Here is a 72,089-nt window from a genome sequence, read left to right on the forward strand (position 1 = left end):
AAATTGGACTGGACTGTTGGAGGGCTCTCTGTGTGTCAGGTCAGGACAGCTGCACCTGTGGTCTGTTAGCTTTCATGTTTTTATCTGTGCTGTGTTTTGTTTTTATTTATTTGTCTTGTAATTATTTGTTTTGCTTTTGTCATTTATGTATACTACAGTATGTTCCCTGTGAAGTCCCATGCTTTCATTTTATTCAAATTATTTTAACTACTTTAACCCTTAAAGGAGTACCGTCACACCGGTGTGACGGGAATGTTGGGAAATGAACGTTCTAAAGAATATCTGGGTTTATTGAATTCAACATAGAATTTTAGAACCTTCAATTGTTGCGGAATGGAATCTTATGTTAGAATTTTCAAAAAACTACACCTTTATCGATTTACATGACATTTTAAAGCTGCGATTTGTAGGATTGTTAACGAACGTTCTGTAGGCCAAAATCAAAACACTGGTGAACGTTCTCAAGACTACCAGACGCGAGCCTCTTCTGGGTTGCCAGATGTAATGAAGACTTAGCTAACGTTAGTTGACCTGCAGCTGCTTTAACGTTTCTCCAACCATGACCCAGCTATACATTACGGAAACAGTGAAAACAAAAAATACCTCTCTAACCAACGTAACATATTTAGCTGAAGTTAGCGATGCAGATGAAGTTTAGCATAGGCTAATGCTACCTGTTGTGGAGAAATATGGCCAGCTCTGCGTCAGACTTGATATTCTTAGTTTGACGAAGACGTCACCATCTCAGGAAGCTCCTCCGATGTCCACTTAATTTGTTTCTTGTTTTAATTTTGGAAATTTGCCTGCCTCTTGTAGGCGTTCATATTTTATTTAATATGTGATTGTTATGACTATGTGAAGCACATTGGGCTACTGTTCTGTGTATGAAATGGGCTATATCAATAAAACCTGACTTGACTTGACAGTATTTGCCACGTTTGGTGCTGGAGAAAGAAGACTCCAATGCAGATTTAACAGAACTGAGCTGTTCATGACATACACCAATACATCTCCATTTTTCTTAAATTATAGTATGACTATGCACAGAGACAGGAGTAGGGATGCTACAAGTTGCAGCAGGTCACAGGGTCAAAGTCGCATGAGGTCATTCATGACATTGCTCAAACACACTGCTTGTGGAACTACACATGCTCAGGGGCTTTCACGCATTTTGACATAATATGTTCATCTAGCCTGACGAACCAGACCCACAATAAAACGTAGGGTCTGGGGACTCACCATTCGCAGTGCTCAGTCCTAGGGGCGGGATAATCGGTTGTCTTTCAAATTCCCTAGGATAGCGCAACAACTCATGAGTCCCATGTGTTTTCCCACCAGCGGAGCTAGTTGGCTAGTTCAAACTTTTGCCAACTTAAAAAAAGCTTAACTTGTGTCACGCTGTTCGCCAACAGCAACATCCATCTTCTTTGTTTTCAAGTAGCAGGGAATTCACGCTGAACCGCTGCAACTCTGCCATCAATCATTATGTTAAGTCCGCCTAACGACTCTATACACAATGTGATTGGCCCTATCTAAGTTTCATTTTTCCAGCTCGCAAGCCAACGGAGAGTTGCTAGACCAGCCCTGGCAGCAAATTACATTTGTTACCGCCAGGGTGCGTCTAGATTACTAGGCAAATGTTCATCATCAACAAGATGATTAGGTGCTCTGCTGATGAGGTTAAAGGTCAAGTTCAAATTTGATCCAGGGCATACAAAGTCGAGTTTCATTGCAAGCAGGCACATATTAAGTCATTGTCATGCTTTTTAGTGCACAAACATCTAATTTGATGTTTCATGTAGCTTGATGAAGGGTCTCTAATTCTAAGAATTTGCATAATGAACTGCAATAGAAGGAGGTGTATGGGGCCTCTTACCCTCATATGCCTGCTGTATCTTAAACTGTGAGGGTGTTGCTGTTGGTCTTCATGACCGTGCAATTGGGGCTACTAGTCATTTTCTGTCTGACTCATCTGGAAGTCCACTGTTTTACCCTGCAGAATGAATCAATCACGCCAGAAAAGGAGATAGCCATGAACGATGAGATTATGGAAGTGAACATATTCACTCACCTCTAAATGCCACAACCACTATAACACACATGCACACACACACACACAGACACACGCATACAACATAGATTGAAACGACTCACATGCATACTAATACACTGAATCTCGTCACTTTCACACATACTTAGCTCTCTCTCTCTCTCTCCCTCACACACACACACATCAAACACACAAGCACACACACCTGCAAATGCCAGTGACAATGATAAACATAGTGGCATAGGCACACATAAACACATCGTACAGTATATCAGTAGGTCCAAGCATGATGTGCAAACATTCACAAGCATAGTAAGACACAGACACTATTACACACAAGTTATACATCTTTTCATCATTCTGAAATAAAAGCACTCTGAGCCAAACCTCTTCCTCACAGACACTTGACCTTTCCCTTGTCCACTGTGGTCTGGCTTCTCTCAGGAGTAAGAGTCACTCATGTGGAGTGGTCAGGACAGCCTATTCACTCTCAGCTGCAGGCCCCAACCTGCCATCTGGACTTTCATCTGTGCGCTTACCATATAAACATGAATATAACTTTGGCTACAGTACAGACACAGGATATGAAACCTTCAGCAGGCCTCAAACTCATCTGGCATAAATAAACACTCTCACACACACACACACACACAAAGGAAGAAGAATGCAGATAGGAAGAAGACAAATCTAAAAATATGTAAATAATTAATTATTATACGGCTCTTCACAATGCTAGTAGAACGCTCCATTGACTTGAATTTCCCAACGTTCTACGGTAAATTATTTTCATATAATTACTACTGCAAACATAACATATAATTACTGCTGTCCATGGCAAGGTTTTGTGCTTCTGATTTAAGTCTTTCTTATTACTTCGCAAGTAGTCCGGTCACTTCTTGCATTGAAACTTCATTCAAAAGTGAAAGCAGACGGTTGATCAGCTGTATTCTATAGAATGTTTGATTCAAGTTCAGCGTGTGTTGAACTATTTGTTTCTCAGCAAAAGCCACGACGAAACGGTAGAACAATGAATGTAAAGAGACATATTGTGGAGTTTATTTTTTCTTTTTGACAAGTAGCCGTATAATAACTGGGATAATGTATAGAACGCCGGTCATTATTGTCTCTGAAGGGATTTATTTTCCAATAATGACCGGCGTTCTATACATTGTAGCCTATACATTATCCCTTACATAATTAAATGTCCATTACCATTACCACTGAATGAGTACTCAGACTCAAGATAAAAAAACAGTTAAGGGAAAAGGATATGAAAGGATATGAAACTAATTTCACATGTATTTATTTTGCATATAGAAAGGTACAACACAGGGTATATTCTTCTGAGACTATCACTAGCAATTTGTTTGATTTGTTTGTTTGATGATGAATCACTGAATCTCACTCCATCTAGTGGTTATTGTATGTATTAGACTTTTGCTTGCCATTATTTATTATAGCTGCGTAATGACATTTTCAAGTAAGCCATTGTGGAGCCCTGTGTGTGTGTATATGTATGTGTGTGTGTGTGTGTGTGTGTGTGTGTGTGTGTTTGAGAGAGAGAGAGACAGTGTGTGTGTGTGTGTGTGTGTGTGTTTGTGTGTGTGATGGTTTCTGTGGTTTCAGTGCAAGAAAAATGTGGAGCATGGATCTGTATCATTTTGTCTCCCAGACAGTGTCGACAGTCTCTCATGTCGACCGATTTCTTGCTTTGCTCTAGAGCCTGGGAAGCCATAATTCACAAACCTGCAGAGACAGAGGGAGACATGTTACATGTGTGTATGTGTGTGTGTGTATGTGAGAGAGAGAGTGTGTGGACATGTGTATGTGAGAGTATGTCTGTGTGTACATCTGTTGATATGTTTGAGGGTTCCATCCTATTTCTACTCACAGCAAAAAATTCAAGTAATACAAAAATACAAAAAAAAAAAATACAAACAGCGAAGACTAAAAGTAAGCAATTTTAATGAATAAGAAAGGTTTACCAAACAAACACCAAGTTTGTGTGTGCGGTTACTCATGTGCACAGTCTGCTTAAAGCTGTGACAGTAAGGGTACGTTCAGACTAAGCATCTTTTTTGCAACTGCCGGCGTCCGTTTTACATAATAATTCTATGGAGTAGACCGTGTTTTCAAAAAAGTCGTCGGCTTCTTTTAAAACGCGAATGCAACCCTCTTTTTCTGCCGCTCAGAAGTTGAGAAATATTCAACTTCTCAGCTCAGAAGTTGAGAAATATTCAACTTCTAGCGGAAAAACGTCATACATCATGCTGTCTTTTTTACAGCTGACCAATCAGAAGCGGATTACCGAGACCTGTGGTTTCCCATGACAACAAGTAAAAAATGGGGAAGGTGACAGAACACCGGTCGAGGGACTCGTTTTAGCGTCTGAGCAAACGGATTGTTTGATATGACTTCACAACATACTATACCATACCAAAAGCAATAGCCAACCCCAATTTTTTCTTCTGCGATTAACGCTTCCGGCTGCTTTTTGGAACAAGAACGCTGGCAGATTTTTTTTCATACTGAAAAAGCGGTCTGCATAACTTCTTTTGGCAGAAAAAGACGCTAAGTCTGAATGCAAGTGTGGTTGAATGCAAAAAAGAGCAAATTCTGATGGTGACAAAAGTGAAAGACAAACCTCTGGGGAAAACAGTCTTTTCAGTCTTCATGGATGAAAGTGGGCAACTCTCTGCATCTCATAACCTACATGTGGACAAGGACAACAAAATGCACCAGCTCATACATACGGACTGGGAGACGGTGGTGCCAGGCCCATGTCGTCCTCTCAGTGTCACCTCACACAGCACATGGCTCTAGCATGGCACAAATTCATTTGTATGCGTCGGACATGACTGATTATGAAGCAGTACAGCTGGCAAATAAATATGAATGCCCTTGACTTCCCCCAACATAAGTACATGTACACACACACACACACACACACACACACACACACACACACACACAAACAGTCACATGTGTACACACACACAAACACACAAACATGGAAGTTACAGTGTGTCAATGAAAGATATGACATGCTGTAAAACTTGTCCAAATTGATTGGTCACACTGTTAAACCTAAAATGTAAGGTTTGTAACCCTTGTGTGTGTGTGTGTGTGTGTGTGTGTGTGTGTGTGTGTGTGTGTGTGTGTGTGTGTGTGTGTGCGCGAGCGCACATGCCTCACTGCTGCAGCAGCTCATGGTCTGTTGTGGTGGTCATCATACAGCTCCAGACTGTGATCCAGGAGGCTCCACTTCAAGGTCAATTCCTCTGATGGGGTTGAAATACCCACACAACCACACAGGCAGTGTACACACACACACACACACACACACACACACATACACACACACATACACACACACACACACACACACACGCACAGTAAATCAAAACTTAAATGAGGGAACTTAAATGACTATTGGTTCTAAAATGACACCAAACCAATTAACCCACACTGAGGGTGTTGATTAGGATACTAGTCTTTGTACACTAGACTGATGACATCAACCCACCAGTGAAAGAGCCTCTGTTTTGATAGTGCACCGCTGACTGCCTGGGCCCCGTAGCAGACGAACATTTGATTACGTTGTAACCATTGTTTTCTAAGTGGAGAGACTATCTCTCCACCTCAATGCCGCTCTGAGACGTGTGTCGATAAATTTGAAGCACTAGTCCTACACCAGCACAGATGCTTTAATGCAGCTCTAATCAAGGGCATGGCCGGTGCAACCATGTCTTACCATGGATGATGCAACTCTAAGCGCTTTCAGATATAACCTCCGGAGTACATGCGGAGGTTTGTCAAACGGAGGTCCTACCCTTCGGATGATTCAGATATGATGCTAACCTGCGGACCTAATACTGACCTTATACGGACGTATGTGTGAACGACATACACGCACATTACAGAATCTCCGTGTGGTTGTCGAGTGAGGGGTGGGGGCTTGTAGAGTTCACAAGATGCGAGATATGACGCAGAATATATGCGGCCGCTGCCTGTCACAGCTGCATTTTGTTTACAACGTGTAGCCTATGCATTATGTAGGCTAAAGAAGACAAATCTATTGTGCGTAGGCTAATACTTGAAGTAAGCTAGTCAAGTAAGCAAACAGTATTTGTATGTGTGCTTCGAATAAACACATTTATCTGTTTTCAACGTTATGTACCAGAATTACTTGGCTATAGAACCCCACATCTGGTTTGCGTTGGAGAGAGCATGCACAAACTTTATGGTAGGCTACCAGCCAATTCAGTAGGCTAACTCAAGACTGCAAGGCCATCATACAACGTTTTTAAGCAATAAACAAAATACTAACATAACAGTGAAGTTGTTCGTTTTTTCATGGTTTATTTTTTCCAAAAGCATCCTCTCCCCATGTGTCTATTGCTTTTACGTAAGGAGCTTGTAACAAAGTTGGCTTTTCTTCGTTTTCATTTTCTCTAGGCATATAGCCTATGCTCAACAAATATCAGCGAGCTCTGCGAGGTATCAATGAACAGAAAACCGTGTTGGCTAACAATTTATTAAATACTCCTGTTATTGTCGTCAACGACGTCGCTGTAGGCTACTGCATTTTCAGCGCCTTCTGCTTGGTGATTCAGTCTTTTGAATTCGTTTGGCCTTGCCATGCAGTTGTAGGCTACAACGTCTCTTGCCGTTCCCTTCATGTGTTCTATCAAAATGTTGTATGCCCTCATGGGCAGTAGCTCCGTGATGTCTGCATCTTTCCAGGTCGGAGATTTTCTGGACAGCATTATGCCACTCCATCATAACATTGGCATTTAAGTCAGATCTAACCACATGGACGCACGAAAGAAACGTCACCAACACGCCCTCTCACTAGGTGTGATCTTAACCGCATGTTCTACGCTTCATTCAGACACAGCACATTTACATAATGTCCGGAGGAAATACTAGGGGGGGAGTAGTATAAACACCGGGTGAATTCGGACTTCCACATGACCGGTTATGTCGTTCAGATATACGGCCCCACCGTTTAACATCGGCAGAACCTCCGGTCTTACACGTATATTTGAAAGCGCTTTCTGTCTTAAAGAGTATCCACTTTACTTGATACAGTGGGTCGATTCCCAGTACATATGGAATATGTAACAGAGTGGAGAGATAGTCTTGATACGCTAGAGATCAGCTGATGAACAGCTGCCCTCCTGTTCAGTCCTGCATGATCATTTGGTGTAGGCACAAAGAGCTCACACCAGGCAGAATCTGTGAAAACAGGCAGAGTTAGCCACCGTGTAAATTGAGGAGTAGAGGAGGAGCATCCCTGCTCAAATAGGTGCTGTAGTAATGTAAGCACTGATTGGCTTTCATACTAGTTTTGAGAGTGGCTGGCCGCACAGCATCAGCCTGAGGTCTGACATCCAGGGCTGGGGCAATCAGGAAAACTGAGTGGCCATCTCTGTCCAGCAGAGCTGGGATGAGCGAGAGTGGGATGAAAAGCATGCAGGAACATTTGTACTCATGCGTGCGCAAACACATCGAGTTTCAGTGGCGAGTTGTCATTGTGAATTGAGAACCACAGCTCATAATGGGCAGTTCCTCTTGATGCAATCAAGTTGTCCTGTTTGCCACAACCTGGGGGTTTAGCCGCCACTCTGGTAACTGGTGTAGGTGGCCCATCCTGGTTTCAGTGGAGCCGGCCTGGGGATGCGGAGTATCACAACACTCCGTGGCGCTCCCAGAGATAACGCCCAGAGGTGTTGTCAGCGCTGATACACTAACACACATGACCAGGGGTTAAAGTGGGCTGGAACGATCTCAGATAAATTAATAAATAAATAGATTCATTCATACCAACGATATAGCATGATGAAAAAGCATAATCTATTGCCATGCTTCCTAGTGACATTAATGCAAGAGGGAAAACAAATCATACTTTCCCAGATGGGTAACTCAGATATAGAATTGCCATTACAATGACCAAGAAAACTAGCTTATCTTAGATTAACTAGCTGAACAACACAGGTGACCACTTCTGCATAGTTTCATGTTGTCCAACCCTCATTTCCCCCCTTGCACCAACACTGGATTTCAGAGTTCCCCCACCTGCCAAATCCCACTTTAACCACATGATACTACCTTGGTGTGCAATTTTTTCTGAAAAAATATGTTTTCCTTAAGAGAGGAGAGGAATATTTATGTAAATTCACCAGGGTGTCGAATCCAATATTTTTGTGTTGAATCCATAGGCTATGGAGGATCTTATCCGATATTATGTATCTATCCAAAGTTTGCTGTAAGGATTTTCCATTCAAGAAATACATGTAGTACCTATGTTACGCTGCCCTACATTCAGCCTATGCAATTTAAATCACTGTAGACAGCAACCACGTGAGAGAGAACAACAACAACAACATGAAGCCACTGGTCCACATACTCTCATGTTAAAATCATTAGTGACTGCTCTGAATGTCACCATCACAGGTTATCTGATCTCGTGGGGTCGTGAGATCTCTGCAACCTGATAATGTCCGAAGTGCAATAATTCTGATCAGAACTACTGTGCGCAAACATCTGCTCACACATATGTTGGTGAGGGGATGTTGAACTCAAAATACGGAAGCATGTCATGCAACAAGTAAGAATTGCGCACCTCCTAAGCTACTCGTTAGGCTATATCAAAAGTGCATGTACAAATTGTTGCAAACATAATGTGCTTTTCTAAATATGTTACACTGACATATAGAGAAAATAAAATAGGCTACGCTGAGAGATGTCCGGTCCACCATTTACCTCATACACCCTTGACAGTCCGCCCGGTGACCTTCCTCCGTCTAGATGTAGTCATTATCGGCGTCGCGGCATATATACCACAGGATCACATAGAGAATGAGGAGAATGGCAAAAAGAAACAGGGCGATGAAGATAGCTTTGGTGAACGGGGACACCATGGCAAGGAAAGACCGCAGCTGAGACCGGGAGCCGCTGCTTGCCTTTTACAAATTCAAGTGGCGTTTCACGAGGCACACACCAAACTACTGGTCAACGACCACGTGTAAGTACAGTGTGCCATATGTGTCTGTTTTTATAAATCACCCAATACCTTTAAATTTCTCTACAAATAAAGCCAAATGTTATTACTTTAATCTAAATATTAGGCTATAACATCGTTTGTCCTTGTATTACTTGCAAGCTACAAATTACAGCTTTGCTGCTTCAGGTTGGATATAAATGCAACAATGACATCAACGATAGCACATAATTAATTTTAAACATAACACTTTATTTATATCAATCACTCTCACTTTCATCATCACAGTCATCATTATCATTTTGATCATCATTGCTGTCACTGGAGCTATTGTAGTCCTGGGGGATGAAAACTCCAGGAATGGTGGTCTTTGATGTTATGACAGCCACACCTATATTCTCATTTTTCATCTGTGTTTCCAGTGGCTGTGTGGGTGTCACTGTTGGGTTTAGGGTGGCTTTGGACGCTGACACACCTGTAGACATTTCACCTGTTGCGCGCGACCCAGTGGGCCGTATGTGATCTGCCAGGATGCCCACCAGCTCCGAAGCATGCCTCTGGTCAGTCCGGATCTTAAGGGAGAACTTTTGCTGCTGCGCCTTCCCAACTGAACCATCCACTACTGGGTAGATCTCAATCTCTGTCAGCCTCCTATTGACACATAACAAACACCAACAGCTGGTCTGAGTCTAGTTTCTTTCTCTCTGTTGGGGTAGCTAGCTTGTATATATGGGGTGAACAGATCTGTATTACACCAAAGATGTGCATCAAATGTGTTCATGAATAACAAAGCTACTGTTTGTCAGTTCACCAATCCCAACTGAAGTACCACTTGAGATTACATGAAGGTTTCCAGTGTATAATCTACAATATAATGCATGTGTAAATCAATATCCAGTGTTAACTCAACAATTAATCTGAAAACGTATACATTCAAGTCAAGTCAAGTCATGTAAATGATATATTATATATTAATTATACATTATATAGTGCATTTTTGTATGCAACCCAAAGCGCTCATTCAGAGAGTATAGGTGTTTTTTTCATACATAAGATAATATAAAATTCGCCAAACTGCAGCAGAATTATAGCCTATTTTTATGACATCAAGTCAAGTCAAGTTATTTTTATTTACAGTATATAGTGCATTTTTGAGTGCAACCCAAAGCGATCTGGTAACAGATCTGGATTCACCCAGGATTTTCCACTAAGGCCTTCCAGAAGCTATAGCAGAAGCAGACATATCCATTTCAAAAGAGCAGAAGTGTGTTTCCCCTTATGATAACCTTTCTGCTTGTCATTAATTAATCTACTCTCCAGGAGATAACACTCCCAATCCAATTAATTTATTCAGCAAGTAAATTAAATGTCAGTTAAACCATACAATTTCCAGTCATACAGTGTTTGTATTTCTGATTGATTATATGTGTTATTTAAGCAACAGACTTTATCTTAATGGGGTTACTCCAACTATTCAACTGGCAACAAAATATCTGCTTGTAACCAGGGTTGCTGACAGGGAATTTAACATGGTTGCTCACAAGGAACATTACAACACTAAAAAAACGTCTGACTACAACAGAATAATAACACCGCAATTCACAGGGAAATGAAGGTGAGAATGTACTGTGAAGTGGACTGTCTGGATCGTCTCTGGCGCCGCCAGACCCAGCAGACTGCCGTCAGAACCAAGCCGAGCAGAACCATAACCACCACGAACACGATAAACACGTCTGACTGAAGCCAATCAGCCAGGGTGCCGTACTGAGGGCTTCCACTGTCCATGCCTGCAAAAGAGAGACTAGTGATATTTAGAAGGTTAATTACTCCCCACCCCAGCCCATGTCTCAGACGGTGTGCCGATGTTGCATTGATACACAGCCTTTTTCAAGGTTTTCTTTTGCTTCTTTTAATAAAGATGTTTTAGGAGGGCGGCAATGGTTTTAAAAAAGTAAAGCATTAACACATAGATAGTCTTTCTTCTCTCATATGAACCACAAGGATACGATAATGTTACAATAGCTACACATGTTAGCTAAACATAAGACATGTAAATATTGATTATTAAACATTTTAATCACAGTGAAAAGTCAGGAAAACACTAATTATGTCTTGTTTTACATTAATGTTTCAACTGTAATATTATTATGACCGCCGCGCAGCGAAGCGGCGGTCATATAGGTTTAGTCAGATTTTTTTTTTTCTTCTTTTTTTCGCATGCCCAAATTTCCGTCAAGGATTCCCGGGACACTGAAAGACCGGGGTACACGAAACTTGGTGGGCATGTAACCCCACATGGATAGCATGGAACCATCGTTTTTCGTTTTGATCTGTAGCTGGACTGGACCCCCCAAAAGGAGGGTAGGGCAGACACAGTTTTCTGTGAATATCTCGAGAACCGTAGGGTTTAGGAGGACCATTTTTTTCCGTATGTTTGCCTCCAGGGGTCATGTTAACCCATTTCATGTGCACACATGTGCACAAACAGATACACACACACACACATACATCCACAGTAATCATACGTATGACACATACTCACACAGTAGACATATGTACGCTTGCATGCACAGGCACATACGCAGGCACACACACAAGCACACACACACACACACACACACATACATAACATAAACATGTACATGCACACATGCACACAATTCAAGAATTTCTCAGAATTATGAACAGGCAAGATGGAGGTGAATTTTACATGTGAAATCTATGAACTAATCATGTTTTGGTACTTAGCAGATACCAGTGAGAATTGAGTGTGGATAATGCAATTTAGTGTGACAGTTAGAATCATATAGGCCTTTCAGCGTGATTTATTTTTTGTGGAAAAAATGTGCTGGACTGGGCGGCGGTCATATTTTGTAGCGCTCTGCGGTACATCTGGTTTCCTATAGATCATTGTGTTTTTGTAAAACTATATGTCCTGAGGTAACATCTTCACAGCAAGTAAGAGTGTAGATGGCGCTAGGGATCGACCGATATGTTTTTTTCAGGGCCGATACCGATATCAATTATTACCAAAACAGGAGGCCGATAACCGATATGTAAAACCGATATGTCAGTTGTCAAAAAGGGGGGTAGGTAGTAAAGGCGATATGCTGCAAAAAAATAATTCAAAAGCATTTAATTATGCAAACTTTTCTTTCTTCTTTTGATACACAATTGTCTATCAACTTGCATCACTTGCAAGTGTAAATCCTGTATATCATGTTAATCCAATAGCTAAGTGATAGCAATTATTTTCATAGACTAGGCCTACACAATGGGCTATGTGCTTGTTAAGGGACCTGTCACAAAGAGGATGCTTTGCCATCGTGTGTGTGAGTGCACTAGAGGGAGAGGAAGAGGTGCATGTGTGATATGGCAAGTGTTACGGTTGAATAGTTTAACAAAACAGTTTTAAAATAGATCTTAGGCTATTTAAGTATGCAATTTGTGTCCATGTGTAGACTACAAGCTACACTTTTGAGAGCCTAAAGCTCAGGACGCGATTTAGTTCAGGTCGGATTAAATTACGGCTGGCCCTGGGTGCATGTTGTGTTTTCTGACAGTCCGTTTCAAAAAGGAGCAATTAGACTTTTTGACGTTCGCTATCGCATAATTTAGGACTTGTCTGTACTATTTCCGCCGTGGTGTCCCGTTATTCACAATTAACGAACGAGGCAGAGGCAGAGAACTCCCGACACGCAGCACCCGAGTTTGTAGGCTAACTAGTAAACAGTAACGTGCATCAATCGGGAATTCGCTAAATGAAGGAAGTGGGTGCTTTACTTATTGATCCGGATCAAAGAGACAATAGCTTACAAAGTGGTGTTTTTGTAACTTCAATGTAGATGATTGTGATTCATTGCAACTTCACCAATGTAGGCTACCTTCCTTACCTTCGAAAAATAGCTCCGTACAGCTGAAGCCCAGTCTACAGTCTGCCTCAGTGAGAATCCTAAACTTTGTCTGTGTTCAGTCTTCGATCCTGATTGGCTGCATTCGTGCTAACTAACAAATCAGACGGTGTAGTGGGCGGGACAATGCTCTTGACCACAGAGTAGCAAATGCAGGGAGTGAGAGACGCTTTACAGACAAAGTAGCGCGTTTCATTCTTTATCCATTTTAATATCGGCTTATCGGTGGAAAAAATGACCGATACCAATTATTATAAAAAGGCTAAATATCGGCCCTAATAATCGGCCAGGCCGATAATTGGTCGATCCCTAGATGGCGCTGGTTGGTCAGCTGTATGCTGTGTGGGTGTTTCATGAGTTAACCCTCTTGCTGTGTTCACGGTCAAATTTGGCCGATTGACAATTATTTTCTCTCAAAAATATTGTTAATTTATTCTGACTATCATAAGGCTCCATGACTTTGTTAACAGAGGGCATCTGAACACACTAAACTTTAACTTTAGAACACCCATGTGTATTCTGGTCAAAAATGACAAAAATGCCAATGAAAATGGTCAGTGTATAACATTGAGTCCAGACACATACAGTGGTGTGAAAAAGTGTTCCATGATTTCTCTTTTTTTTTTTTGCATGTTTGTCACACCTAAATGTTTCAGATCAAACTAATTTAAATATAACACAAAGATAACACAAGTAAACACAAAAGGCAGTTATTAAATTATTAAGGGAAAACCCAAACTTACATGGCCCTATGTGAAAAAAACTGTGCATAACATAACATAACTGTGGCCTGATTACTGCCACACCTGTTCTCAATCAAGAAATCCCAAAGACTTTTGGGAAAACATCATACCAACAGTAAAATATAGTGGTGGTAGTGTGATGGTCTGGGGCTGATTTGCGGCTTGGGGACCTGGAAAGACTTGCTGTGATAAATGGAACCATGAATTCTGCTGTCTACCAAAAAATCCTGAAGGAGACTGTCCGGCCATCTGTTTGTGACTTTAAGCTGAAGCGAATTTGGGTTCTGCAGCGCGACAATGATCCAAAATACACAAGCAAGTCCACCTCTGAATGGCTAAAGAAAAACTAAATTAAGACTTTGGAGTGGCCTAGTCAAAGTCCTTATCTGAATCCTATTGAGATGCTGTGTCATGACCTCAAAAAGGCAGTTCATGCTCGAAAACCCTCCAATGTGGCTGAATTACAACAATTCTGCAAAGATGAGTGGGCCAAAATTCCTCCACAGCGCTGTAAAAGACTCACTGCAAGTTATCGCAAACGATTGATTGCAGTTGTTATTGCTAAGGGTGGCCCAACCAGAGGTGTGTTCATATTTGGCAAACAGTGGCGAACATTCATTACATTTGAACGACTTGGTGTTAACATTCCATTGTAACTGCATTGTTGCCTTCGTCAAACTTACGTCCAGTTCCACTGTATGTTCGCGGATAACTACCTCCTCAGACTGTGATTGTTCGCCGAAAACTCAAGGCTAACGGAAAACTGTTTGCAAACGTTCGCCTATGTTTGCGAATTTGAATGCACCTCGGTTATTAAGTTTAGGGGGCAATCACTTCTTCACAGAGGGCCATGTGTGTTTGGATTTTGTTTTCCCTGAATAACCTTTACAACATTTAAAAACTGCATTTTGTGTTTACTTGTGTTATCTTTGACTAATATTTGCATGTGTTTGATGACCTGAAACATTTTTAAAAGTGTGACAAACATGCAAAAACACCACTGTACCACACACACACCCTCACTCCCCCTCTTTGCTTCTATGCCAGCCCCCACTGGAACCTTTCCCCAATATTTTCCCCTTTCTGACTTGCCTGAGCTCAGGGCAATGAGGCCTGTGGGCTTAAATAACAGATGGAAGTTCAAAACTGGTAATATCCACTAGAATTTAAGTTGATGCAGAAGGTCTACATTAGATGGTAATATATGTGTTACTATGGATTTATAACAAGTTATAATGCAGCGGTCATTTTTGACCGGGAACACAACAGTAGTAGCCTAGAAATCTAGACGCACCCTATAGCGGCAGCCAATTTGATTTGCTGCCCAGGCTAGTCTAGCAACTCTCCGTTGGCTTGCGAGCTGGAAAAATTAAACTTCGATAGGGCCAATCACATCATGTATAGAGTCGTTAGGCGGGCTTAACATAATGATTGATGGCAGAGTTGAATCAGTTCAGCGTGAATTCCCTGCTACAAAGAAGGTGGATGTTGCTGTTGGCGAACAGTGTGACATGAGTTAAGCTTTTTTAAGTTGGCAAAAGTTTGAACTAGCCAACTAGCTCCGCTCTGGACCTGTAACCGGAGGGTTGCCGGTTCGAGCCCCGACAAGTGGGAATGGCTGAAGTGCGTTTGAGCAAGGCACCTAACCCCCCACTGCTCCCCGAGCGCCGCTGTTGTAACAGGCAGCTTACTGCGCCGGGATTAGTGTGTGCTTCACGTCACTGTGTGCTGAGTGTGTTTCACTAATTCACGGATTGGGATAAATGCAGAGACCAAATTTTCCTCATGGGATCAAGAGTATATATACTTATACCTTTATTAACCTGGAAGTGCTAGTGCTAGGCATGGACTTGAATGACAGACACGTTTTAAATCCCCCATGAACAAATGCTACTGCTGGTTACCAGGCAATCACAAGTTTTAATAATTTTGTACTTAGTTTATAGAGTATGTGTCCTTTATGTGTGATATTGTTTGTGTAAAACTATGTTTGTGTGTTGTTTGTTTAATGTTTGTAGTTTTCAGGGTGGTCCATTAATGAAAATAAAATAAAACGAACGGATATCAGTATGAGACGTGTCCTGACTTATTGACCAGCGGGTAGTTACAAAGAGCATGTCAGTCCTGCTATCAGTGGTAATCTTGCGTTATATGTATGCATGAATGAGTATAAACACATCCACATATGAGTATAAACACATCCAAAAGGATGGTTAAGACATGTTTGGGTGGTGCCATTCCATATTAATCCCCCTTCTCTGCTACTGGGTAAATGTTTGTTACCAACATGTGTAACAATATGGCAGCATCTCTCACGCATATATTTGTCCACTGGAGTGTGTGCGTGTGTGTGTGTGTACTCAGCATAGGAAACATTCCCTACCTGTTTTGTTTAACTGACACAGTGGCTCTGGGAACAGCTGGAGTAAGTGTCTTAGGAGGCCTGGAGGAGGTGGATGTTCCTGGGATTTGGGAAGCAGCCCTACACAGCAAGAGGGAGCCCTTAACCAGAAAGCAATGGCCAGCAATAGCCAAATCCAAAAGGTGACCACATCGCTACCAAAGCCATAAACCAAGGGCAGCCCAACCTGAAACACGCATAGATCTAAGGCCCTGTGGGGCTTCTCTCATATGGGCGTCCACAAGCTATGGAGGAATCTGCAGCCTCCACATTATGCTAGGTTGGCCTGTCAGTAAAAGGATGGAAGAACAGCTGCAAATTGGTATATATCTGTCCATAAAGTGCTAAAAGAAGACAATACACATAATATTACCAAACTAATAAATGAAAAGGCAAATGTGATTTGAATGATGGATCTCAGATTAAAGGGATTCAGAAGTAAGTTCACTAAAGTGTAATGTTACATATTTGCATTACAAAGATAACAGTGTGTAAGCCGCTTTGGACAAAAGCATCTGCTACTAAAGCCATAACCACAACATAGAAGATTATTTTTATGAACTTACTTTTAGTCTTTGAAATTACATTGTAGGACGAGGAAGGCTGAGGGAAAACTCAGTAGTTACTTTCAGATAACTCTGAGTTGCATGCTTGAGTTGCATTTATGTGTCAAATAGAATTTGGAACCTAATTGTATTATGATGTCACTATTGGAAAGTTCCCATTTTGATTTTCCTGATCGCTACCTCTTAATGTGTACTGTATAGCCTAATTGTCTTATAAACCATTTACATTTCTAGTTTGTTTTCAGTGGGTATGTTTTTTAACCTACAAAATAATTTAAACCCAACCCTATTGCCATGCTGTTTTTCATTTGCTGATTAGATATAACCCAAATTCCGAAAAAGTTGGGACGCTGTGTAAAATGTGAATAAAAACAGCATGGCATGATTACAAATCATGTTAACCCTCTATTTAATTGAAAAAGTTAAAAGACAACATATCAACTGTTGAACAAGAACATGTTTATAGTTTTTATCAAAAATATACATTTTGAATTTGATGCCTGCAACATTTCTCAAAACAGTTGGGACAGCATGTTTACCACTGTGTTGCGTACATTTTACGTGGATGTACAAGATAGAAGTGGTGTATGTGCAATGTAAAAGTATGTGTGAGCTTTTCACAGGGATGTGTAAGACAAAATTGGTGTATGTGCAAGCTTTTCATTTGCACGTGGGGAAAAAATGTAGTGTATGTACAAGCTTTTCATGTGCATATGCAAGAAAAAGTAGTACATGTGTAAGCTTTTAGTGCATATATGGGACCCATTCTTGATATATGGCATAGGGGGCTGCTGGTACTGAATACCAGAAATGTAGCTGATCTTTCTGTCGCCAATACTGTCAGGATAGCTGAAGCCTTGGGTAGGGTGCAGTATGAGAAATTCATGGCGGACCGCCTGATTAACCACACCACAACTATTACTGACACAATTCCAAAGAACAAGCTGCCGTTATTTAGGTCTCCACCAGTAAAGACACGGTCGAAGCACAAAGCACATCTGGCTGCACTGAAGAGTGATTGTAGCCTGTTTTCTCGTCTGTATCATGTCAAAAAGGGGAGGGTGATCTGGATCAGCCATGAGAACAAGCCAGCACTGCCATCGTTATCTCAAGGAGGCATGTTAAGAAAGGGTTTAACATCAGATCTTGTGCACTGTCTTACATCAATGAATTCTGGCTTGTCAGAAACCTCTGTTGGTCATGTAGAGGCTGTATTTATTGATGGTGCTGCAACTGCACATATGTCGAAACCAGGTAAAACCTCCCAGGTCTATGCTGTACCATTCATAGCATCACAGTTGACAGATACAAAACTCATTGACATTGTTTGGGATGTATACCAAACAAACAGCCTGTCTGAAAGCCATGACAAGACAGATGAGGGGGAGGGGACCTGAAGGACATTCTACTAAACTAAGGTTTAATACTAAAGAAGTGGAAAGATTTCTTGTTTTCTTACCATTGCATCCTGACAAAGAAGTCTATGCCACAAAAGATAACACTGTCCTCTGTTCTCCTCCTGGCTGTAATGTGAGTCTCCTGGTTCCGTGCACTCATGAAGAAGCTGACACACGTCTTGTTTCTTCATGTGGCAGATGCTGTCAACAAGGGAGCCAAGAAGGTGGTTCGAACTGTTGGCTCGAACTGTTGATGTGTTCATCTTGGCAGTAGCTGTCTTTCAGAGAGTCAACATGGAGGAAATGTGGATTGCCTTTGAAGCTGGTAGTGTTTTTTGTACTCGGTCCATCCTCTAGTTCCACATCGCTAGCATTTCATTCTTTCACTTTATGTGTCCCTACATCTGCCTTCTGTGGTCATGGTAAAAAATATATCCAGAGGTTACAGAGGCTTTCAATGAAATGTTACAGACCCACAACAGTTGTGCAATCTTTCCTGTGTCTCAACTAGACATTTTGTTGTGCTCATCTATGACAGAACTAGTACATGTTTTAATGAGGCAAGGAAACATCTTTTCACCCAGAGGTCAAGATCTCTTGAAAACATGCCCTCTACACAGGCTGCTTTGAGGCAACACATCAAAAGAGCAATGTATATATATATATATATATATACTCTTTTGATCCCGTGAGGGAAATTTGGTCTCTGCATTTATCCCAATCCGTGAATTAGTGAAACACACAGTGAGGTGAAGCACACACTAATCCCGGCGCAGTGAGCTGCCTGCAACAACAGCGGCGCTCGGGGAGCAGTGAGGGGTTAGGTGCCTTGCTCAAGGGCACAAGCCGTGCCTACTGGTCGGGGTTTGAACCGGCAACCCTCCGGTCACAAGTTCGAAGCACTAACCAGTAGGCCACGGCTGCCCCCTGCCTTGGTTCCAAGCCCACAGTGGCCCAGTCCTTCAGAGTGGGGATGGATTGACACAGATGTCGGATGGCTTTGGACAACGCTCCCCGAGGCATCACAGGCTTGTTATGAACATGTGCCCAGCGGTTGCAAAAAGGGTTGTATGGGGCACTGCCACTGTTACAGTAATGCAAAAAGGCTCTGCTCTGGTGATATGACTGCAGTGACTAAAACAGTGTTCTGATGAGGCCTTGGCCAACGTTTTTGACACTCCCAAAGGTCAAGGCCTTTACAACAAATGTCACTTTACTGTGGTGATTTTAGAATTAGTTCATTGAACATTTCCTTTTGAACTGGTTTGATGTCATGTTTTTAACTAGTTTTATGACGTGTTGTTTTGTTGATGTTTGTTTATCATGTTGCCATTATTAGGACTTTTTTTCTAGTGACCTTGACCTACTCCATGATGATAACCTCTGATATTTTTTTTTTATCATACAAATAGTAACAGACACAGTGACAGGTATTATACAAATTATATATATATGCTGCATACTGCAGATATATGTAAGGGATAATGGACGACACGGTGGTCTGTTCACAGAAGTTAATGCACGGTCGAGGTTGTAAAACGGTCCCGACGCGAAGCGGAGTACAGTGGGCAGTGCTTCGACTTGGCCAGCTTCACTTCGCGGTCCGCGGACGCTGCAACAATCCAAACAACCGGTAGATGGCTCAAGTGAGCAGGGTGTCTCGTAAAAAGAAATGGAGCCTGGAAAACCCTACACAGACTTCACTACAGACTTTAGCAGACTGGTTTAGAAATAATTTAATAGCCAGAAATATGCCTGCCCTGCCCTAATAAAGAAATATTTGGTTAACTGCGAGTGAATCCCGTTTGCAGCCGTAGAAGAAACGCAGGACAAATTAAACATTCTGGTTTTCTCTGAGTGCAACGATGATAGACAGACATCATTTGGACAAAATATAGAGCATATTAACCTCCGTTGCTCAGCCAAATGCCTTCCTGTTACGTCCTGTTATCACGGAGTTACAGGCGATAAACGATTTTTGATGGTCACAAGTTTACTTCATTAGCGGTTTATTTTTTTTAATTATTATTATTAAAGAGTGTTTTTCATTTAAAGGTTTGACTTCGTGCTTATTCAGTAGAGTATTTAGTGCTCTCCCCAATCCCAGACGTTCACATTGCATGTTTGTTTGTAATGGATGCAACCGCGAGATAGGCTATGCGTTTGACGGCAATGAGTTGTTAACAGACATGAACCAAGACATATAGCCCAGCAGCAATCTAGGGACTGTTCGTTATTTATTGAAGGAGCCACCGGAGGAATTTTGAGTGCTTCAGTTGGAAGTTGCATGACCCTCTCTTGCCTGCTAGAAATTGTTCAATGACCCTCCGACAGAATTGTTAAAAAAGACATGACCCTCCCCTGCCAATTGTCGGTGTCTTCCGCCCGCGCCACAGCCACACACTGTGATAACGTTTTTAAATCATTCTTTCCCATGAGCTTGCATGCTACCAGTCCTTCCTTTTCAAATGTGTTGCGCCTGTTTGCACAATTTCACAAATAATCATATGTGATTAATAATATGACAAATAATCCCTGTGCACGGGGACCGAAACAATGCATGCCAACTTTTTCCGTGTTTATCACGTATTTTAACTTTCCCCCGCTGTCTTGCCGTTTTAATGTTTTCCCGTAGAATATCCCATATTTTAATACTCTCATAACAGCCCTGTCTCTGTGTTGCCCTGTTGCTACCCCTTGCCCTTCCAACAAAACAGATGTCTTCAAATCATCGTTTTCCTTGCTTGAAGGCGAACTTAGAGTGATGTTAACCTATTTAAGTTTAACGGCGTGATTGTCGTGAGAGCACGATTCATTGGCGCTTGCATGTTCGGCCTTATGTCTACGTGCGCACCTGAGGCTACTCAGCTACAAGAGAAATAATTTCCCCTGTTTGTATGTTCACTGCAAGTTGGCCTACCATAACTTACTAACTCTGCACTGTAGACCCTAACTGGCTATTTATATTTTTCTGTGAAATAAGCAAATGTATTTGTTCAACTTTATGAAGCAGAATTACGCATAGGCTACTTGGAACATAATACATTTGACAAGGGACAGATGTATGCTGCTAGTGACAAAATATTAACTTTCAGTGTTTTACTATGTCTTTGTCATGGGGAAGTGTTTTTCCCCATGCATTTATTCTAGGTTACTGTCAGTGACTGCCGTGAGAGAAGCGGGTTCTGTGTTTCGTTCATGTCAGTGACTGACGCGAGAGAAGCGGGGTCTGTGTTGTGTTGCGTTAATTTATTTTCATTGGGCATGCCGTGCCGTCTACAGCTCTTCAGTTCTGACAAAGCCAAAATTACTCCTTTTGAAACAATGAGTGCAGGAAGCGCGTTTGTATGGTTATATTGCTTGACGGGGGGGATCCCAAGCAGCTTTCAGCCATAAGGCTACTTTGAGAACATTTCAATTCACCCGACACTAATATTCAAAATGTTGAAAACTATTTCGGCATAGCCTATAAATGGAATGTTAGTTGTAAACAAACAAGCTACTTGGTGAGGCTTGGCCTCACAAATGCGCTCGTGCCTTAGATGGCAGGAAAATCCACCCGATTCACGTTGGCTGGGGGGAAGGGGGGCCATCAGACATTTGTGCCCAGTTAATCCGGCCCTGACCCCAACAAATCACACCTTCCCACCTCTGACAGCTTAAAAGAAGTCAAGAGGACTCCTTACTCACAGACCTATTCACAAACCTGCGGCATTTTGCCGTGTTTTGAAATCCTATGCAGCTAAAGGAGCTTCCAATCGCGAGGAAGCAATTTTGCATTGTAGGCATAACTAACATGCAACAACGCCGCCAACAACAACCAAAACTAGACTAATCATTGTCAACATGTAAATTAAATGTAACAAATTAAAATGTTCTCTTTTGCAAACGTAGGCATAGTAACATAATAATTTAATAATGTTACAAAGATACTACATCAATCCGTATGTTTCATTAGGCTACTAGGCTATTTGTTTTGCCTTGATTCATTTAGGCTAGGCCTTTTTATTCAGGGGCCGTATTCACAAAGAATTTTAAGGCTAAAAGTAGCTCCTAACTGGCGAATTTAGGAGCAACTCCTAAAAATAATGGGCGTGTCACTTCTAACTTTAGGACTCCTAATTTTTTCACAAAAAGTAATTCACGAAGCATTTTAGACCTAAAAGTAGCACCTAAGTCTGGGACAGCTTAAGTCGAGAGGACTCCTAACTCACTAAGACCTATTCATAAACAGCTTTTTTGTGGCATTTTACGTTGCAATGTTTTGAAATGCGTAGCCTATGCGCAACAGGAGCTTCCAATCGCGAGGGAACAATTTTGCATTCATAAAAGGGATGCAATAACGCCACCAACAACCAAAACCACCAAACAACCAAAACCAAACCTAAATGAAATGTAACGTTTCATTGTGAATCAAATTAAAATGTTCTCCTCTTTGCAAACGTAGCCTAGGCATATGGTGACAGATTCATTTAATAATGTTGCAAAGGTAGGCTACTACATCAATCCATAGGCCTATGTTTCATTAGGCTATAGGCTATTTGTTTTGACTTACTCTTTATTCATTTAGGCTAGGCATTTTTATTCAGTTATTAATCATCTTCCGTCCTTTTTTTTTTTTCCGACCTGTCACCTGTCACTCATCATCGGAAGAGAGGTGTTTGGAATTCCCGCGTTACAATCGTCAGCCAATCAAGGTGGTCACTTCAGTCAAGCTCGTGCATGAGTAATGACGTCATCCATAGCCACGAAGACTCACTCCTAGTTTAGGGGTTGTCTGAAAGGCTTTGTGAATAACTTTTAAGAGAAAACTCCAAGCTAAAATCTTTAAGTGTGATTTAGGAGTAGCCTACTCCTAGTAGTAAGATAAAAGCCTTTGTGAATAGCCTACGGCCCCAGTTATTCATCATCTTCCGTCCTTGTGTAGCGCACGCATTCTGAGACCTGTCACCTGTCACTCATCATCGTAAGGGAGGTGTTTGAAATCATGTCCGCGTTACAATCATCAGCCAATCAAGGTGGTGACGCTTGCCCATTTACCCAAATTAATGGTTGAATATTACTGATGATCATTGTTATTTAAGAACTGTCGTGGCAGATATTCAGACTCGGGCCAGAAATTAAGTCCAAACATCTTGCCCACAACGTAACAAAAATACACCATTATAAGTGCCGAAGTCAAAAACTTGTCCCAAAAAGAAGGCTCAAAAGTCCGGCAGAGTTCCGTGCAAAAATTCCTTTAATGACTACATAGCGCAAAGCCTGAGTGGATCGCACGATCGCACTCCCGAACAAAGGTAGAACTCTCTTACTTATACCCCTCCAAAATGCTGACACAACACTACCCCGAACGAACTTTTCCAATTTTCGTGGAATTCCGTTCTGGGGGGCCACACAATAAATTAATTTATGTTACTATACACCAACTGGCCTGTAGGTGGCCGGAGACAGTTTTCTGTGAATATCTTGAGAACCGTAGGGCCTAGGAGGTCCACCTTTTTTATGTATGTTGGTCTTAAGGGGGCATGTCAACCCATCCCATTACCACTTATTTCATGTATAGCGCCACCTAGTTAAAAATTAAAAAGCAAAAAATTAGGTGTTTTCATCACAATATCTCTGGCTGACAAGGTCAAAACTGCACGAAATTAAAAGTGTAGGATCATTATGACACCCTCCGAATGCATGCCAAGTTTTGTCAACAAGGATTCCCGGGACACTGAAAGAATTACATTTGCTGCCAGGGCTAGTCTAGCAACTCTCCGTTGACTTGTGAGCTCTAGAAATTGAAACTAAATCTGGCATTGAAATCGCGTATAGAGTCGTTTGTTGGGCTTAACATAATGATTAATGGCAGAGTTGCAACGGTTTGGCTTGAATTCCCTGCTACTTGAAAACAAATATCCTATTGCGTCCTATTGCGTGCAGAGGGAATTTGAAAGACAACTGATTATCCCGACCCTCGGACTGAGCACTGCGAACAGTGAGTGCCCAGACCCTACATTTTAATGTGGGTCTGGCTCGCCAGGCCAGGGGCATGACTGATGATAGTGGAGATAACGTGTTATCCCGAGGCTTTTGCAAGTCAGCATCTTCGACGGTAGTCTATTAAAAATATAAGTTTTCGATGTCCCAAACGGAGAGCCATACTTTATTGTTTTTAATGATCTCTATGCTACTCACAAAAATGTAGGCATGGGGACATGATGAAGTAGGCTATCCAACTGTCGTGTTCAAACATTATGCGTGACTCGGACATTAACTAAATGCAACAGGCTCATATTGTCCTCGCATTCGCAAAATGAGGACCAGTGTTTTGTCAAATTGCAAATAGCTATTCTTTTTAACTATTTTTTTATGATAGTATGAAGTGCTTTTTGTATAGGCTACTATCTTAATCTTGGAATATGGGGAGGGAAGTGGCGCGTCTGCAGTCAGCCAAATATGAATGTAATTCTGCGGCATAAAGCAGATGTATTTGTTTATTGTACAGAAAAATAAAAATGACATGTCAAGCAGTCAATTGACTACATTGCAGTCAAGAAGTAGGGCAAATTAAGACACTGTTTTGATTTGGTAGTTGCGTTACCCCCAACACTGACAATAACATAGACAGCAAATTAAGATATTTTGTCGTTTTGTGGAGCGGCACCGGTAGGCTATCAAAAGCAGATTTCGATTTTCGCTACCACCGTGTAGTCAAGCCTTAAGCCATACCCAATAGAGCCCGACCGATTTATCGGCGGGCCGATATTATCGGCCGATATTAGGCATTTTCCAAACTATCGGTATCGGCATTTATAATGGCCGATAAATGAATATTTTAAAAATAAAATAAAAACGGACGAAACACCCTTCAACCATGTTGCGTTGTATAGTTTGTCCACCAGAGGGCACTCTACACCGTCACTGCTGGCAACACTTGTGTATAACGCGCCACACATCCTGCAACCTGCTGATCCAGCCGAGTCGGGCAGAGAGAACCAGTTATCCGCGAGTCAGAGCATCAGTGAAGTGTGTTCATGGTGATTTGGTCACGAGACATACATTGTTTGAAATTATTATCAATTAAAAGAACATCCCCATCAGCTCTCTTAACTCAAATAAGCATGGCAAAATTCGTGAAAACAATGTCCAGTTTTGCTGCTGTTAAATAAGCCGAGAGTGAAGAGGAATTAGCTAGTAATTACGTTACGTTGTTACAGTGTAGTTGACTGTCTGTCCTTTTAACTTTTGACAATGTGACTGAAGATGTATTTCTTTAATAGCGTGACAGTTATAGCAGTGAGACGTATCATCTCTCCCCGGCCTGTTATTTTGAAAGCGTATGTTTTACAATTTGCAGTATGACGTTATCCATGGCTAAATTAGGGCTCATCATAGACTAGCTAACCACAAAGCTAGCTAATGCCATGAATATCAGTGGAAGACCGCTAACGTTAACATTAATGAGCTTGGAAACCACAACGAACTTATTCTGCCTAAATAAAGTAATGATTTATAACTAGTATATCTGTAGTTACAGTCCCTGCATTGTAAAATGTAAGTTAGACGTGCGAGGAGTGAACATTTAGACATAGAGAAAAAGTATCAAACGTAGCGTGTGCAAAACGTAGCTTGTGTGAAATCCAATGACGCCAAGTGTGCGTTTCAGACTCGTTCAGCCGCAGCATTAAAGAGTTACTGGAATAGTAGGTTTTAGAAGGCAGGCAGCAACTGATGATTGAAAATGGTTTGATGTAGCTTGATGGAAATAATTTTAAGTGCAGGTAAAGGGATAAGCAAGCTGACATTGTAGTTATAAGGTAGCTTATAAGGCAATAGGGACTAATTATTACACACGCACACTCAAACATTTAAGAGTGACCTTTATCTTGTTTAATGATAATACAAATGATGATGATAGACAGGGGCGCCTGCAGGAATTAATGCTATGGTACGCACAGCCATCCCGCCCCCCGCGAAAAAAAAAAAAATCACTCGTGAACAATAGACCTCTCCAGAATATATCCCGCCTCCTAACTTCCGTATCTATCCAACTTCCGGGCGTGGATTGTCTATGGGAAATAACATGGCGTTTTGAAAGATCGTACCTGTCAAACTCTGTAGGTGACAAAGTAGAAAAAGCTGCTGGGCAGATTGGCCTACACACTTCTGCCATCTAGTTTCCACTGGATTTTTTGATTTTCGGTGCCGTTTGAGTAGTATAGTCTATAGTATACTACTTAAACGGCACCGACAATCCAAAAATCCAGTGGAAACTATATGGCAGAAGTGTGTAGGCCAATCTGCCCACCAGCTTTTTCAACTTCGCTACCTACAGATGTTTTACTGGTATGATATTTCGAAATGCCATGTTATTCCCCATAGACAATCCACGCCCGGAAGTTGGATGGATAGGGAAGTTACGGAGGCTGGACTTATTCTGGAGAGGTCAATATTGGTCCGTGCATTGGTCAGTCAGCAAAAAAGTAGCCTACATAGCATAACAACATCCACATGCAATAATAAAACGACAACGTCTACAATGACCTATTCATTTGGACAACTTGATACAGCGCTATACCGGCTAAAGTTACCTTTAGTTTTGTTCTAGCGTAACGTGACGTCTGGCTTTAGTCTAACGTTCTGACAAGCACACCGATTGCCTACCTTGTTCTTGTCCATCTGGAATAACTCCTAGCTTTGCTGCCTCCATCCTTTCTGTTTTCGTTGTTTAAAACTTGTGATATCCATGATGAGTATTGAGTTAGTGAATTAGCTCAACATTGTGTGCTGATAACCATATATAGATAGCCGAGTAAAAGAAAACAAGTAGTCTATTGCGTGCCTGCGTGCGTATTCTCTCTCCTGCTCAAACAAAATGTGTGCACGTTAATTTTGATAACATGTTCACTAACTTTACATAATAGAAAATGGTAAATAGCCTGATGGCATGCAGCTAATATGGCAAGCGATTTTATCATTTACCCGCTAAGTTTGACTATCTGGAATTAACATTGTAGATATCAACAACGTCTTTCTGACTAGTCGCAATTACATTTTGGATAGTTGGAATTGTCATTCAAGATATCTGTAACGTAATTGTGACTAGTCGAAACGTCAGATAGAGATATCTGTAATTTAGTTTTGACTAGGCAAAACTGAATTACAGATATCTGTCCTCACGTCATTGAAAACAACATTCAACTCGTCACACATCTTAAATGGCAATTGCAGATATCTTTAATTCAGTTTTGACTAGGCAGAATGAAAGGTGAAGATATCTCAAACGTCATTATGACTAGTGCAAATTATTGTGCAAGACGTTGCTCTTTAGTTCCGTAGCAGAGCCCGTCTAGATTTCTAGGCTAGCCTATGGCAAGCGATTTTAACATTTTCCCGCTAGACTGGATATGTATTGCAGATATCTGTAATTCAGTTTTGCCTAGTCAAAACGAACATTTTAGATATCCGCAACTGAATTCTTCCTATCCATAATCGTCATTTCAGATATCCACAAAGACATTCTTCCTATGGCAAATGACGCCACATTTGCCATTCATTTCTATGGGGTTTATCATTACGGATATCTACAATTCAGTTGCAGATATCCACTATGTGAATTACGGATATCTGCAATTGAATTGTAGATATCTGTAATTCCAGTTAGAGATATCTACAATTTGATTCTGACTAGTCATAACTCCAGTTGAAGATATCTTTAATTCACTTCAATTCAAGATATCTACATGTTCCTTTTCAGATATCTTGAATTAAAGTTTTGGCTAGGCGAAATGACATTGTAGATATCTGTAAATGGAATTTTGACTAGTCAAAAACGACGTTGTAGATATCTCAAACTGGAGTTAGGGATAGTCATAATTTGATTGTAGATATCTATTATCAAGTTATAGATATCTTGAATGAGTTTTGATTAGAGATATCTGAAATTGGAGATATCTATAACTTTCATTCTGCCTAGTCAAAATGTAATTATAGATATCTTGAATTAGAGTTTTGACTAGGCGAAATGACGTTAGAGATATCTGTATTGCTATGCAAATTAGGCCCGCATCCCACTTTAGGCGGGAGAAGAGCGTGTTGTTGTTCAAATCATCAAATCACATAGCACCTGTTAACTGTTAACTTTGTAATTAGCACCATGTCAGAGCAGCCAGAGGGCGAAGGAGTTTTTAATCGTCTTTTTAATGCTGCAGCCTATGCAAGACAGAAGCTGGCAGCAAGAATTGATGATTCAATGTTGCTTTGATTTTTTCGATTACAGCCAACACCATTATGAATGGAATTTCCTGTAGCTGGTGCTGGTGAATTTAGTAGCCTAGGCCTACTAATTAATGTAGGCTACGACATTACAGCCTGCTTATTCTTCTTCCATTCATAGAAATAAGGAAATAAGCCCACTTTTTCTTCGATTATGTTGGGGAGGGGAAATTAGCTGACAATGTCTAAGTAGATGGGCTAGCCTAGAAATCTAAACGGGCTCTGCTACGGAACTAAAGAGCAACGTCTTGCACAATAATTTGCACTAGTCATAATGACGTTTGAGATATCTTCACCTTTCATTCTGCCTAGTCAAAACTGAATTAAAGATATCTGCAATTGCCATTTAAGATGTGTGACGAGTTGAATGTTGTTTTCAATGACATGAGGACAGATATCTGTAATTCAGTTTTGCCAAGTCAAAACTAAATTACAGATATCTCTATCTGACGTTTCGACTAGTCACAATTACGTTACAGATATCTTGAATGACAATTCCAACTATCCAAAATGTAATTGCGACTAGTCAGAAAGACGTTGTTGATATCTACAATGTTAATTCCAGATAGTCAAATTTAGCGGGTAAATGATAAAATCGCTTGCCATACTAGCCCATCTACTTAGACATTGTCAGCTAATCCCCCCCCCCCCAACATAATCGAAGAAAAAGTGGGCTTATTTCCTTATTTCTATGAATGGAAGAAGAATAAGCAGGCTGTAATGTCGTAGCCTACATTAATTAGTAGGCCTAGGCTACTAAATTCACCAGCACCAGCTACAGGAAATTCCATTCATAATGGTGTTGGCTGTAATCGAAAAAATCAAAGCAACATTGAATCATCAATTCTTGCTGCCAGCTCCTGTCTTGCATAGGCTGCAGCATTAAAAAGACGATTAAAAACTCCTTCGCCCTCTGGCTGCTCTGACATGGTGCTAATTACAAAGTTAACAGTTAACAGGTGCTATGTGATTTGATGATTTGAACAACAACACGCTCTTCTCCCGCCTAAAGTGGGATGCGGGCCTAATTTGCATAGCAATACAGATATCTCAACGTCATTTCGCCTAGTCAAAACTCTAATTCAAGATATCTATAATTACATTTTGACTAGGCAGAATGAAAGTTATAGATATCTCCAATTTCAGATATCTCTAATCAAAACTCATTCAAGATATCTATAACTTGATAATAGATATCTACAATCAAATTATGACTATCCCTAACTCCAGTTTGAGATATCTACAACGTCATTTTGACTAGTCAAAATTCCATTTACAGATATCTACAATGTCATTTCGCCTAGTCAAAACTTTAATTCAAGATATCTGAAAAGGAACATGTAGATATCTTGAATTGAAGTGAATTAAAGATATCTTCAACTGGAGTTATGACTAGTCAGAATCAAATTGTAGATATCTCTAACTGGAATTACAGATATCTACAATTCAATTGCAGATATCCGTAATTCACATAGTGGATATCTGCAACTGAATTGTAGATATCCGTAATGATAAACCCCATAGAAATGAATGGCAAATGTGGCGTCATTTGCCATAGGAAGAATGTCTTTGTGGATATCTGAAATGACGATTATGGATAGGAAGAATTCAGTTGCGGATATCTAAAATGTTCGTTTTGACTAGGCAAAACTGAATTACAGATATCTGCAATACATATCCAGTCTAGCGGGAAAATGTTAAAATCGCTTGCCATAGCTAATGGGATACTGTGCATAGTTGGGAAGGTATGGTAGGCCAATTTGGTGTGAATACACACACACACACAAGGGACATTTTCTCTCGCTGTTGAGCCTGATGGTACGCACAGTGCGTACGGACGTACCTGCAGGCGCGCCTGATGATAGTAATAATGTCATCATTATTTTTTGTAATTATTAAGTCTTAGTTCAAAGTTATATTTATGAAGCTTACTAAGTCTTTTAATACTGGTAACTTTGATTTGGTTGTTGTTATTATGTTTTTGTTCAAAAGACTAAGTTTCATATCTTAAGTTTCTATTTTTATACATTTTATTTATCAGAACTTTAATATATTTCGATGTTCCTCTGTTCCACTGTGACAATATTATTTAAAAATAAACAAGTTTGTTTTTGAAATGCATTATCATATTATTTTAGTCAATACTCATAAATAACTACAAATAACTAATGTTAGGGAATAATGTTTTGTTGCGCGTTTCTGAAAAAATATATATATATCGGCCAATATATCGGAATATCGGATTTTTAAATCAACAAATATTTGTATCGGTATCGGCCTTCAAAATCCTTTATCGGTCGGGCTCTAATACCCAAGTAGCTTAATCGAGGTAATGTTTAATTACGATTTATTTTGTTATTGAATTCGTAGGCTGGGATTCCTCTCGGTAACAATTACGTTTAAAGGTAGCCTAGCCTCCTGCTTTTTCAGAAGGGGCGGCAGTCAGGCTACTGACAGAGCGATGTACAGTGGCAGAGCGACGCACAGTGGCTGAAAGTGGTACTAAAGCTTCACGCAGCTTCACGCCTCGTAATGCGCGACTGAAGTGGCGATTTGAAAGCGATGCCCACTGTAGGTGGCCTGTGTGTGTGTGTGAGAGTGAGATGGTGACCTGGGGAGTAAGCCCTAGAAATGCTCATACCACATGACCAAAATGTTCTCCCTACAAGCAGGTCTTTTTTTTTTTTTTTAAAGAAATAAGTTATTTATTTTTCATTTTTACCTGAACTGAACCTGAACAAAAGTGACATTTCTGTTTTTTTCTTTGATGTCAGCTCTAAAAATATGCTGTTTGTTCTTTGAACTTAAGAGAATTGTGCCTGAAAAGTCCTAGAAAAGAATGTGATTTTGATTTGATGAAGATTAAGAAGATATGGGAACCCTGAATATGCTTTATGTTTTACTATAAGAAAGCCAAAATAAAGTTCACAATAAAAGTTCAAAATAAAACCGCTTGCTTTTTACTTTTACTTCAAATACTTTAGTACATTAAATATCAGAAAATTACTTTTGATACTTAAGTACAGTATATATCAGATACTTTAAGACTTTTACTTAAGTAATATTCTAAAAGGTAACTTTCACTTCTACCAAAGTCTTTTTCTAGTACGATACTTGTACTTTTACTCAAGTATTACTTTCTAGTACTTTACTTAACTGTCTACAGCACTCTGCAACATCAAACAACATGTCTATGGGTTGATTCACTCCAGATAATCCCTTTAAGGCCTACTGTGTCATCAAGAATAAAATTAGTCTTACAAGCAAATATTTCTGTCTGAAGGCCATTGGATGGAGGGACAGAGAGGACAGAGACACCACACTGCTGGACCAGAGAGCAATGGCAGGGCTGGATAGAACGTAACCCCTGGTTATACATACATGTAAAAGATGGATGCCTTGGTTGCATGGCACACAGGGACGCAAAGACTTTGCTATTGTCTGGTAAATGTCCGGGGATGAATTTTGCTAGTGAATGGGGCAGTGGGGAGTACCTGCAAAAGGACATTAGCAAAAAAAATACACAAACACAGAGATAGTGCTTCACATCTGAGGTCTACTGAGATAGCACAACAGAAACAAAAGGAGGTCCTGCCAAAAGCCATTTTGGAAATCAATGCAGCTTTAGTGCAAGAAACAACCAGCTCTTTCAGAACTGCATATGCAGTAGCGAAAGAAAGGTTAGCTTTTAGAAAGATGCCACCTCTCGTGACTGCAAGAACTTAATGGTACTGTCATAGGGAATGTGCATAGGTCAGATCATTCTTGTGCTGAAATTGTGAACCACATTGCCACAGAAATGAAAAAAGTGGTAGTGAAGAACATGCATTTCATTGACAGTTGATGAGAGCACAGTATTTGGGCTGGCCTATTTGATAATATTTATCAGGTGTGATGTTACAGTGGGGATGTTGAGAACATCTTAGATCTTATTGAATTAAAGGAGGGTACAGATGCCAGTTCCATTTATGATCCATTGAGACAAAGCCTAAAGACAGCTGGATTAGATGATGACTTCTTAAAAAACTCATAAGCATTGGAACTGATGGGGCCTCAGTTTTGTCAGGGTGCAAGTCTGGTGTCATTTCTAGATTTAAATCTGAATTTCCAAAGCTAAAATCCATCCACTGTATGGCTCACAGGTTGGACTTGGCTGTCCATGACTCCATTAAATCCCTGGCTGCCTGCAATCATTTTGAGATATTCATCTCTAAATTGTACGGTTTATTTAATCAATCCCACAAACTGGTCCGATTGCTACAAGACAGAGGTGGGACCAAGTCGCTGTCACAGGTAAGTCCCAAGTCTTAGCAGTCAAGTCAAGTGACAAGTAAATACAGAGAAGGGCAAGTCAAGTCCAAGTCACATCAAAGCCAAGTCGAGTCCAAGTTCCAATTTTTTTCAAGTCCTGAACAAGTCATCAGGTACTCTTCACTTAATAATGCCATTATTAGACTATCGATCATAATTTTAACACTTCAATCTAACCCACAGTATTTTTTTTATAAACACAAATTAAAATATGTTTAATGTTTCTGTCTTAAAATCTTTTACGATATATGCATGAGCATACCTGTGTAATATAGGCCTACACATGTGCATACCTGAGTAGGGTTGCCACCTGTGTCGGACAAAAATCCTGGACATTTTGACCATCCAATCGACCTTTTTGTTTGTAAGCAACGGCGCCTTTCGCACATTTAACCCAAGATAAAAACCGTCATTCTAAGCGACAATTGTATAGCTAAAATTAGTAAGAATGACAATTTCTAGTTATTTGTTTACTTAATTGCTTTATTTAAAGGACAGGTTCAGTATTTTACACTTAAAGCCCTGTTTTCAGATATTTTACGATTAAATAGAACGTATAAGATTGAAATTTGGACACATGCTGCTGTCCTGAGAATTTTCGGTTTCTGTGGTAGCGCCCCCCCTCCTCCAGAACGCTGCATAGGTGCACTGGAACAATCCTTCCTAAAACGCATTAAACTTTCGTTTACAAAGACGTGAAACTCACCGAGTGGTCAGGGGTGTTCGCTGATATGCTCACACAAAAATTGCTGCAAAAGATTCTTTCCAACAGGTTTTATCGTAGTTTTTGTCCAACTCCATTGACTTGTATTGGATGTGCTGTGAGGTACAGTATTACTCCGCTGCCGGAAACGGATATGGGGTTGTTTGTATTCTTTCTGTAGTCTTATGCAGTCGCGGTATCGTAGGCTACTACGCTATCCAAATTATTGTCACGTCCAACCATGGCTAATGCTAAAATGTCTTGGAACTTGCACGATGTGAATGATAGCCTACGTGAATCATTACGTTTTCATCATGAAAGTTCCACAGCCAAAAAAATAGTAAACGTACAAAATCATGTAGCCAAATTATTCATGTAGGCTAGGGTTAGTGTTAGGCTTATGATGTGAACATGGGAGGTTATGGACATAACAAATAAGTTCTTAAGGCCCATTCACACCAAGAACGATAACGATAACTATAAATAAATATCGTTCTCGTTAATATGAATGACGGCGTTCACACATATAACGATAACGACATCAAGAACAATATCGTTGGGGATCACTTTCAGAGCGATTTTGACAACGATAAAAACACTGACAGCCAATCAGAATCCTATAGAATTTAAAGGACGTCATAGATACAAACGTCATGCTGTGTTTACTCTGCTCACGAGAGTTAAAGTTAGCATTTCAACATGGCAGATGCAGCAGATCTTGTGGAGAAATTAATCGAGGAGGTTAAGAAAAACGCACCATTATTTGACAAAACAAGTAGTCTTTATTAAGACGCATTAAAGAAGAGGGACATCTGGAACACCATTGGGAGCCGCCTCGGAATCTCTGGTAAGTGCTCCGAAATGGATTATAATTGATCTAGTCTATCGGAGATGAATGAAGAGACGGTCATGAATAATGTTAGCTAACTTTAACATTAATGCTAAATGGCAGTAGGTTAAATGGTTAGACAACAGGCCTACTTCTCAGTATGTCAGTATGAACGAGGCTACAGTACAACATAAAAACAGTCTTAATATAAGCTAGCCTACTAACGGTACCTCACAATGTGACTTCATTGACTGGATCTGTCAAGCTAGCCATGGTCATGTTGTAAGTTACATGCCTATCATTAAAAGGATCTGATTCTTATCTTACCTCAAGTAGTTCAATTTAGGTTTTTTCAAAATCCCCCAAAAAACAGTGCTTTAGAAGTTTGCTATCCTTGACATTACATGTTTTCTGAATATTATTTTGTAACCTTAGGTGAAAATGCTAGAAAAAAATGGATGAATGTGAGAGACGCCTATCAGCTCAGCAGGAAGAAAAACATCAGCAAGAGTGGTGACCCAGCAAAAAACATAAAACCATATAAGTATGCTGGGATACTGGAGTTTATGATCCCACACCTCCAGTACAGAGAGTGAGTTTATGATCAACATTTTGTAGTCTACAGATTAAACTTTTAGCCCAAGCTAAACCTAGCTACACTAATGACTAAAACTCAATTATGTTTATAGAACATCAGGTAACCTGCCAGAGGAAGGTAAGGAGGCAGATGAGGGAGTGTCAGAACAGATGCTACAGGGGAAAGAAAGGGCAGTGCCAGAAATGTCCACTCCTGCCCCATACTCCAGAAAAAGATCCAGCAGTGGACAATCTGCTGTTGATAAAGCTATAGTGGATTACTTGGAGGGTAGGAAAAAGGATGAGGATGACCTTGATTTGTTTTTTAAGTATGGCAACCAGCATGCGAAAGATGCCAGAGCACATCAGGTGTAAACTTAAATTCAGAATACATGAGATGGTACACAGAGCTGAAATGGAAACTATGTTCACCTCTTCTCAGGCAACTGTCTGTGACGGTAGCATGGAATACAACTGTCTCTAATGAGAATGCTTTGGTAACATGTTCTTTGTTAATTATGCCAATAAAGCTTACTTAATGTAACTACAAGTTATTATGATGAGTTCCAACAGTCCAAGTTTCATTACATTTCTAATCAACAAACAGTATATGAACTACAAAACAAACATAAATACATACATAAAACATATGTTGTGACGTCACTCTACTGAGCTACTCCAAAGCAAGATGTACGTTGCCAGCTGACTGTTCCAGAAGTGGACACAAAATAGTCTTTGTAGGCCTCCCTGATTTCAAACGCTTCCCTTGATGGATGGTTTCCACACTGGGGTAGGTTCACCACTGCTGCATGTGGAACTGTTGCAGTATTGGTTGGACGATGCTGGGTTTGATGTCTTGATTATGTAATTGTGAAGGACACAAGTGGCCTTAATGACTTTATCAACATTCCGAGGTTGCAACCTGATCCGCCGTTGGTAAATTTCCCATTTAGTTGAAAGGATGCCGAATGTATTTTCTACCACTCTCCTAGCACTTGACAGCCTGTAGTTGTACAGTCGCCTGGCTTCATCCAGCTCCCTACCTGGGAAGGGGCGCATTATGTTCTTTGACAGGGGAAAGGCTTCATCAGCTATAACAATACAGGGAACTGGCTGTGAGATACCAGGAAGTGGTCTTGGTGGAGGGATAGCCAGTGTGCCATTTCTCATGGCTTTGCCTAAGGCGCCTTGTGCAAAAATGGTTCCATCACTGCTGGAACCGTGACCACCGACATCAATGATGGTAAAACAGTATTTGGAATCCACCAGGGCCATCAATACAATAGAAAAACTACCTTTGTAGTTAAAAAAGACAGAGCCTGAATTTGGTGGTGCCTGGATGACCACATGCTTGCCATCCAAGGCACCTATGCAATTGGGGAACGGACCATTTTTCTCAAACCCAGCAACAATTTCCAGCCAATGACTCTCTGTCGGGCATGGCATGTACAGAGGTTGTAATTTATCCCATATGGCACCACATACCTCTGGTAGTATTGACGCAACAGTAGATTTTCCAACTCTGTAATTCATGTAAATTGTCTTGTATGAGTCCCCTGTGGCCAAATACCAACAACAAAAAAAGTAATGACAATCTATTAGTATAAGTTACTGTTATGCACTCAGATTTATTTTAGTTAATTAACCATCAATTAAATATTATTTGTAGTACTCGTATTCATTCTACAGTAGGCTACAGCATGCTCAGAAACAACAAGTGCAACTGTAAGCCTACAAGAGTGATGCCTTAATGTTGCTTGCTATACTTCAATCCAAAAGAGGGCGCTAACTACAATTGAAATCATGATAAATTAATTAAACCTTACTCTTCTTCACTACCTCTGCCGAAGGGAAAAGTTTAGCGATAGCACAGCACTTGCAATGTAAACAATCGGCGAAATGTAAATGGATACGGCGAATAAGTAAGTGTTAACTTATTTCACACCTTATTGACTATGTTGGTTAATTCATTAAGCATAGCCTAGCTTGCACATAGACGTTATGGTGTGGTGGTGTCATTGGCTAAAGTTAGTCGACTTGTGATGGTGTAGCGACAACTCGATATGGCTACATGGTTTCATCACAGTAGAGACCACAAAAACAACAAATAGGACCTACCTGAGACATATTGCCAAGCGGTCTTTGGCACTGATTGGGTCTCTGTAGTGGGTTTTCTCTTTACTGATGTCCTCTTTGATCATCGCCAGTATGCCATCAAATTGTTCTTCACTCATACGGAAATATTCATAGAATTTATCCTCATAAGATGATAACTCTCGTAAAAGGGTGTTGGCTTCCCCTAAATCTGCCCATCTTTGAAGGATTTCGTGAACCCATATGCTCCTCTTTGTTTTTCTTTTTCTTTGAGCAACATACAGTGGGAACCTGTTAAGTTTGGACGGGTTCCTTCAGGAATCACGATCCCCATTTTCTCGGCAGAAATAGCACAAACTGCAGTTGACACAAACAACCACAAGGTGTCACTTTGGTGCCACTACTATTTTTGATGCGACTTGACTTACTGCTTCCATGATGCAGTTTCCAAGTCAGTAGAACAATCAGAGAAAGCTGAGCCATTACCAAACATATATGATAATACAATAGCGTGAGTTTATATATCTTATACCCTATTTGTCACGGTTACTTATAGATTTGATAGTGTAACGATAAGCGCATAAGAGAATAAAAAGAGACTTTCAGCGGGGGCACGGAAACTTAAATTTATCACGGTAGTTTAAGCTTACACTTGACAAAACATTCTAATATGAAAATGTAGATGCAATTGTTGTAAGATGGTGCAGCTCCTTTAAGAAAGCACCGTTGAGACTGGAGCAAGTCATATTCAAAATGCAAAAAATAACACCGCAGATAAAACCAATTATCCTCATTCATTGCAACCGCAGCATGCCTGCTTGCCGACATTTAAACAAAAAAGATATCAAAGCACCTTTTGCGTTTAAATGTAACACGAAAAAACTTTTAAACAGCTGGACAAATGATTTAGCTAATTGATTATAGCCTGTACACCAGCAATTGTTGAACATTTGGAAAAAGATCGCTCAGCTGTTGCCACAGTCACAGGCAATGTCAGAAACAACATGAGAGCAGTACACACTTCCCCGAATGTGGATGTTACACCGTCATACCACCAGCATTTTGGCAAGTTGAAAAATAGATGACTTCTGTGAAATCTCTGCTTTAAAGCAAGACCTAAATGAGTGGAGTTGTGTTGGGAATGTCGGTGCAATGTCCATGCTATAATGGTCTGACAAACGTACTATCCTTTTCAAGCAGTTCATCATCACCTGCGAGTTGAAGGATCATAGAACGTAAAGACTCAAACACATAACAAGTTTCCCGCATGCTTGCACATCTTTGGGAGAGCTGACTGATTATGATGTCCAGAGTTGCATTAAAGTGATGGTTCGGAGTAATTTCACCCTAGGGTCCTTTGCACCATGACCCCGAGCCAAACACCCTCCCAGAACCTTTTTTCCCTTGGTCGAACCCTGGTCGAGTAGCGCTATCAAAAACTAATGACGTTCTGCAGTCGTGATGGAACCAACTTTTATCTCGTAAATTACCCCACTAATAATGCGCTGAATGGTACGAAACTTCTGCAGTAGTACAACTACGACCTTTAGTCCAATAACGAGGCATTAGAAAGTTTGTAAGTGCACCAAGAGTTTATTTAAATAAGACTTGCCAGATTATCTGTTACTTATACCGCTGCATCGACGTTTCTTCCGTGATTTGGGAAAAGCCTGTAAAAGTCCTGGCAGGAAGCATGCATAAGGATGTAGATCCAGGAATGCACTAATATTTTGTTCGTAGTCCAGTTTGCAACAATTATTAGTTATTACTAAGTTGTAAACACTTCGGAAAAAAAATATTTAAAACTGGATATGCCAAAAAACGTTGATGTAATCGCTTCCTGCAAGGACTTTTACAGGCTTTTCCCAAATCACGGAAGAAACGTTGACGCAGCGGTATAGTAGCAGATAATCAGGCAAGTCTTATTTAAATAAACTCCTGGTGCACTTACAAACTTTCTAATGCCTCGTTATTGGACTAAATGTCGTAGTTGTACTACTGCAGAAGTTTCGTACCATTCAGGGCATAATTAGTGGGGTAATTTACGAGATAAAAGTTGGTTCCATCATGACTGCAGAACGTCATTCGTTTCTGACGGCGCTACTCAACCAGGGCTCGACCAAGGGAAAAAAGGTTCTGGGAGGGTGTTTGGCTCGGGGTCATGGTGCAAAGAACCCTAGGGTAAAATTACTCCGAACCATCACTTTAAATACCTGCACTTTGAAGTATCTCTCTGCATCGGTTAAGCGTTCATCTTCCGATAGTTCGTCAAAGTGACGCTTCACTCTCCGTGCTCTAACATTTTCAAATGTACTCTGAACCCCCATTTATTTGCGAGTGTCTGCGCTGTAGCCTTGGCCTGGTCAAAGGCACGCAGGTAGTCAGAAAGGACCGGTATAGAATTTTCCAGCAATTGCATTGCGGGGGTAGCGACGGGCCCCGGGAGGTCACAGGCCCTGGTGCGACTGCACTTGCTGCACCTACTATAGTTACGCCACTGCGTGGAGCGCTAATGTGTCTACTGTAAATCATTCATGTGTGAAAGTCATTAGGCTGGAAGCGCTAATGTGTCTAAGCTCATTAGTCTACTTTCAATAGGCCTACTGTACAGCCTGAGAGGGGGAACATAACCTATAGCCTAGGCTACTGTAGAGTAGGCCTACAGTAGGCTAAACAATCTGTTGTGAAAGTCTGCAACGAAAGTTTCCTAATGGAAGTGCTAACGTGTCTATTGAGCTCATTAGCCTACTTTCAATAGACCTACTGTACAGCCTGAGAGGGGGAACATAGCCTACTGTAGAGTAAACAATCAGTTAACTTAGTTACATTTATTTAGTTAAATCCAGTTTTCTACTCTATCTCCATGATATGCTTAGCCTATAGAAAGACGAAGTCGGGAAAGTGCTTCAGAGAAAACGTATTTATTGAAATAATGAACAGTCTACATTCTACAGTCTAAATTTAAAGCATGTTGAATCCCTGGGAAGATCTGTGTGTTGTGCGGAGGAATTCGTTGATCTTATTGATGCAGTCTTTCAGTTAACTCCTCCCCATAGCAGGGAACTTTCGTTGCAGTGTTGAGACCACAAAGTTTTTCACATTCTGCGGCAATGCTCGCTTGCCCTTCGGTCCATCCCAGTTGGTGGTTTTGCTCCAGGCTTTATAGTGTTCCTCTGTGACGATGGACCTGAAGAGCAGGCATCCGTATCTGCCCACTTGGCCGTAGCTCTGTGAATCTTAGCGTGGTCTTCGGGACCAACATCACGCAAGGTCACGGCTGCGTGTTGACTAGGAACTTGGATGCTGTCGTTGAGTGTGACGGAGAGGGCCAATGGAGACATCTGCAAGGAGGACGTTTCTGGAGCTGGTGTCGAGGTGCACCTGGGGATTGGTCTCTCAGGCGTCGAATAACTTCTCTGCTCACGTAGCGTCGCCTGAAGTTCTCCGATTCCAGCTCTCATCTCCTGTAAAATGTCTCTGTGGCTCTCCAAGTGGCTGGTCTCTCGGAGTTGTTGAAGCTCTCTTTTGAGGTTGTTGACCTCCGCTTTCAACCGATCATTCTCGGCGTCTCTCTCGGCTACTCGAGCTTTCTCTGCTGCAAGATGCGCTGTTCTGTCGGCCAGGCGGCTTTCCAGATGTGTCACCCTGTCTTCATGATGGTCCAGAACCAGCTTTGTAACAGCTGCCTGTATTAGAGATAAGTCACAAGTCATGGGTTAGTTAAGCAAGGGTGCTGACCTTACGTAGAGGTACAGTAGGCTACTGCACAGCAACCTATTATTCCATTGTAGGCCTAGACTACACAATAACAATAACCGCCTTTTTTTGGACGAAACGCTTCTGACGTTTTGCTTTCGGCAAAGATGATGGCGGACGTTTCACTGCAGTCACCTGTAACACAGAAACATTACAAAAAATTTGAGCCTGTAGATAATATATATAATATATAAACAGATATTTTAACCCTCTAGGCGCCACAGTCGACTATAGTCGACAAGATGCGGTACTGAATAAAACGGCCGATTTAGTCAAATAGGGTGTCATATTTCGTTCGACCTCCACTCCACTAGATGGCAGAGATGTCATACGTCATCCCCGAGTCGAAAAAAGGGCACTCTTTAAACAAAACTTTCGCGCTACAGCTGCATTGAATCAGTGCGTGCAATACCGGAGCTAGTGTGCGTGTGAGCCACTTTGTCAGAGCGATATTGTCAACGTCAGCGAGTATTTGCATTAGATTATCATCTAATGGCATCAAAAAAGTTTACCTGAAATGAAGTGTTGGGTCTTCTATTCGCGGACCCTGATTCTGAAGGGGAATATCTGCCTTCAGAAAATGACGGTGATTCGTTTAGTGAGGCTTCAGATGCGTCCCTGCCTTGCAATGATGCAGCTGGACAAAGTGAGAGTTTACTCCATAGTTTAGCTTACACCAAGCACAAACGTTGAATCGTTTGCCCAATGTCACTGGTGGGAATAATGTTTCACGGGTTCGGAGTGTTCATCGGGAAGTTAGCAGGGTGTTAGTGGTGTGGCGAACGAGGCTGGAGGTAGCATAATGTCCATAGCGCTAGCTTCTGTCTTCTGAACGTGTGCCTCTCCACAATCGCGGCGACAGTAACGTGGTGGAGCCTTTGTCTAATGCCACTGGGTATGTTAGACGAGGTCGAAGTGCTCATAGGACAGTTAGGGGGGAACGTAGTGGCAGTGTGGGGAGTCGCAATGAGAATGACAGTAGGCCTAATCCGAGCTGCGCAAATTCTCTCCACTCGGGCGCGCGCGAGGCAGATCTGGCCATGCTGCTCGCATGGTGGAGGTGGTGACACGCTCTCTCCCTCTCCCACACACACACACACACACACACATTAGGTCATGCATAGTCTATCACAAGATGATGGGAATGCCGGCCCTGTATGGATAGGGATAGGGAGTCATTATCTCTACAGCAAAAGGCCTGCTACATAAAAAAAAAAAAGTCAGCCATTTATTAGTAATGATTTACACTGTTGATTTGCTATCTATTTGCCTGATCATTTAGGACATACACTATGTGTTCCTTTTTGTGTGTTCATGTCCTTGTGATGTGTGTGTCTTTGTCAGCTAAGAAAAAAAAACAAAAAAACAAAACAAAAACAACAAAAAGAAAAAAATACTAACATTGTCTCTTGTCTTGTCTCGCCATCTCACTCCTGATCTGTGCCTTGCCGTGGCAAATGAGCTTTTGAACTAAACAGGTCTTGTCTACTTGTGTTTGTGTGTCATCTGAATAATATATATGTGCCCCATACATGGAATCAGAGTGCCTACTGTATGTAGTAAATGGAAAATCTCTACAGCAAAAGGCCAGTCTACCGCTACATGCATTTGGATTGTTTCTGCCATTTATTAGTAATGTTTTACACAGTTTGTTCACTACTTACTATTTACCTGAGCATTCAGTATTGTGCAATATAGCATACAGAAGGTGAGGGACATTTTGGGGGGAAAGAAGTGGTGCATTCTATCATTCAAACATGCGACTTTTCATGAAAATTCTATAATCCAAGATGGCCGCCACCATATGACGTCATAATATGCAAATTAGATATAAACATTTAATCCCTACATAAACTTTGGGTCATCCTTAATATTTCTCTAATTTACAGAAAGTCTGTATCTCTTATCACTTTTAAGATATAGCCTTTTGAAATGAAGATGTCAAAATCGAACGTTTCGAAAAAAACCCTCTGGCGCCTAAAGGGTTAATATACTGCAGTAATAGCAAAGTAACTTCTGATTCTCCAAACAACAACATTTAGGCTACTTGATGTAAAACTTACTCTTTTTTGCACGCCCGCAGCTCCAGGAGATGAGTTCTCCTTTGGTGGGAAGAGAGTCTTCACCACTTTGGAAGGGGGTCCTCTTACTTCTTTCCCGCCGTAGAAACTTCTGGTCTCCATCACAGTGGCTTGTAGATTCTATTTTGTAGATAGCTACAGCAGAATAACTTTTACTGTCAGCTGAACATATATTTATATCACGAGCGGGGGAGGAGCTGCGAAGGGCCGTAACTACTCCACACCCACTGGTCAAGATAAATAGCAGTGTTTCACTGCCATTGTTAGAGATGGCTGTGATCAACACGGAAGTCAGTGAGGTCATCAAGAGTCTGCGGAAGAAAGGCTGGACGACTCGGTCTATCGCCAAACATCTGGAGATGAGTGGAATTAAACCTTCCATGGGCACTATTCGGCGTCATTGCCGACATGCTGTTGTGTTGAAGCATAAACGAAGGACACGAAAACTGAACAGTCAGGTGATGGAAATAATAGACTCCATCCTGAAAACAAATGACGAGTTACCGGCAAGAAAAGTGAGAGCGCTTCTCCAAAGGCGGCACAACATAACGATGGGTTTAAACACAGTGAGAAAGGCAGTCCGGGCTCTTGGCTGGCACTTTGGGAAGCCCAGATTTATCCCAATGACCCGGGAAAAAAACAAAGAATTGCGTCTACGTCAAGCGCAAGAATGGAAGACTGCTGGTGAAAAGTTTGATGATGTTCTCTTCACCGATGAGTCAACAGTGGCATTGGAACGTTTTGCATTGCAGTGCTGGAGAAAGACAAACTTTAGGGGCATGGCAAAACCTAGAGTTAAGCACCCAGTCAAACTGCACGTCTGGGGTGGAATTTCGCGTTGTGGCCCGGGCCCACTCCTCATTTTTGATGGTATTATGGATCAACAGTTTTACGCGGAAGAGATCATCAAAAAAGTTGCCGGTCCATACTTGAGAGAGCGTTTCCTCATGTCTACACATAGATTCTTCCAAGACAATGATCCAAAACACACCGCTACCAGTGTAAGAGCCTGCATTCAGAGTGAGGGGATCAACTGGGTGCCAACACCGGCAGAGTCGCCGGATCTGAACCCCATAGAGTTAGTCTGGGCTTCGATGAAACGATATATTCGCTGCGAGGCCAAACCCACGAGCAGAGACGAACTGATCTCAGCAATAGAGTCATTTTGGAGGTACAAACTCACCACAAAGGTCTGCAATAACTACATAGATCACCTGGATAAAGTCATTGAGCAGGTCATAGCCTTAAATGGAGGACCAACTGGAATGTGATCTTCCCAGGGCTATGGGATCCCCTACTGCTCCTGCTTCCATTTTACATTGACTTGAAATGGACTTGACATGTCATTTGCAACCAGCCAACTCGTTGATTTGAATCGAAATCCAAATAAAAAACGTTTTTCGCAAAAAAAAATGCCTTTTCATTTCAGAATGCCAAAAATGCCTTTTCAGAGACAGTTGAGCCAAACACAATACAATATATTGGGATATTGTAGGCCTACTATAAAGAAAGTTTAACGTGTCCCAAAACAGCTATCAATTAATCACCAAACGTCAAGAGGGTTGAGTCTGAATGACACTAAAATCATTGAGCATCATTCACACATTGTATTCTGCACAGTCTCTACACGTGGAGCGCTAATGTGTCTAGGCATACTGTAAATCATTCAAAATATGTGAAAGTCATTAGGCTGGAAGCGTGTCTACTGTCAGTGACTAATGCGAGAAGCGGGTTCTGTGTTGTAGGCTATGCATTTTTCCGACACTTGGCTGCAAGCTCCCCTCCCCCACCCCCTTCTTTCACAAGCAGTGCAGCTTTCTGAAGCGGTGCCTTTTGAAGCTAATGTAACAAATACCACCAATATTGTTGTGTGGCAATAAAAGTATCCAGGGTTTGCGCAAGTAGCCTAAATATATAAATAAATTACAATCCTTAACGTGAAAAAGCTTAACGTAGCTTAATGTCCCAAAACAACAAGTCGTTTTATGCGCTCATTATAAAGAAAGTTTAACGTGTCCCAAAACAGCTGTCAATTAATCACCAAACGTCAAGAGGGTTGAGTCTGAATGACACCGAGTTTTAGACACTGAGTTTTTGAAGTTAAGAAATATTTTCGTAATAAAAATGGTCATTTAACCAATAAAGGCTGAAAACATGTAGCCTACAGTACATGCAACCCAGCAGAAGACTATTATAGGCTATTGGCAAATCATTGAGCATCATTCACACATTGTATTCTGCACAGTTTCTACACGTGGAGCGCTAATGTGTCTAGGCATACTGTAAATCATTCAAAATGTGTGAAAGTCATTAGGCTGGAAGCGTGTCTACTGTCAGTGACTAATGCGAGAAGCGGGTTCTGTGTTGTAGGCTATGCATTTTTCCGACACTTGGCTGCAAGCTCCCCTCCCCCACCCCCTTCTTTCACAAGCAGTGCAGCTTTCTGAAGCGGTGCCTTTTGAAGCTAATGTAACAAATACCACCAATATTGTTGTGTGGCAATAAAAGTCTATCCAGGGTTTGCGCAAGTAGCCTAGCCTAAATAGGCCTATATAAATAAATTAAGGACATACAATCCTTAACGTAGCCTAGATTAATGTCCCAAAACAAGTCATTTTATGCGCTCATTATACATGGATTTCTATGAAACGTCACGAAAAAATGCGTGCGCAACCAAGAGGCAGAAAGCACCATAGAACAGCATAGAGCAATGCAAAAGAGCAAAAGAATAAAATGAGTTTTTGTGCGGACAACTGCACCAATTCGAAATCACGATGGTTAGAGAATGTTAAATATGTTCAATATCCCTAACGGAATGCATGTCTTCGCCAAAAATGACAAAATACGATGTTATGTTAATAATGCAAATGAACGGCACACTTTGAAATATAGTCGGAAATGAGATGTTATTATCATTGAGACAACAGGGGTATACAATAAAATCTGATTGTAGCTTACAGCAGCCGACTATTTAGGTTAAGTTTATAACGTTGTGGACGGCCACCAAGCGTCTTCTGCCCCACGGCTGCGCCACAGTCTTGAGTGACCGGATTCGTTTTCCTTTGTCATATGAATGCTGTCATTTTGTTAACATTACTGTTAAGGAGATGCTGTAGGCAAAGGCTATATTTCAACCTCGTTAGTGTCAGAACTATTCACAAGGTTTCTGGGCAGCATTTTTATGTTCTGTTAGCAAGCGAACTTCTCATGACTACCGACAAAGTAGCCTACTGCCAGCTGACGAAGCTCTCATTTTAAAACATTACTGAGAGACAGACACTGTACAATCAAGAAATCTTGCCACTGAATCCAAAACTATGTTTAACATTATGTACAAGGCTTAGGCTACAGTGGACTAGCATGTTGCAGGGGCTGCAACTCGGCCAATCACAGCCCTTGCTGTCGAATGCGCCGTCTGATTCGACCGTGAAACGCTACAGCGGACTATGCTGCCCCCAAGCGGCTGCAGTTGTACTTACATTTCACCATTCACCATGATCGTGAATGAAGTGTCAATTTTTAACGGGGACCCACTGTACAGTGCCAACAAAACATCGAGATCCATTTTTATTAGCTGCAGTCTCAAGGGATCGTGCACATCGCAAGCCTATATTCTATAGGCGTCATAGGACGATATCATTGGCTGGTGTGAATGCTTTTATCGTTATAGTTATCGTTATCGTTCTTGGTGTGAATGGGCCTTTACCCCAAGTTCTTCCAACTCTGTCGTCGCAGGAGGTAATGTGGGAACCGCTGTATTTCTCAGGCGAAAGAGCTTTTTGGGCGATTTCTTTCGACCTCCAGCGAAGTTCGGTAAAATGCAGACCGCAGAGACACGGTGATCAGCTTTCTGCAGATTCTCAACAGGTGTGCTCACATCCAACCCCAGAAATTCCAGCCACAACTTTAGCCTTTCTGGATCGTTGAAAGGAAGTCTGTGACAACTTTTTTTGCTACGAATTTTCCCGCAATTCGGAACTTCACAAAATCGCCTCATTTTTAGCTGTCGCAAAATAGGCTACGTGCACAAGCGGTAGAACGAACTTCCGCTTTGTACGAAATTCGGCACAGCTGGTTCCGGTCTGTCTCCTAGTTACATAACGTTAAGCGTATGTTGCTGTTATCGCTAAAACAATAAACATGAGTGCTAACGTTACTAAATTTATGAAAATTGTAAACGGCTCAAATGAACACTGCTGTGTGCCACTTTGTTCGGCCTCAGGTCGTTATAATAGTTCACTTAGTTTCCACTGCTTCCCAAAAAAGTCTTCAGGCTAAGTGGATTCATCAAGTGCGAAGGACAGGGTTTACGATAACTCAGCACACAAAAGTTTGCAGTTGGCACTTTAAGCCACACGAAATTGTAACATCCAAGAAAGGAAGGCGTGCTTTGGTAGCTGGTGCTGTCCCTTCGTTGTTTTGAGTGGAACAATTATTCAACCAAGGAACGACCCGGTGTTTGGGAGCGACGGGCAAGACCACCGAGCCCGGAGCGTGTCCTTGAACCAGCAGCAGCAGCGGAGCCTATTGCCCTCCCTATGGTCATGGACCACGACTATGAAGCATCTCCTACCGTGTGCGTGGATAGGCAACAACAACTCAGACAGGAAATCGATACACTTCGAGAGCAACTGAAAATATGCCATCTATCCAAATTTGGACTGCAGCGGTTTGCCTCTTCTCCTGAAGACATACGATTTTATACCAGGTAAGACCGCTATCTGTAGTGCTAGCCTTCAACAATTGTCATTTGTCAAAGTTAATTTAAGAAATGCTGAGGACTTAATATCGCCACAGAAGGTTAGGCTACTACAATTTTCTCCGTTTTCTCTTTCTGATAAGGATACTATATTTCAGATTCCCATCTTACAAGCACCTGATGGCGTTTTGGAGCCTAATTAGTACTGCAACATCCAAAATGATCAGGGTGACCAGCAGAGACAAGAGAGCCACCAGCACAGTCACTGAAAGCCCAGTCACCAGACCAACTGTAAGTGTGCACTTCTCATGGTTATATACTGTACCCCTGGGGATCAATAAAGTATCTATCTACAATATAACGACTTGAGTTATTTGCTGTTTACATTGGAATTGACGTCCACAGTGTTATGGACCCATTTGTCTGCAACGCAACGTAGCCTACAACATTTTTTTTTAGAAATACAGGAACAGCTTACTATGCTGACGAATGACGACTGCACAACATGCGAAAATTTCCCCTACTCTCGGATGCGCATTAAAACGTATCTTTTCAGTAGTCATTTGCAACTTTTCACGCTGATGGTGCTCAAAATGCAACACAACCGTGTTCAAAGCAGGGATCCTATAGCAATGTATGGTTGGGGGAGGCATAGAAAAGTTGGAGAACCTGTGGCCTAAAGCAATATTGGTGGTTGCAGGGTAGATTTGAAGTGAAATGGGTCGCGATGGTCTGTCATTTTTAAAAAGTGGGTCGCCAGAAAAAAAGTTTGGGAAACACTGCTTTAACATACACAGGACAACAGTAAGTCGCATCATCGTCACCTGGGCCAACTTCCTCTACACTCTGCTGGGCTCAGTCTGTTTTTGGATGTCTCCTGCAGCTGTTAAGGACAATCTTCCACCAGAGTTCAATGCATACAGTGACACAGAAGTCATCCTTGACTGCACTGAACTACGGTGCCAGACACCATCTTCCCTGGTTCTACAAAGTGAAGTGTTTTCACACTATAAATCACATTGCACCTTTAAAGCCATGGTTGGTATGTCCCCTCATGGAGCTCTGACATTCATCTCGCCCCTCTTCGAGGGCTCCATGAGCGACAAGGAAATATTCCGTCAGTCCGGGATCCAAAACCTCCTTACCCCTGACACCGCAATTATGGTGGACAAAGGATTCTTGGTGGACGACCTGGCCCCTGGGACTGTTTACCGCCCAGCCTTCGTCATCCAGAGGGCCCAAATGGCAGAGGCAGACGTGCTGGAAACGCAGTCAATTGCTCGCTTGAGGGTACATGTAGAGAGGCTAATCAGAAGAATGAAGGAAAACAAACTGTTTGAAACCACAATCCCGCTTGCCATATCGGGGAGTATTAATCAAATTTTTACAGTCGCCTGTCTACTCTCTAATTTCCAAAATGGCCCTCTGGTCAAGGCCTGGGCAAATGAGGTTTGAAATGTTGACCTTGTGTTGAATGGTGTGTGTGTGTGTGTGTGTGCGCATTCTTAAAATAAATATGTTATTTATATCATTGTTATTTATTACACTAGGTATATGGACTCCATGGACTTTTATGTGCTGTTTGTCTAAACCAACATTTTAAAAAGTAAATCAGCCAAGTTTGCATTTTTGTGTTCATTGTTTATTAAGTTGATCATTTACATGCATTTTCGCATGTAAACATTGAAATAAAATTGGTCAACTTTGTCTCTGATGACCTTGAACGCTTCTACGTCTCTGTGTATTCTATGAATTAATGTGTCTTCCTCCGCCGACACAACAAAATCACACCACGTCATGCCACTTACCAATAACTGCCCCTGAATTTGGTAGTAGTACGCATGTGATGTCTTCAGCTCATTTTTGCCTAAGGTCATTTTAACATAGGGACAGTCAATATAGTTTTTAACATTTGGGCACTTAATTTCTAGAAGACCGAAGGAAGAGGGTTCTGTCGGGTCAAAAACTAGTCCATCCGGAGATGCTCCCAGCCAAGGCTTGTCTGGGTGGATTATAAATCCACACGGATAGTGGTTGACCCTCTTTATTTGGGTGTACTCCCATATGGCATCAGCCTCCAAGTCCAGTCCTCTTCTCATGGCCTTCGTCTGATATGTTCCCTTCAGGATCCTATCAGCCAGACTGTCCTCACATTTGTTGCTGACAAAGCAGATCTCCCTGAAACGCGAAGCAGTGAGTCTTGGTCTCCGCAACTGGTGCCATTCCTCGCAGGAGCTTTGGGTTCTTGTGGCACTTTCCAGTTTATTTGCCATGTCCCAAGTCACCTGTAGGCTCTGTAAGTGCCTGCGCTTTGCCTCAGTGGTGTTAGACATGTAGATTGAGGGCTGTAAGCGGTAACCTTCCAAGGGTAGGGATGGACGAGGTGGGGCAACGTGGAAGGATAGATCTCTACATGCTGCTGCTGGCTGTTGGTTGGCAATCGGGCTTCCGGCTTGCACCATCCCAAGGGCAGAGTTGACCAATGGAACCTCACAGCTGATGTTCATGCTACACACCATTGGCGACTCTGCTCTGGAGAAGTCAGCATATGCCTCAGTCACCTTGGGATGGAGTCGTGTATACTTTAGCAATACAACTCAACACCAACTAAGCACAATTTTAGTTCTATGCACACAGTATCTGGCACATTTTGTACAGCTCCACACAACATTACAAATGGTAAGACTGGTTAAATAAGAGGGTAAACTCACCCGAAGGACAGAAAGATCAGGTAGATCCCCACTAAGGCCTTTGTATAGCGTGCTCCTGCGAAGTGAAGTGTAAAACATGTATAAGTGGAAATGCTCGATGGCTTATAGACCTGAAATCAAATTACCCATGTATTGTTACAATATTGCTTTTACCTTATACCCTCTGTTGTTGCTTTAGGACGGCTCTTCGGTTTAGTAGACAGCACAGCCATTTTGTCCACTGGGCCTGGTTTTATACCCTGTAGTGTTTGCAGGACATACTTTAAGCACATCTTCAGTAAAACGACATAACAACTACAAAACAGTAATTAGTTATATGTTTTTGGTTGACTTACCAAAATCCAAGGTTTGTGCCACTGCTGTTCTCCCTCAGTACAGCTTAGCACAGGGGGGACTACAGGCACCTTCAGCTGCGAATAGTGGGCTGACTGGTACAAAAGAGCAACACAGTGGTTGCACAGCGCAGCTCCAGCAATGCAAGAACATTTATGATGAATCAGCTGCACAGGCTTGCTGTCTTTAAGAACCACCTGCAATGTCAGAATGTCATAGTAAGTCACAATTTATCATAGCCTGGTCAGTCATTCTTTTAGAATACTCATTGCTTACAGATTCTTTTAAGATACAGTCTTGCATTGTGACTCATTTCTTTACACCAGCAGGGCACTCCTGATGTTGAATCCTCTGTCTAACATTTTGAAGTTAGTAGTCCATTGGCCAGATGAGATGTCGGTACCACTCAAGGTGGCAAAGGTTGCTTATACTTTTTGAAAAGATACATGTCTGTAGTTTGCATTTTTGTATGATAACCCTTCTGGAGTCACAGCTAAATTAGTGTTCTCAGCTGTTAAAGTTACCCTCCCCCATTGAAAAAACACATTTTTGACGCAGGTGCCTATCTTGCTATTGGCCTTTGTTAAAGACATATTTGTATATTTGATTTTACTATGTTTGGTATCATTTTAACCTGGGCTTTCATTCAAGTCCTTTTGTGAACACTTTGGACAAATACAGCCGACCCTGGAGCTCTTCAAACTCTTAATCACACACATTTTCCTGCCATTTCCGCCTAAATCATCTTTTTTCTTTTAATCCTGTGGCATCGGGGAGCATCAGAGATACAAAATACAAACACTGCAATACTGGCATGACTCTAAGGATTCAGAACATGTATGATTTACCCATATTATCTCATTCTGAGGTGGTGATTTTCAGCTTTATATCAGGCATGCCGTTTTTTCGAAGAAAGATAGTTTTGCCAACCTCTGAGGTTTCCTTTGCTATTGGACTCTGACTTTAATTTATACTCAACCATCTTCTGGGCTTTGTGATTTTGTAGTTAATTTCGCTATTGCTGGTCCTGTCAGTACTGTCTGACCACTTCTATTTGATCTGAGCTTCAGACAGTGACAAATGTATGCTTGTTTGTGTGAGGCCAAAACAAGTGCTTGAACATAATTTCTTGTCCATGAAGGAGACCAGACCAGGGTCAAACCTGAAACTTAAAAAGCCTTAGGGCAGGGCCACAAACACTGACCTGGTGCTTCACATGAAAATGAATGGTTCTCTATCAGTTGAACTACTCAGCATTAATCAATGGGAATACACTCCTCGATCACATGATCACCACTGAAGTCCTCTAATAGGTTCTATTGGCGCGAAACGGCTTGGCTATATATTAGCCGGCACGGCCAATGGCAAACAATCTTTAAGGGCTTTCAGACATACATGTAAGACCGGAGGTTCTGCGGATGTTAAACGGTATATCTGAAGAACATAAACGGTCATATGGAAGTCCGAACTTAGCCGACTGTTCTACTGCTCCTCTCCTAGTATTTCCTCCGCACATTATGTAAATTAGCTATGTCTGAATGAAGCGGAGAACATGCGGTTAAGATTCACACCACGTGATGACCTGTCACTGTCAATGACGTTTCTTTCGTGCGTACATGTGGCGGGAGCACTTAAATGCCAGGGTCATGACCATGATGGAGTGGCATAATGCTGTCCAGAAAATCTCCGACCTGGAAAGACGAAGACATCACGGAGCTACATGAGGGCAGACAGCGTTGTGATAGAATACATGAAGGGAACGGCAAGAGACACATTGATGTAGGCCTACAACCGCATTAACCTGACTCCGCCAGATGGATTTGCTCCGCATATCCATCTGGGAACTTTTCATTGAAGAACTTTTGGGAAGGGGCGGACATACTGGTTAGCTGATTGGATAAACCATCTGTCTATCACCACCTTTGTTGGTTATCGACGGGCCAAATCAACCAATTAGATGAACAAAGTATTCTTCTAATGCCGTTTAACATACAATTAAGTTAGGTAACGTGACAAACGTTAAGATGTTTTAACTTACCATTTATGAACCTAATCAACGACAATTCCCATCAAGTTTTCACGGTAGGCCCTACACTTCTGAAGATAGTATATTCCTCCATTATGAACTGGAATCAGCCGTGGAGGATGTCTGTGTCGTTCATTCCTCCCAGCTGCATGGCTGAGACTCATAGCTTCACAGTTTACCCAGGAATACTTTCTAATTTGAATAAAACTTGCGCGATAGCTATGCTCATCTCTGTGGATGCCGTCATGTTGTTCGTTGCGTCACACCTCAACCCGCCTCAAAGCCAACACTGATTGGACGTTCGTTTGGTGAACTGCTCCAAATTTTCTTTAACGAAAAGTATCCAGACTGATCTGCGAGTGAAACCCTGAAGCTCGCGAGATCAGGATGGTCTCACGAGGCTACAACCGCATCGCAAGGCCAAAGGAATTCAAAAGACCAAATCATCATAAGCAGAAGGCGCTGAAAAGGTAGTACAACGTCATTGATGACAATAACAGTATTACAGTATAATATAAGAGTTTAATAAATTGTTAGCCAACACAGTCGGTTTTGATAGCCTTCTCATGGCCTCACTGCTGAGCCCGATATTTGTTGAGAATGAATAATGCCTAGCTAGAGAAAATGAAAAGAAGAAAACCCAACTTTATTCTAAGCACCTTACGTAAATGCAATAGACACATACAGTATTTGACTAGTTTGCAGGAGCACACAAAAGGCATGTGAATGTTATCATTTAGGCTGCCACTCAACGAAATGCAGGCACACGTTTGATGGACTGTTGTTAGCAGGTGCACCTGCCATTCGGACAGGGGAGATGCTTTTGGAAAAATAAACTAGGAAAAAACCACTTCACCGTTATGTTAGTATTTTGTTTGTTGTTTAAAAACGTTGGCCTTGAAGTCTTGAGTTACTGAATTGGCTGGTACCATAAAGCCTACAAGTTCATGCATGCTCTCTCCAGCGCAAACCAGATTTGGGTTCCATAGCCAAGTAATTCTGCTCCATAACGTTGAAAACAGATAAATGTGTTTATTTGAAGCACACAAACAAATACTGTAGGTCAGCTTCAAGTAGGCCTATGCGCACTTACGTGACTACTTCAAGTATTAGCCTACGCACAATAGATTTTTCTTCTTTAGCCTACATAATGCATAGATTTTGTAAACAAAAACAACAGCTGTGACAGCGGCCGCATATATTCTGCGTCATAAAACGCCTCTTGCGAACTCTGCAAGCCACATAGGTCAGTATAAGGTCCGCAGGTTAGCATCATATCTGAATCAGCCGAAGGGTCAGACCTCGGTTTGACAAACCTTATACTCTGGAGGTTATGTCTGAAAGTCCTTTTTCATTCTTCAGGGAAGTCTATTGCCACTGGTCTGAGAACGGAAGAATAAGATCTGAAACAACTGATGGAAGACAGAATAAACATTTTCTCTGAAAATAATAAATCAAAAATAAAAAGTAAAAATAATAATAATAAAATAAAAAAGCAAGTATGTCCGAGGCCGCCCAAATGAAGTGGTGTGTCCAGGGGTGTGGGCAGTTCATCCCCGCCCTGGACCCACATTGCATTTGCATAAACTGTCTGGGTATAATTAATGCCCAGACAGAGTTGGCGGTCCCACAATTCTGCTCGCACTGCGAGAGGCTGGGGCCGAAGGCTGTCTTCTTCCGGGCTCGCTTGCTTGAGGAGATGGAAGCCAAAGGCCCCCCTCCCAGTCCGCCTCTCTCGGGGAGCCACTCGCGCTTCCTGAGTGGCTGCTGGTCGAGCAGGGGGAGGCAAATTTGCCAGTTGGGCTGGCTGTAGAGTCCCCCACTTGCTGCGGCATCTCCAGGAAGCTCTCTGGGGTCTCATGATGATGACCAGGTGTCCTTTGTGGCGTCCGAGAGTAGCTCGCTGGAGCAGAACCAGGGAGGAGAGTGTAGGGGACGATGCGCTCTTGGGGGAAACCCTATTCAGCGCAATCACCCGTCCAGGGCTCCGGGCCCTTCTCTGCCCTGCAGCTGCCTACATAGCCCGTAGCCCGGCCACTCTGCCATCTAAGCCGCGTAGGGCCACTGCCGGTCAGGCGTCTAAGGCTTACGCCTGTGTGGGGCAGGCATGCCGTGCCCTCAATACCACAGCCTTCCTCCAGGTCTACACCGGGGAGAGCATGAGGCTGGCTGTGGAGGATGACAAAGCCCCGACTCCACTCCCTGAATGGAGGAGAGCTCTGGACCTGGCCTTGTAGGCCTCGACGTGCGCAGCCCTGGCACAGGGCAGAGCAATGGGCCATTTGGTGGGGCTGATACGCAATCTGTGGCTCACGCTGTCCCAGCTACCCGACAGGGAGAAGACTCCATTGCTGGATGCGCCTATCTCCCCCTCCGGATTGTTCGGGCCGATGATGGAGAGTATGAGGGAGCATTTTGAGATACCGCAGAATAGACAAGACATTCCTGCCCCGGCGGGAGGCGATCACCCATCCCGCCTCCCCACTAGCTCCGATGGCGGTACATCGGCAGAGACAGAGAGGCGCAGGCAGCAGCAGCCAAGATCAGAGGAATAGTTTCCCGCAGCAGGGCGGATGCCTCCCTCCTAGGTTGGGGAGCGGTGTGCAAGGGGCGAGCGGTCCGAGGGACATGGAGATAGCAGCTGCAGCGGCCTCACATTAATGCGCTGGAACTTTTAACGGTGCATCTAGCACTCAAGCATTTTCGCCGGCTTATCGCAGGGCGTGATGTATTGGTGAGGTCAGACAATACAGCGACGGTAGCCTATATAATAATCGCCAAGGCGGCATTCGCTCCCCTCAGCTATGCGGTCTGGCAAAAAGTTTGCTGTTATGGGCGAGGTGTCACCTCTCAGTCCGCGCAGTTCATGTTCCGGGAGAACAGAACAGGGTGGCAGATATGCTCACGAGGGGCCCCCAATCACTAGCCTGGCTCCGCCCTCCTACATACTTCCGCTCAATTTTCATTTCCATTCAGTAAGACGTCTGGGTCTGCGGTATATTCACAGGTTTTCTCCGGCCAAAATTTTGCAGGTCCAATCAGCAAACAGAGGGAGTAGCTGAGAACGATGATGTTGAGGTTGTGGGCTAGTTTGAGCATGACATACGTTACGACCAAATGTTAGCGATTGGTTATGGCAGATCCAGAGTGGCTCTGGGCAGATCCAATAGTTTTGAACTTCAACAGAGTACCCGCATTCAAGGAAGTTAATGCTTAGCAATGGGAAGTGGCCAGACTCTCTGTACATTATGAAATATGTACAAGAGTATGGTAGGACCAGGCTACCCTATCACATTGGGAGTGGCGTCTTCACCCACAGGTGGTGGAGGGGGTGTGGCAGTGCTTTGGGAAAGCTCGTGTCGATCTCACGATACACTGTGTGAAGTGGTTTTCCCTGAACGAGAGCAATGCTCTGCTGGGAGTGGATGCTCTGGCACACGAATGGCCGAAGGCCTTGCTGTATGCTTTCCCCCCGAAGACATTGATCCCAGCGATGTTGAAGAGAGTGAGGAGAGGCAGGCACGAAGTGATTTTGATAGCCCCCCATTGGCCCGATCAGATTTGGTTTCCGGTTTGACCCTGGTCTGGTCTCAACTCCTTCATGGACAAGAAATTATGTTCAAGCACTTGTTTTGGCCTCACACAAACAAGCATACATTTGTCACTGTCTGAAGCTCAGATCAAATAGAAGTGGTCAGACAGTACTCACAGGACCAGCAATAGCGAAATTAACTACAAAATCACAAAGCCCAGAAGATGGTTGAGTATAAATTAAAGTCAGAGTCCAATAGCAAAGGAAACCTCAGAGGTTGGCAAAACTATCTTTCTTCGAAAAAACGGCATGCCTGATATAAAGCTGAAAATCACCACCTCAGAATGAGATAATATGGGTAAATCATACATGTTCTGAATCCTTAGAGTCATGCCAGTATTGCAGTGTTTGTATTTTGTATCTCTGATGCTCCCCGATGCCACAGGATTAAAAGAAAAAAGATGATTTAGGCGGAAATGGCAGGAAAATTTGTGTGATTAAGAGTTTGAAGAGCTCCAGGGTCGGATGTATTTGTCCAAAGTGTTCACAAAAGGACTTGAATAAAAGCCCTGGTTGTCCTCTTTAAAATGATACCAAACATAATAAAATCAAATATACAAATATGTCTTTAACAAAGGCCAATAGCAAGATAGGCACCTGCGTCAAAAATGTGTTTTTTCAATGGGGGAGGGTAACTTTAACAGCTGATAACACTAATTTACCTGTGACTCCAGAAGGGTTATCATACAAAAATGCAAACTACAGACATGTATCTTTTCAAAAAGTATAAGCAACCTTTGCCACCTTGAGTGGTACCGACATCTCATCTGGCCCATGGACTATAGGAGATAAGATAATATTCTAAGCTATGTGTTGGACTAATGTGCTGAATATTATGCCATATAATTTTCCACTTGTATTTCAGTAGTTGTATCTTTCACTCCAGACTGTAGCTTAATTGATCAAACAATGAGCAAGAAAACATTCACCCAGTGGGGACCAGCTAGGTGAACTTGCCTTTTAACCTGCTTGCTCTTACATTAGTCACTACTTTCTAGTCACCATCATCAATTCACTAAACTTTACCCTAGCTGATTCCCCACCTGCTAACATAATAACTAATGCAAGCAAAAACCCAGTGGGGACAAGCAATGCACAGTAATCCTGTAGCAGCTAGCAGCTAAGGTAGCTACAGTAAACATGTAGCACTACAGTAAACATTGCTAATCCCCAGGAACATCAAAAACTTTAATAGCAGACCTTTATTATTTTGTTATATTTTCAACAGTTTTTAGTTGTGGACACCTCGGGGCAGTATTGAGAAAAAAAGCACGAAATTGCCTGTTTGACGTGAGCTTTCGGTTCGATTTTGATGTATTTTTACTTTTGACGTGGTCATCTAATGCTTTTCTTCCCTTCATGTTTTATGAGAAAAATTTCGCTGGGCACAGGGAGCAGCTAGCATAAAATGGATCGCCTGGGCATGGTTTTAGCCACATAGTGTACTTCTCCTGTTTAACCCAATCACTGTTAAAACACGTCGACCTCTGTTTTTTCTTTACTGGCTTGCCATCACCTCCTGTTGCACCCTCGTCGTCATCCGTCTCTCCACCCATTTTCACAATGTAACTTCACTGTTTTTCACTGGATACTTTCCTTTCTCTGTCTCTCCTTGTCCCACACACTCTCCGTCTCCACCTTACCATTTCTAATGAACCTCCACGGTGCGTGCCCCCACCACCACCACCCATGTTATGCTACGTCATTTTTGTAGAGCCAATAAGGCTGTGCATACGTTTATGGACATAGGCACGCTTCAATTAAACTGAAATACACATTTTGCGCATCATGTACAAAAATCCGGGACATTCAGTGTCCAGGATTTTTTTTTAATTTCTTGGACAGACCATGAAAATCCGGGACAATCAGGAAAATCCTGGACAGGTGGCAACCCTATACCCGAGTAATCTTTATTAAACGGATATCTACATGACACTCAGCACGGCTGCAAATATATATATATATATTGTTTTTCCAAATTGCGGCGCCCACTGTAAGGATGAATAATAATTTGACTGATGGCATTTCACTGCGCTAGGCCACAGATTTGTCTGCAAACAATTTATTAGGCTGTCTGCCAGTGGCGACTCATAAGGGAAGCCAAGGTCAACACTTTTATATTATTTAAAAGATGACACAGTATTCATTTCTTAAGAAATACTACACATTTGATGCTGTTTAACTCATTTGTAAATGGTGCACTCACTGTCACCCATTGTGTGCCACTGTCCACATGTTCTCATAATGATCTTTTTTTACCAGCTCCATTCAAATATATCCTATGGCTAGTCCACAAACTCAAACATTGTTTGCCACATGTATAGCACAATATTAACAATGATAAGCATGATATTAAGTTGGCACAAACAGCTTTCATTCTTTTAGAAATAGAAGCATGTATGGCATGATGCTTGCTTGACATTTTCTGTTTGCAATTAAAAGTGAATTATGAGCCTTGTAGCCAGTAGCCACCTAGCTAGCTGAGTGGAATGCGTTTCAATCTGCATATCATGTGTAAACAAATTATTGAATACTTCCAAGACTCACCAGTTCCATTACACAAAGGCAAAGACAACTCTTCATATTCTTGTCCATTTTCCAAATCAAAGTGAGTGCAGCCTATGTCAAAGTGCCCTGGCTCTCACAGTTTATAACAGTAGAGTACCGGATAAATCCGCAATTTCCTCTAATCTCATCTTTGTTTCCTTCATGATTTCCCTTCCTAGGCCAAGTCATTACAAGTCAAAGAGGCAAAGTCCAAGTCAAGTCTCGAGTGAATAGTATTCAAGTCCAAGTCGAGTCGCAAGTCATGCCGAATTTTATCAAGTCGATTCGGAAGTCATTAAAATCATGACTCGAGTCCAAGTCATGTGACTCGAGTCCACATGTCTGCTTAGCACCGAACGGAGAACCGGGAAAAGGCAACAAGGCCAAGACCTGATCCCCTTTGTTTAAACTCACGAAGTACGGTCAAATAAGCACTTCGTTTTTACCTGTGCCACTTCTAGGCTTTTCCGAGCACTCCAAACACAAACGTCTCCGAAAGCCATTGACATATTCAGTGACACTCTTAGGTGGCACATTCTGCCTGAGACCATCTTTGAGCACTGCAAGTGTACCACACACATTATGACCAAAAACCAACTGGTTAGGACTAATGCCCAAACTCTCCTGTGTGACTTCTCTAGCAGGTAACATCAGCCACGGTAGGCCGTCTTCCCAGTCACGCTTCAACTCCACACAGTAAGCGCGCAAGAGACTTTAGTGACTGATGGAAGCGCTCAAGAGCTCCCTGGCTCTGTGGATGATACGCACTAGATTGACTCTGCCTAATTCCTAGACATTTCAATATCTCCATAAACATCTGAGAAGAAAAATTTGTTCCACGGTCACTTTGCACTATTTTGGGAACTCCAAAAATAGAAATAAACTGTGTAAGTGCCTTAACAACTGCTTTAGTGGTGATTCTACGCAACGGGAATGCAGCTGGATACCTGGTAACCTGGCACATCACAGTCAACAAATATTCATTGCCAGATTTCGATGGTGGTAATGGGCCAACGCAATTTATAATTAGATGGTCAAAAGGCTGAGCTGTTGCCAGAATTGGACTTAAAAGGTGCTGGTTTTAAAACTTAATTTGGTTTCGAGGTACACAAATCTTGGAGAGCTCTTTGTCATCATGAGAAGTCTCAGATTTAGTGCGAGACATCGCACGAGTGATCGTGCATGATTCAAACACATTAGGAAATGTTTTAACCAATTCGTCATCCGATAATGGAGACGTACACACAACAGGGGGTGGTGGTACATCACGCCACACACGCCCACCTGCTAAATTATTCCCCAGAATCATATGCACCCCAAGCACTGGTAAAGAGGGACGGAGGCCAACAATCACCTCTCCACTCACCAAATCTGACTGAAGAGACATTTTGTGTAACGGGACAGACAATGTTTGTAAACCAATCCCTCGAATCAACACATTTCTCCCCGCACTTGTTTCGTCAGAGAATGGCAAAACACCTTCGAGAACGAACAATTCAAAAGCTCCAGTATCTCGCAAAATTTTTATAGGCGTTTTCACCTCACTCCCCGACAAAGAAACAAACCCCTCTGTCACAAATGGAGCAAAATCTTGTTTCACCCCCACTTCGGGATTTTTCGACATCAGTGTTACGTCTTGAGTAGGCCTACTTTGAGAAACCCCATCACACACTGTATTAACCAACAAAGCCGATGCTGGAGAATTCTCTGACCCATGTCTACGAGACTTCTGCCTGAGAACAGGACACTCCCCTTTCCAGTGACCCTCTTCAAAGCAATAGTGACAGGCAGAATTTTATCTGGAACCCCTCTAGTACGGGCGCTATTAGTCCCCTTCGAATGAGACGGCACATCAAATCTTCTCGGACGTTGCGCACCAAAATTCTCTCTACGGCCAAACTGTACGCAAACGATAATCACTGTGATGGCTCTAATGAGTCAAGCTAAACTCATCTGCCCACACTGCAGCCTCAGACATAGTCTTGGCCTTTTTCTCATTTAGGTAGGTGGCAATACGGTCAGGCACGACATTTTTAAATTGTTCCAGAACAATTACCTCCCTCAATTTATCAAACGTCTTAACATTTAACGACGCACACCAACAATCAAAATGGGAAGAGAGTTCCCTAGCCAACTCCACATAAACATTGTTTATCTCGCTTACGCCAAGTTCTGAATCGCTGTCGGTAAAATTCAGGAACCAACTCAAAAGCTTTTAGCACTGCAGTTTTTACCTTGTTGTAAGCCCTGCGATCCTTAATTGCCAACACAGTGTATGCCTCTTGTGCCCTACCTGTGAAAACACTCTGCAACATTACCACTCGCTCAGAGGCAGACCACCTACATTCATCCGCTATACTTTCAAATAATGAGGAAAAAAACATCCGGATCTCGCTCATTAAATCTAGGTATTGGTTTTAAATTACCAATGACATCAAATGAACGAGTCGGAATCACCACAGGATTGTCAGGGGCTATTTTTCCGATTAATTTTAAACGTTCGACTTCTAATTTATAGTGCTGCGCCAACTTTTCTTCCTCCAATTGTTGAGCATGTTTTAATCTCTCCATTTCCATCTCCTGTTGCTGTACCTTATCTGCCACCCTAAGTTTTTCCAATTCAACCTCATGATTACTGGCCTGCTTTGCCATTTAGTCAGGGGGCCAATTCTGAAAAGGGCTTCCGTTAAGACTTTTGCGGACATGTTTTGGTACAAGCTGTCACCCTATTTTTTTAGGTAGAAGACACCCATAGGTAAGATATTAGGGTGGTTGTCAAGCTGAATTTTTTTTTTGTGTGACTTGTACAAGCAATTTCAGGCCAATTTTTTGGTTTCCTGCTCAACACGACATGCCAGCAATAAATGTTGAAAATCTCCACAACCACAAGGACCATATACATAAGGAAAAGGTATCAAATGAAAGCTAACACTCATGGGCTGTCTGCAGAAGTGTCCGAATTGACATTTATTGTACAGTGTAAGAGATAACAGAACTAGAACATGAAAAAACAATCTCCGCCTAAAGAGAACCAGTTTTCAAAGTGAATATCAGCTTGGAAACATAACATAGTATCCCAAAACCTCTATCGGTCAGTACCCCTATCTATGGAAATGAGTCAAGCCAAGTTTAAAGCTTGTAGGGAGAGACAGTGCAATACTGCACAAGTTATAATTCTTTAATGTCAAGGCGGAAATGTAGAACTGTAGATGTTGGTCTATGGTGCTATTTTACTTCATTAATGTACCAGGTTGTAACACAAATTATATTTAATTAACATATCACTATAGTTATTAATTCCATCCTAACATTACTGCTCTCTCACTTCTTTAGGGTTAGGGGTAAGTAACTAGTTAGTAGTAATAACTATATAATAGTCGTATGGCAAAGGTATGTTTTTCCCCATCCAAGCAGTGACTCTCAGGTAGGCAGCCAACAGAAGCCACCCAGGGACCATGACCGAGTCCTGATCAGGGACACAAAAGAAGAGTTTACTGTTTTGATAATGAATACCTTCCCAATACAAAACATGCATGCATGCATCCAAGGGCATAATATAAATCTAATCTACAAAACAGGAAAAACAATATCATGGCAAATAATCTGAAACAATATAGTTGCTAGCCTAGAAATCTAGACGATGCCAGGGCTAGAAGATGGATCTTGCTGTTGGCGAACAGCTTGACACGAGTTTAGCTATTTTTAAGTTGGCAAAAGTTTGAACTAGCCAACTAGCTCCGCTGGTGGGAAAACGCATGGGATGCGTTCTAGCGCTGTCCTATTGCGTGCAGAGGGAATTTGAAAGACAACCAATTATCCCGCCCCTCAGACTGAGCACTGCGAATGGTGTACCCAGACCCTACATTTTAATGTGGGTCTGGCTCGTCAGGCTATATAGTTGCATATAAAATAATGTGGCAAAACTCAATAATAATGATGTGAGTACCTGAGTACTCTTGCACCGAGCTGCACAGGCACATCCACATGCCCCACTACAAAATATTCCACTTTTTTGACATTGCCTGGTACTGCACTGACTTCCACTTTCCTTGCATCCACATATCGTCAGCTCCAAGCACCTGGCCTGTACAGGTTCTTTGGTTAAAAGCTGGGGGACAAGCATTCCATCCTTCATGTGCCAACCACAACTGGTTGGTAAGGGCAACTGTGGATGGGTCACTGGTGACTGTTTCCACTGAGTTGGTGGTAAAGTATCCACATTGGCTTTCACTTTCAAAAACAGGGCACAGCGAACATCATAGGGGTAAATGTGAAATGTTATGTATTGAAACACTGGCATTCCAGTTGCTTGTGGACTGTGCACATACAGCTCACATCACGGTATGTAATTTGCCTTGCAGCCACACAAACAACTTTGGATCCGCATTGTGGATGGAACTACTGGTAAATTGGCTGGCATATCTTGGAGGGCTTTCCCGATGGCCTCATTTTCAATAAAGTAAAGCTTGATGGCAGTGTTGTTGTCCTCTAAGACCCTGTACAGTGTGTGAGCATTTGGGATGTCACATCCTTGACTTATCAGCCTGTCTGCGGTTCTTTTTAGGGTTACACCAACACCATCTGGTGCTCCCTTCCCATGCCCTGCCTCGAAAAAATTCCAAGACCCTGCCTTGAAGCCCCTCTTGGCCAGCTCTATGCTGAACAGAAAGAAATTGCCCTTTTGCCTGTACTGGGTACAAGGGCCATCACTGAAGAAGTGTACTGTTGATATGTTGGGGTGGGTATGTTGCAGGTCATCAAGCACAGGATTGAGGTGTGCCCAGATAGCAGGAGGAGCCTTATGCCTTGATGGAGATATGGTGGTGAAGCAAGTTGGTTGCTGATTATGGTGGTGAAGCAAGTTGGTTGCTGATTCTGTCCAATGTAGAAGAGGAGTGTGTGGAGGACGGCCTGTTCATGAGATGAACCAAAGTGAACAGACTGTATCTCTGTCCCATATCTGCAGGTGAAATTTTCTGAAAAATCAATATGGATACATAGCCGTGGGGGTGCTGGGGGAAAGCACGCGTATTTATATGTCATACCACTCACGATCAGAAAAAAAACAAGCTCTCCGTCCCCCCTGCCTCCTTTTTTTTTTTTTTTTTTTTAGAACTTTAGAATGTTAGAGCATGGAGAGTGAAGCGTCACTTTGACGATCTATCGGAAGATGAGCGCTTAACCGATGCAGAGAGATACTTCAAAGTGCAGGTATTTAATAAACTCTGGACATCATAATCAGTCAGCTCTCCCAAAGATTTGCAAGTATGCGAGAAACTTGCAAGGCTCAAGGCTCATGTGTTTGAGTCTTTACGTCCTATGAACCTTCAACTCGCAGGTGATGATGAACTGCTTGAAAAGGCAAGACGTTTGTCAGACCATTATAGCAGGGACATTGCACCGACATTCCCAACAAAACTCCTCTCATTCAGGTCTTGCTTTAAAGCAGAGATTTCACAGAAGTCATCTATTTTTCAACTTGCCAAAATGCTGGTGGTAGATTATGACAGTGACAAGTTCTGAGTGTGCCACGACACTTATTCTAAAGATTATGACAGTGTAACATCCACATTCGGGGAAGTGTGTACTCATGTCGTTTCTGACATTGCCTGTGACTGTGGCAACAGCTAAGCGATCTTTTTCCAAACTCAAACTTATTAAGACCTATACCTAAGGAGCAGCATGGGGCAGGAGAGGCTCCGTGGGTTAGCTATCCTGTCCATTGAAAATACGAGAGCCAGAGCATTAAATATTGGGAACATCGTTGACGATTTTGCACAACGAAAGGCTCGTAAAATGGCCTTATTCTAATGGCCTAATTCACGCATATTGGGGATTGTATGCATATGAATGATTTTATTTGGTTTCTGGACGGTTAAATAAGTTAGGCTACATTAAGTTTTGTTTCTGCGCAGTGCGAGTTTATAAGCAAGCAATCTACGCTTGCAGTTTCTGCAGAGGGTTGAAGAGGCGCATTGAGTGTTCCCATAATTCCATGCGAGTTGATGTTAATGCAGTAATATTAGATTACCCTGGCCTGCAAGCTGTTAATAAAATTATTTTTTAATGTTTTCACATGTAATGGATATATAGTCGTGTGTTTTTTATTTGAAATTGTAATCTGTAACTACTAAACTACTTCGGTGTCTCAGGCCCTTTGCATAAACAATTGAAGTCACCCTTAATGTGTATTGCATGTATCAGAGCTAATTCATCCTGGGCCAAAGTTCGTCGGTAAGGGGCCCGCATAGCGCTCTAGCACCTGGGCCCACCATTGGTTTGTTACGCCACTGATTATTCTATTATGCACTAAAAAATGTTAGGCCTACATTAGACCTGGGAGATCTAAACAAATTAACAAAACAAACCTGAGGGAGATATCCTATGACACTAGCTTTATGGTACGACAATATGCAATATTAAGTAGGCTAGCTGAATATTACCGTGAGTTTCCCAAGGAGCTGAACACGGGCCGCCTCAATCTTCAGCTTAAAATGATGCATTGTGTTATCAGGGAAGTCTCGGTGCACCACGGTGAAAGGTAGCATGGATATTGAGTAAGCTCCATCCACAAACAAGAGCTCTCTTCGGCGAGGTAGATTAACTTATTCATCTGTGTCTTTGCGTGCCTGTTTCAGTGGCCTCAGAGCGTTCCTTCTCTTCTTTTTGAAAGTGTAGGTTAAAGGCTACACTGTGCGTTTATGATGTCAGCATTTGTTGTAGGCTATATTTGTGATATGTGGATCAATTTAATGTAGGCTAGCCTATGAATATTGCGTTGTGTAGGCCTATGTTATGCATATGTTTTGAGTCAATGTGTTCTGTCTAATATGCTGTGCGATAGGGTCTTTAGCCTGTTTTGACACCCATGTCAGAAGCGTCAATAATTTTTACGTTTTATTAATGTTGGTGTTCAACAGTTTTATATTTCTCGTGTTAACCGTCTATTTCGGAAGCAAGGCTACAGCAACTTTGTTACCTTACTAGTGTAGCGTCAGATAGCAGACGGTTACTTTGTTTGCGTTAGTATCAATCTGTGGTTTGCAACATTTTGTCGCATTTTTTCTGTAGTGTAGCCATACTGTTCTTGACAGTGATGTATGCCTGTGCTGTGTGTCATGCAATGCCAGTATGCTGTTGTCCATTAACAGAGAAAGGCGTTTAAATAAAATACAATACCTTTTTTTAACCCCCGCCCCCCCGACTACAGCACCCCCAACCAAAAATCACTTCCCACGGCCCTGTATGGATAAGGCACTCCTCTCCAGACCTTTTTTTCTTGAGCTCACGACAATAAGCATACTGCTGTTTAAAGGACAATTCCGGCGCAAAATGAACCTAGGGGTTAATAACACATGTGTACCGAGTTCGACCGTTCGCTGGGATTTGTTTTCATGCTAGTCGAATGTGACCAGTTTTATTGCAAACCGCTTATTAGCGTTTAACGCTAGCCTTCGGGGCACACGTACAGTAGAAAGAAATCGCTATTTCTATACCACTAACAAGGCTCAAAATAGCACCACACTTACACAGTAGCATAATGAGGGTCTCTACATGTAAACCGAAGCATTGAGAACTTTGTAAGTGTACAAGCAGTTTATTAAAAAGAAACACATTACCGTTCACGTCTGGTTCACATATACAGGCAGGCGATGTGAACTAAAATCAAACGTAATTTGCTCAATATAGGCCTATCAGAAATAATAGCTCCGATGTAACATAACTTGTATAGTGTACTTACTTAGTGGATGTCCATCTGGTCCCTCTGGTATGGATCGCCGCCGCCTGTGTGGCATTGACTACAGGAGGTAGCTTCTAGCTCTCTCTCTCATAGACCTTTCACGGAGCTCCCGCAGCTCTTCGTTGGTATATTCCGACTCGAAAAGATAAGGACGTCCAATAAGGGTTCATCCTCGATGTCTTCAAATTCTTTCAAATAACCTGCCATCTCTTATGTCTCCTGTTGCGTTCAGTGCTTCTCTTTTGCACAGTCCTTCTGCAACAAAGTTTCACCCGAGATTCACTTCACATCCCAGAGTTCTGTTTCCTCCCTGTATGTGAACCAGACGTGAACGGTAATGTGTTTCTTTTTAATAAACTGCCTCTACACTTACAAAGTTCTCAATGCTTCGGTTTAAATGTAGAGACCCTCATGCTACTGTGTAAGTGTGGTGCTATTTTGAGCCTTGTTAGTGGTATAGAAATAGCGATTTTTTTTTACTGTACGTGTGCCCCGAAGGCTAGCGTTAAACGCTAATTCGCGGTTTGCAATAAAACTGGTCACATTCGACTAGCATGAAAATACATCCCAGCGAACGGTCGAACTCGGTACACATGTGTTATTAACCCCTAGGTTCATTTTGCGCCGGAATTGTCCTTTAATGTTGAAGAGATGTCTCCGAAACCTGAAGAGGAGTATGAAATAACTCTACTAGTTGTTCCTGCATCTTGTTGACCTCATCCTTCACAGTGACTTTTACTGTTTGACCTTCCTCATTTTTTCTTTGCTTTTCTTTGACCATCCACTGGAGAAAGACAACGTTTTCATCAGCAGCATATGTCAGATGGGATTATTATGCCTGATGAGACAGTATGGCTTTATGTTATTTTTCTTGGTTGGCATGTTCACAGTGTGATGTGACACAATATGACACAAATGTAATGGAGTGTGAGCATAGCAAAGATTGTGGTGGCGATGTGCAGTGTTTTTCTGATTGCAATTCAGCACGTGTGTTTGTTTACAAGCCTAAAAGCCTACTGCGGACATTAGCGACAGCTCCAGGTGTCCCCCATCAACTTACCAGCCATCACGCCTCCCAATCAGCCTAACAGCTATCGCTGGACTTATTTAAGAGACTGGAATACTTACCACGGTGCGCTGCTCCGATCTGGACGCCGACCCCTCTCTTCCGTGACGGCCGACTTCTGGAATAGTGGGCCGCGAGACGAACCAACGATTGAACTCCTCAACGCACGCAAGTATTCCCTCAAAGGACGTAATCCTTCTTCTAATCCGCCTTGCTTTCTGGTGGCTTCACTGTCTTGATGATCGTTACATTGCTGAGTTCTTCCATTTACGTTTACAGCGTGAGCTCGCGGCCTGCTGGAGTCCATTCATCCGTCCACCGAACCATTCCACGAGGGGTTGTGACTAGGAGTACACTACATATTCCCTACAGGAAAGTCAATTTCTTCTTTATCTGTGGCTTGTCTTATTGAACTAAAAAGCACACATCCTTTTGCTGACTTCCGGTGTTTGTGTTTGCATCGAGGGAGTGCTGCGACTACTCGGGGATTCCCACTGCCTGAGTTCTGCGAGCACTCGGGGATTCCTACCGCCTGCGTCATTGGTCACGCCCACTTGGGGAAACCCTTAGGCCTACTCCGTTGCACCGGGAGCCGTGGCTTACAGACTTTTAAAGGGACATTTGAACATTAAAGGGATACTTGGACATTAGTGGGGAATTAAACTAGCTGAGCTTAACTGTGTACTGCAATCTTGAATAATATGTGCATTGTTCGTTATTGTATTCATGTGTGTTTGTTGTTAGTTTTATCTGTGATAGTAAAATAAATTAAATATTTTTAAAAAAGAGGAATACTCGGTTCAGTTCTAGTTCCTGGGATCATTGACATGTTGGGTGTTTCTGACACATATTTATTGGTGTAGTTTTGGCAGGATCCCAGCAACATGAATGAATCAAGTAATCCGACGCAGGGTAATGAAAAGGCACATAGTAGCACAGCTCCACCAGTGTCCTCACTCTTTATGCCTTGGGTTTTTAGTGCTTCCTGGGTCACGAGGTTCTCTGGTGAGTTTGACGAATGGCAGGCCCAGATGAACGCCATGCTACGGGCCCAGCCCCTGAATGCCCAACAACAGGTGGACTTCATTATGAGCACACTGGACGGGGAAGTTCGACGAGAAGCAGCCTTACTACCAAATGCAGATCGAGCCAATGGTGACAAACTCCTCGAGGCATTAAAAAAGATCTTTGGAGATACAACAAACCCGGCACAACGGCGAGCAGAGTTCTATAAATGTCACCAGGGGGCACAGGAGAGTGCCCGCATGTTTAGCCTCTGATTGCGAGAATGTTATGCCAGATGGATGGCTGTTGACCGTGATGTAGCTGGGGACGAGGATCCCCTTCTACGTGACCAACTGGTGCTTGGCCTCAAGACGGGACCAGTACGTCAAGAGCTGCAACGCTTACTTCGTCAAGACGGTTTCCTGACGTTCCAGGAAGTCTTGAAAGAAGCACGCATTTTGGAGAGTGAGCTTGACAGCCCCCATGCTGAAGCACAGTCCCAGGCTATCCGCACCCAGGGTGCGGCAGGCGTACGGGGTGAACGCCCTGCACTAGACCTCCAAGAACGGCGAGAGAGCCTAAAGGTGGAGTTGCAGGCAGAACTAAGCGCTCAATTGAAGACAATCAGCAGCCAGATCGTAAAGGAACTGCGGAGCCATCCCCCCTTTTACTGCACCTGCTGCCAGCCAGGTGTCAACCTCCAGGCCACCATATCCTGAAGACATCGCGGGACAGAAGGAGTTAACATTGACACCTGTCTGCCCTGGGGAAGTGGAGGTAGCAGTCAGCAGTGTCCAGACAGACCCAGCCTCCTTACCACCGGATCTAGAGCAACAAGGCAATCACCTTGACCCTGAACAACGCCAACATCTGCACGGTGGGCAGCTTTTGCAGAGCATGACGAGGATTTTGGGAAGACAAATGCTGTGAAGCATCGGATTCCAACAGGTACTGCACCTCCGGGTCGTGAACGATACCGACCAGTCCCGCCTTCACTTTACGCCGAGCTTAAGAGCCTGCTGAAGAACATGCTTGATGGGGGCGTCATCCGAGAGAGCGCTAGCCCGTGGGCGGCTCCTATTGTACTCGTGAAGAAGAAGGATGGGTCCTGGCGGTTCTGTGCAGACTACCGTAAGCTGAATTCAGTTACACACAAGGATGCCTATCCCCTCCCCCGCATCGAGGAGTCACTGACGAGTCTAAAAGGGGCACAATGGTACTCCACGCTAGACTTGGCCAGTGGCTACTGGCAGGTGGAGGTGGACGAAGCTGACCGGGAGAAGACTGCGTTCACGACCCCCCTTGGACTTTACGAGTTCGACCGCATGCCGTTTGGGTTATGCAATGCCCCCGCGACCTTTCAACGGCTCATGCAACGTTGCCTGGGGGAGTCGTTGAACGAGTCCCTCCTGGTGTACCTGGATGATGTCATTGTGTACTCTGCCAGCTTTCAGCGGCATCTCCAAGACCTGGACAGTGTGTTCGAACGGCTTCACCGGCACGGCTTAAAGCTCCAACCCAGGAAGTGCAGTCTGTTCCAGAAACAGGTGACCTACCTGGGACATATTGTGAGTTCTGCAGGCGTTGCCACCGACCCCGCTAAAACAGCTGTCATCCAGTCATGGCCAACGCCGCAGACCGTAAGACAGGTGCGCTCTTTCCTTGGGCTAGTTGGATACTACCGTCGCTACATCTCCTCGTTTGCCAAGATTGCTGCGCCACTTCTCGGCTTGCTACGAGGCACGGCTACCATCTCAAAGACGGCCCCCATAGCTTGGACATCCGAGTGTGAGCAGGCATTCCAACGACTGAAGGAAGCATTGGTGAGTCCGCCCATCCTGGCCTACGCTGACTTCAGCCAGCCATTCCGCCTGTACACGGATGCAAGTCTAGACGGGTTGGGAGCAGTGCTGGCCCAGCTTCAAGACGGTCAAGAACGTGTAATTGCTTACGCTAGTCGGAGCCTTCAACCGACTGAGAGGAATGACCACAACTATAGTTCTTTTAAGTTGGAGTTGCTTGCCCTGAAATGGGCAATAACGGACAAATTTAAAGACTATTTGTGGGGCATGGACGTGGAAGTCTTCACCGATAATAACCCACTAGTTCATCTCGACACGGCAAAGTTAGGGGCTGTTGAACAACGGTGGGTAGCTCAGTTAGCCAATTACAACTACACCATCCGTTATCACCCCGGGACTTCCAACCGAAACGCCGATGTTCTGTCCAGGGTCCCAGGTGAACGGAGGGAGGCCCAGGTTGATGCGGTGGAGGTGCAAATAGCTGGGGGTGGACAGCCCTGCAGACGCCCCAGGGTGGAGTGACCGACAGCAGGGAGACACCGAACTAGGTCGACTGTCCTTATTGAAACAGCAAGGATGCCCACCCCCACCAGCAGAACAGCGGGAGATGAGTAGCGAGCTGCGACAGTTGGTCCAAGATTGGGACAAGATCGAGGTATGCCAAGGCATCCTTCAGCGGGTGAATACTAATGGCCTTGTAGTCAAATCCTGGTACCCCGATCTTATGCTAAGACCCTATGGCAAGAGTACCATGAAAAAGGGGGACATCCAAGTGCGGAAAGAACCCTGTCCATCCTGAAGAAGCGCTTTTTCTGGCCGGGCATGAGGAAGGACTCCCTGTCCTGGGCTGCTGAGTGTCCCAGATGTGTGGCCTACAAGGCTGGTCCAGAGGTAAGAGCGCCTTTGGTGCCGATAGAAACCTCATATCCTTTCCAAATGGTGGGTATTGATTACTTGGACTTAGGCCACCAGGGGGATACTTACCCATACATATTGGTGATGACTGATTTGTTCTCTAAATATGCACTTGCAGTACCCACCAGACGGCGGCCACAACAGCGAAGGCAGTATGGGGGAATCTCTTCCAGTTATATGGGGCCCCAGAGTACATTTTGTCCGATCGGGGAGCAGCCTTTGACTCCGACCTGTTCCGACAGCTCTGCCTCTTGTACGGGTGTCGTACAAAACGTACCACAGCGTACCACCCGCAAGGTAATGGTACCTGTGAAAGATTCAATCAGACACTACTGAAGTTGCTGGGGACCTTGCCAGATGGGGGCCACTCACAGTGGCCGGCAAGGCTACCAGCTCTCCTCCAAGCCTACAACAATACTCCACATAGTACTACGGGCCTCACTCCATACTATGTGGTGTTCGGAGGGCACGCTAGGCTCCCTATAGATTGGATCCATGAAGCTGGACCAATGACAAAACCACAGCCCCTAAACGGGTGGGTCCGATCCCATCATGAAGTGCTAAACCAGGCGTGCACGGCTGCCCGGCTACACACTCGACAGAGGCAAGGGGGCGACAAGAATCGACGAGATAGACGAGTGTCGAACCCAGAGCTCTTAGAAGGGGAACGTGTCCTTCTCCGCCACTTTCGCCGCCGTACACATGGGAAGCTGGCACCCAGATGGCAACCGACTCCGTTTGTAGTAGTGTCTCAACTCCACCCAGGACAACCGGTGTACTTGATACGCCCAGAAGGTGAGGAAGGCCCTATAAGAACCGCTCATAGAAACAACCTGCGTGTGTGTCCCATGGCTTTTCCACAGATGCCGGCAGAGGAGCAGATGGTGCCTCCTTTGGAAAGGACCTCGACCATCCAGATGGGAGACCAGTGCAACAGGTATCAGCCATTAGTGTTCTGGAGGACT

The 72,089-nt window shown here is 42.7% G+C and overlaps 1 pseudogene; it reads left to right on the top strand.

Annotated features, from left to right (window-relative positions):
• Positions 1-15,137: 15,137 nt before the first annotated feature.
• LOC143112664 (E3 SUMO-protein ligase KIAA1586-like) lies at positions 15,138-32,648 on the top strand (annotated as a pseudogene).
• Positions 32,649-72,089: the final 39,441 nt, after the last annotated feature.

This window comes from Alosa pseudoharengus, unplaced genomic scaffold (genome assembly GCF_046254945.1).
Source record: "Alosa pseudoharengus isolate Yale_2024_CS ecotype anadromous, Long Island Sound unplaced genomic scaffold, YU_APseudo_1.1 YU_APseudo_1.1_scf_8, whole genome shotgun sequence".
NCBI classification, from domain to species: domain Eukaryota; kingdom Metazoa; phylum Chordata; class Actinopteri; order Clupeiformes; family Clupeidae; genus Alosa; species Alosa pseudoharengus.